This window comes from Castor canadensis, chromosome X, assembly GCF_047511655.1.
Source record: "Castor canadensis chromosome X, mCasCan1.hap1v2, whole genome shotgun sequence".
NCBI classification, from domain to species: domain Eukaryota; kingdom Metazoa; phylum Chordata; class Mammalia; order Rodentia; family Castoridae; genus Castor; species Castor canadensis.
In genome coordinates this window covers 34,097,084-34,169,172 of record NC_133405.1, presented here as the reverse complement: position 1 = coordinate 34,169,172, position 72,089 = coordinate 34,097,084, and the positions used below count along the sequence as shown (strand labels likewise).

The following is a 72,089-nucleotide window of genomic DNA, read 5'->3' as shown; positions in this document are numbered from 1 at the left end:
AACAAAGACCTTAATACATTTTAACTCCAAACTCCCCCCCTTTCTTCTTCCATATTAGTTTAATATTTTAGTGCCTCTCTTTCACTTTTCCTCCAAGAAACTGTCAGTTATTTTTAACCAATGCTCATTTAGATATATGAACATGTTTCATCAATTACTTTGGCCACTGTGGCTTCTTGCATCCCACTCATTTCTTCTAAAAACACATTTTAATGATATTTTGGAATAAACTAGAAATTAAGTGAACAGTATGTTCTAGTACTATAATAGAACCCGATAACCCCCAAATATCGATTCTTGGATAACAAGACCAAATTATCTGCTTTACGTAGGAATTATATATGCCGGTCTGGAACAACCAACTTCTCCAATTCCCTTAAATTAAGGAAGTGACCCTCTATTAACTTCTACATAAGAATAGGGTGATGTAGTCAAATTATGGAAGCAAGCTAAGTGCCCATCAACAGATAAACAGATAAAGGAAATGTGGTATATATACACAATGGAGTTTTACTCAGCTATTAAGAAGAATGAAATTATGTCTTTTGCTGGAAAATGGATGGAACTGGAGGTCATCATGTTAAGTGAGATAAGCCAGACCCACAAAGACAAGTATCACATATGCCCTCTTATTTGTGGAAGCTAGGGGAAAACAAAGCCACTTGGTTGTGAAAGTAAAGGGGGAATACTAGTGAGGTAGGAGAGGAACGGAAAAGAGGAATGTGGAATGGGGACAAAGTAATTGATGGGGTGAATATGATTAACATAAGCATGAATGAAAATGTCATGATGAAACTCTTACTATGTACAATGTAATATACGCTAATCCGAGAGAGAGAGAGAGAGAGAGAGAGAGAGAGAGAGAGAGAAAGTGACAAGGCTAACCCAGGCATTTAAAAGCCTTAAGGCTATAATTCTACGCTTGACTTTAAAAGTCAAGAGTTTATATCTATTTTCCTTTTAAAATGTCCAAAAGCAAAACCATGTTGACAAAGTAGGATATTTGAGATTCCTGAATATTTTATAAAGTGTATTAATATTTTTTGAAACATAAAGGTGAAATGGTTATGCAGTTTCTGCTTCATTAATCAGATCTTTTCAACTCAGAGTGGACTCAGAAACAAACTTTTGAAGGATAGCAACTCCTTAGCCTGAATTGCTGCTCACATCTTAGGACAGAAGCCTCATTCATTTTGTAGGCTTGGCTCTAAGTAAATTTGCCTTTGCTTCACGCTTGTGTTTTTAAAAATTCAGCAAATTCCATGCTATCCTTTTAGGTATAATGTTAGTCATTATGAAGAATTTACTGACAATTATCTTTTTTTAATGCTTTCATGACATAGTCACATGCCAGTAACTTAAACAAATAAACCACCAAAGGAATTTATGTCTTTGTATTTAATGAAAATTTTCTTAATTGTCTGACATGTTCAAAAAATAATTTCTGACATACAGTAATGAACAAGAAAATGTTTATGGACAGAAGAGATTTTTAATCAATAAAAAAGTTGTATATCTAAAATCAACTCCTTTTGACACTTATATTTCTTTCAACTTAAAAAATGCCTCATTGTCCATTTCAGACTAAGAAATATGAGAAAGATTTCTATATACTAATGGGCATGCAATATATAAAGATGTAGTTTGTGACAACCAGATGCGGTGGCATGTTCTTGATTTTTGTATCCTATTGAAGCCAAGCTGGCATTAATACACACTATTTTGTTGAAATTTAAAGAGACTAATTGTAATTCCCAGGGTAACCATCAAGAAAATTAAGCCGGGTGCCCAGTGGCTTAAGCCTATAATCCTAACTTACTCAGGAGGCAGACATCAGAAGGATTGCAGTTCGTAGAGAGTCCTGGGAAAATATTTGAGGAGCCCTATCTCAAAAATACTCAAAACAAAAAAGGGCTGGTAGAGTTGCTCAACAGGTAGAGCGCCTGCCTAGCAAGTGTGGGGCCCTAAGTTTAAATCCCAGTACTGCCACAAAGAAAAAGAGAAAATTTAAAAAGGAGTGGATTAAGTGGTAGAGCACCTGCCTAGCAAGCACAAGGCCCTAAGTTCAAATTCTGTTGTCAAAAAGAACAACAGATACACAGAAAAATAAATGAAAAGGGAGGTCGGCTGGAGGTATGGCTCAAGCAATAACAGCACCTGCCTAGCAAGCACAAAGCCTTGAGTTTAAGTACGCCAGTACTGCCAGAAAAAAAGGGGAATCAATATGGTATAAAACCCACAAAAGAAGGGGAAGATTTACTCATCTTTCCCTGGATGTCCCCTATGTATACATCAGGTACACATGCTATTAAACTTCACTTTTTCTCTTGTTAATCTGTTCTTTATTACAGAGGTCCACCCAAACTAAGAACTATGAAGGCAGAGTGAACATTATCTTTTCTCCCCCAGGAGTTTCTGGTGATGAGGATAAGATAAGTACAGGACACCATTCATCCCAGAGACTACCAGAGTCCTGGAAAAAAAAAAAAAGACAGAAGCTAACAAATGATAAGAATTAGTACCAAGAACAGCTCCTCTGGATCACTGTCTATAGCTCATTTGAATTCCTGATATATTCCCCCCTCCAAATCTCTACCTCCTCCATAACTCTTGTCCAACCATGCTAGAAAGTTTTTCTTCCCACACTGCTTCTTAGTCATTTGCTCTCAAGGGACTCTGGCACCCCTGAAAGCAACTACCCAAGGCTGAAAAGGAAAAAAAAAGTCTAGTTGGAAATAAGACTAGTTTATTTCATCCACCCAGATGAGCTTTGGAGAATTCAGACAGTTGTCAGATCTCCTTGGTCACTCACCTGAAATTTAGTTCACAGCCTCCATAAGACTGAACTCTTATAGTATATAAATATGCCCTCAAAACTCCTTGTAGGAGACAGCTCTCTTCAGAAGGGGAAAAACACTATTTGAAAATTGCACAAATGAAGAAGCTTAAGTCTTCCCCACAAATATTGACAGAAACACAATGTAGCTATTCTTTTGTAAACTTGTGAGTCTTGTATTATTTAAGTGGCTAAGTTTTTCAAATGAATGCTGTTAGATTTCTGATTGCATCTGTATATCACATACGTGTGTGTGTTTGTGTGAGAGATTTTTCTACCAATGAGTGATAACTGCCAAAATTTATAAATGAGCTCTATTTAATTGGTTTAAAGCAAAATAAACACATAAATTAGGTATTCTCTCAGAAAATACAGAAACTAATTCACTTTTCAAGTTCACATGACTTTGGTAATTTTTGGTAAATACAAGTACTGTTGGTTTAATAAATAATGGCATTGCCTTCAGAGTTGTCAGCATTAAATATGATGCAGACATGCAACTTTTATTCTACCTGGGTTTGCTAGTATGAACTGAAGTTCTCTGAAGAAGTGTATCTATTTTGCAGACTGTTTTGGCTAACTAGAACACTGTGATTGTGGAGGGATACAGTGTTACAAATCAAGCACCATAAGTATGGGCTATCTTTAGCTCCTTTTAATAGCATTTACTACCAATCTCTGGTATCGGATTTAAAAGCTTCGGACCACTAAGTAAATCTCTTGGAACACATGGTTAAGCTTATTAGATCTCTAGCTTCCACCAACCCCAAAGCTTAGAATGCTATACCATCTGAAACCTGTAAAAAAACTTTCATGCTTTGCTGAAGTCCACCCACCTGATGCTCCTACCATGTAACTGGCATATGTATTGCTTTATGACATTCTTTTGTTCTGTGACTATAATAAAGTTTATGTAACCTCTTTCATGTTGGAACATTCAAGGTAACATGTATTCATGCTTCTGGGTCATAGTTGCTCCTATTTGGCTCAGAATATTTTCTTATATCCTTTAAAGCACAGGAGTTATTTTATGTTGACACTAGTCACAAAGACATGTCATCTCTTGATGTTTGATTTTAAAATTAACATAAGAACAAATGTACAAGCAAAATGCAGCATACACTGCTGCAGTAGTATAATAAAACAGACAAAAACCACCCTGTTTATTAACACCCCCCTCACACACAAGGGCAGTAATAAAAGTATCGAGGAACAAAAAAGATGTAACAAACCAAGCACCAGTGGCTCATGCCTGCAATCCTAGCTACTCAGGAGACAGGGGTCAGGAGGATCAAGGTTCGAAGCCAGCCCTGGGCAAATAGTTTGCAAGATCCTATCTAAAAAAAACCCATCACAAAAAAAGAGTTAGTGGAATGGCTCAATAGATAAGAGTGCCTACCTAGCAAGTGTGAGACCCTGAGTTCAAACCCCAGGCTTCAAAGCAGTTGGCAGCTATGTTGTGACCATGTACAAGAGTCTTAAAGCTGAGATGAGATGAAGAAATGGAGTGAGGATCAAGTGGGTTCTGAGATATGTCCTGTTCTTACCAGTTACATAAACCATTAAACTCTATTTTCCTCTTCAGCACATTCAAATTGGTTTTCTGCCACTTGGAAAGGAGTCCTGCCTGGCACTGGTGACTCACACCTATAATCCTAGCTATTCAGGAGGCAGGGATCAGGATCAGGAGGGTGTGGTTCAAAGCCAGACAGGGCAAATAGTTCATGAGACCCTATCTCAAAAAAAAAAAGCCCATCACAAAAAAATGGCTCAAGCACTAAGAGCACCTGTCTAGCAAGTGTGAGACCCTGAGTTCAAACCTCAGTGCTGCCAATAATAATAATAACAATAATAGTAATAATAATAATATAACTAGGAGCAGTGGCTTCAACCAGTAATCCTAACTACTTGGGAAGTGGAGATGGGAGGACTGCAGTTCGAGTCTGGTCGGGGAAAAATGTTTGCAAGACCCCATCTCAACCAAAGGCTGACAAAGTGGCATGCATCTGTCATCCCAGCTATGCAAGGAAGGATGAACAGGAAAATTGAGGTCCAGGTGGCCTAGGCATAAAAGGAGACCCTACCTGAAAAAATAACCAGAGCAAAAAGGACTGGAGATAGCTCAAGTGGCGGCGTGCCAGCCTAGCAAGCACCAAGTCCTGAGTCCAAACCCCACTACAGCAAACCAAAAAAAAAAAGGCATAATATAGAAAATAAATGGCAGAAGTCCTTATCACTATTTTAAATAAGGATTAAACTCTCTAATTTCAAACAGCAGAGATTAGAAAAATGGACTGAAAATCATAACTATAGACTATTTACAAGAGAGTTAGTTTATATCCTAAGACAAAAATAGGTTGAAAGAGAAAGGATGGAAAAGACATGCAAATAGTAGTCAAGACAGAACTTGGTAGCTCTATGCATCAGATGAAATAGACTTTTAAGTAAAATTTTGTACTGTTACATGAGATAAAGAATGACAAAATAAATTTATATAAGGGTCAGTCCATCAAGAAAGTGTAACAATCATACATATACACAGACCTAACAGAGTCCCAAAATACATGAAGCAAAAACTGGCAGAATTGAGGGGAGAAATACTACAGTTAGTTGAAGACTTCGATGTCTCACTTTCAATAATGTATTCTATGGGTTTTTTGTTTTGTTTTGTTTTCCTGTGATACTAGGGCTTGAACTCAGGGCCTAGACCTTGAGCCACTCACTCCACCAGCCCTCAATAATGTATTCTAGACAGAAGATAAGGAAACAGAGAACTTGAACAATACAAATCCTCTTGAATTAGCATACACAAAATGCTTCACCCAAAACAGCATAATACACATACTCAACTTCACATAGTACATTCTCCTTGATAGACCACATTAGGTCATACCAAAAATTTAAAAAGACTACTAGGCACCAGTGACTCAGGTCTGTAATTCTAGCTACTGGGGAGGTTTAGATTGGTAGGATTGAGGTTCAAGGCTAGACTGAGCAAATAGTTCACAAGACCCCATCTCCAAAATAACCAGAGCAAAATGGACTGAGGTATGGCTCAAGTGGTAGAGCATCTGCTATGTAAGTGTGAAACCCTGAGTTCTAACCCCAGTTCTACCAAAAAAAATTTTTAAAGACTCAAATTGGCAGACTCAAGGGGTAGAGCTGCCTAGCAAGTGTGAGGCCCTGAGTTCAAGCCCCAATGCTGCAAAAAAAAAAAGACTGAAATCATGTATACTATCTTCTTTGATCCTAATTGGGTGAAATCAGAAATCAGTAACAGAATAAAAACTGGAAAATTCATACAATATGGAAATTAAAGAACACATTCTTCAACAATCAATGGGCCAAAATAGTTAAAAATTAGAAAATATTTTGTGATGAAGAATAAAAACAACATAACAAAACTTATGGGATGCAGAGTTCAAGGAGAAAGTTAGAATTGTGAATGCCTATACTAAAAAGAAAGACTGCAAATCAATAAGCTAACTTTACACCTTAAGAACAAAAGCAAAGAACAAATTAAACCCAAAGATGTCAGAGAGAAGTAATTGTTAAGATTAGAGATAAATGAAGAAAATAAAAAATAGAAATAAGACACTCAAAAGTTGATTCTTGAAAAAAAAAAATCAACAAAGTTGACATTTAGTTAGACTTACAAAAAAGAGAACAGACTCAAATTATTAAAAACAGAAATGACTAGGACGTTACTGCTGGATTTACAGAAGTAAAAAGGATTATAAAAGATTGCTCTGAACAACTGATAACTAAATTAGATAACCAAAGTGAAATTAAGAAATTTCTAGAAACACACGATTTGCTGAAACTGATGCAAGAAACAAAAAATTTGGTTGTCCCTGCGTCCTGGCTGCTACACCCTCTCTGCCATGATGGACTGACACTTCTGAAACCGTAAATGAAATTTACTAGTTAATCCCCAAAATGCTAGCCTTTTGCAAAGAAGACTTTGAAACTCCTCCTCATGTGGAGTGGTCATAATGTCTATGTCACCTTCCTCTGACCATTCTAAATGGAATCAGATTTTGACCCCAGAGGTGGTCACCTTTCTGAAGAGTAATAGGTAAATGCCTCAGTACTGAGATGAAAACCATTCCTGCAGTTCTGAAGTCTGACATGCAGGCTTTACCCACTTGCATGAGACTTGTTAGTACATTACAGAAAAGATGACCTCCACAGACCCATTTTGCTAGTGCATATGGAAGAAGAATCATACAGCTTTGGAAGGAGGATTATTTGCACAGTTGTAGGCCTTAGGAACACATAAACTCTGGGGTTGACAGATAAGATTTCTTCTGATGCTCGGGGAACAAAAGCAGCCGTGGTGTCTCATTACTCCTGATCTGTGGCATCAAAAGGGGCACTGTCCCTGAAGTTGAGCCCAAACACCAGGTTGTCTGACACTTGTAACAGTTTTGTGAGGGATCCCAAATACTTTACCGAATTCCTTTTATGCTTAAAAATTAGGAACTCTGGCTTCTATGAACACAAGCTTAGGAGACGCAGCTGCTCTGCTTTTTCTGTTTCGTGACCAGGGATGTGCCTATCTTGGCCTACAGAAGAAAGTTAGAGATCCAAGATGGTGACAGAGACAGAGCAGCAGACTTCTTGAGCTCCTGAACCAGAGACCTTGACGAGAAGCTGGAGACAAGCCTGGCTGAGGTAAAGCACCAGGGAGAGCCAAAAATGCGGCACTCTAAACCCTTAGATCGTGGAAGGCTTCTCCACACCATGATCTAATAAAAGAACCACCAGCCTGCCAAATCCCCACCCCGTAGGCCTGCAGAGCCACAGCTCCATTCTGCGGGCTCTCCGCCCCTTGGGCTGTGCCAGGCAACAGCCCTGCACCGGACCCATGTATGGGGTATGCCCGGTTCTTGGGCTGCGCCGGATCCATGCACCACTGGGATACCTGCCCCGGATCCATGCACCACTGGGATACCTGCCCCTCAGCCGGGCCAGACTCCAGCCCTGAGCCGGACCCACACTGGGATACCCGCCCCTCGGCTGTGCCGTGCCACAGCCCCGTGCCAGATCCACAACCACCGGGATCCCCACCCTCCAGCCACGCCAGACACCAGGCCTAAGCTGGTCCCACAGCCCGCCGGGATACCTGCCCCTTGAGCCCACTGCCCTTCAGCTATGTGTGGGACAACCGGATCCCCGCCCCTTGGGCTCTCTGCCCCTCAGGCCCTGCTGGGCTCCAGCTCCGTGTGGAATGACTGGAGCCCTGCTCCGCTGGTACAGGCACCAGCCTGGCGTGAGACAGCCACATCCACCAGCCCACCAGGAACCTCGCCCCTCAGGTGGATCTGGCCTCAGCTCTACAGGCTCTCCAGATATCCACTCCACCAGGCTCCCACCCAGGCCACTACTAGAGGGCTCCAAGCATGCCTAAGAGACACACACAAACAGGACTGGACACTAAAGAAGTAAAAACAACTAAGTCTGCAATCCTACTGTTCCAGAACTGGTGATTTTTTTTCTTTTTCTCCCTTCTTTAAGGGTTTGGTTGCCTGGTTTGCTGTTTGATCACCCACCATGTCTCCCTTTTTTTTTTTCTTTTTTCCTCTCTTCTCTCTTCCTTTTATCTTTCCTTCTCTTTCTCTTTTTTCTCTTTCTCTTATGATTTTGTTAGTACTAATATTCTAACCCAGCTAATAGTAAATTACACCTTGTCCAGGGACAGAAATGGTACCTAATGGAAATATGGGAAGAAGAAAAAGGGATGAAAACCATTCTCCCTTGAAAAATATAGTATAGGATTTAGAGCGAAATAAAGAAAATGGATACACAGATCCAGACTCCAACAAAACAAAGATAAACTATACCAAGGAATACAACGAAGACCACAAGAACACCCTGAAAGAAGAAATTCTACAAGTAATTAATCAGAATTTCATAAAGATGCTACTAGACATGGTCAACCAGAATGTACATGAGGCACTCAAGAAATTCCAAGACAACGAAACTAAAGAATATGAAAAAACATAGAAACAAATAAATGAAATCACAGGAACCCTAAATAAACACCAAACTGAAACAAAGATCACCATAAACAAAGAGATAAATGACTTAAGGGCAAAATTGACAATATTAAAGAGGAAGTAACCCACAATATGGAAAACCTCAGAAAAAAGAATGAAGCAGAAATATAAAACAAAATGGAAGGCCATTCCAGCAGTATAGAAGAAACAGAATATGGAATCTCAGAACTTGAAGATGAAATGGCAATTAAAGGAAAAACTGAAGAACTATTAGTTAAACAACTCAGACCTGTGAAAAGAAAATGCAAGAACTGACTCCATCAAAAGACCAAATCTGAGAATCACGGGCATTGAAGAAGGAGAAGAGGTGCAAGCAAAAGGAATGCGTAATATATTCAACAAAATAATAACAGAAAATCTCCCAAATCTAGAGAAAACTATGCCCATTCAGGTACAGGAAGCATCCAGAACACCGAACAGACCTGACCAAAATACAACTACCCCACGACATATTAGCATTAAAACAACAAGTACAGAGACAAGAGAAAGAATATTGAAGGCTGTAAGAGAAAAAAAAACAAATAACATACAAAGGTAAACCAATCAAAATCACAGCAGACTTCTCAACAGAAACATTAAAACCAAGAAGAGCATGGAGTGAGATCTTCCAAGCACTGAATGAAAACAACTTCAATCCTAGGATACTTTACCCAGCAAAACTATCATTCAAAATAGATGGAGCAATAAAAGTCTTCCATGCTAAGCAGAAATTAAAACAACATATGACCACCAAGCCATCACTACAAAAGACTCTCTAAGGAATTCTGCACACAGATAATGAAAGCAAACAAAACCATGAAAGGGCAAGCAATACCAAACCACAGGAGAAGAAAAGGCAACAAAGTAAAGACTAACACTGATTCAGCTACACATAATCAAACCCTTAATCAACAAAGACAACTACATGACGGGGATCACCACGTACTTATCAATACTAACACTGAATATTAATGGACTAAATTCCCCCATCAAAAGACACCGACTGGCAAACTGGATTAAAAGGAAGATCCAACAATCTGCTGCCTATAGGAAACCCACCTCATCGACAGAAATAAGCACTGGCTGAAAGTGAAAGGCTGAAGGAAGATTTACCAAGTCAATGGTCCCCGAAAATAGGCAGGGGAAGCAATACTTATCTCAGACAAAGTAGACTTCAAACCTACATTGATCAAACGAGATAAAGAACGACATTCCATACTAATAAAAGGGGAAATAGACCAAATGGAAATAACAATTATCAACCTATATGCACCCAACTTCCTCAAACATACTCTCAAGGACCTAAAAACATAAACTCCAACAAAGTGATAATGGGAGACCTTAATACTCCCCTATCACCAACAGATAGGTCATCCAAACAAAAAATCAAAAAACAAATCCTAGAACTAAATCACACCATAGATCAAATAGACCTAGCTGATGTCTACAGAATATTTCATCCAACTTCTGAACAATACACATTCTTCTCAGCAGCCCATGGAACATTCTCCAAAACTGATAATATCTTAGGGCACAAAGCAAGCCTCAGCAAATATAAGAAAATAGAAATAATCCCATGCATTCTGACCACAATGCATTAAAACTAGACATCAACAAAAGCAGCAGTAAAAAACATGCAAGCAATTGGAAACTGAACAACACATTGCTCAATGACAAATGGGTCATTGATTAAATAAAAGATGAAATTAAAAGGTTCCTGGAAGTTAATGAAAATGAAAACACAACCTACCAGAACCTACGGGAACAGCAAAGGCAGTCCTAAGAGTAAAGTTTATAGCCATGAGTGCATATATTAAAAGGACAGAAAGATCTCAAATCAATGACATAATACTACAGCTTAAACTCCTAGAAAAATAACAAGCAAATACCAAAACAAGCAGAAGGAAAGAAGTAAATAAAATAATGGCTGAAATCAATGAAATAGAAACAAAAAAAAACATACAAAGAATCAATGAAACAAAAAGCTGGTTCCTTGAAAAAATAAGTAAGATTGACAGACCCCTGGCAAACCTGACTAAACTGAGGAGAGAAAAAACCCAAATCAGTAAAATCAGAAATGCAAATTAGGAGATAACAAACACCACGGAAATCCAGGATATCATCAGAGACTACTTTGAGAGTCTATACTCCAATAAATTTGAAACTCTTGAAGAAAGGGACTTCTAGACACTTATGACCATCCAAAATTGAACCAGGAAGATATTAATCACCTGAATAGATCTATAACACAAAAAGAAATTGAAGTAGCAGCAATCAAGAGCCTCCCAAAAAAGAAAAGTCCAGGACCTGATGGAGTCACTGCTGAATTCTATCAGACGTTTAAAGAAGAACTAATATCAACTCTCCTTAAACTGTTCCACGAGATAGAAAGGGAAGGAACCCTGACTAACTCATTTTATGAAGCCATTATTACTCTCATCCCAAAATCAGACAGACACCTCCAAAAAGGAGAACTATAGACCAATTTCCTTAATGAATTATCGATGCAAAAATCCTTAATAAAATAATGGCAAACCGAATCCAACAACACATCAGAAAGATCATACACCATGACCAAGTCGGCTTCATCACAGGGATACAGGGGTGGTTCAACATATGCAAATCTATAAATGTAATACAGCACATCAATAGAAGCACAGACAAAAACCACTTGATCATCTCAACAGATGCAGAAAAAGCCTTCAACAAGAAAACTAGGAATAGAAGGAATGTACCTCAACATTGTAAAGGATATTTTTGATAAACCTACAGCCAACATCATACTTAACAATGAAAAACTGAAACCATTCCCCCTAAAATCAGGAACGAGACAAGGTGCCCACTATCCCCACTCCTATTCAACATAGTACTGGAATTCTAGCCAGAGCAATTAGGCAAGAAGATGAAATAAAAGGAATACAAATAGGTAAAGAAACTGTCAAAATATCCTTATTTGCAGATGATATGATCCTATACCTTAAAGACCCAAAAAATTCTACCCCAAAACTCTTAGACATCATAAACAGCTACAGTAAGGTGGCAGGATACAAAATAAACTTACAAAAATCATTAACTTTTCTATACACCAACAATGAACAAACTGAGAAGGAATATACGGAAACAATTCCATTCACAATAGCCTCAAAAAAAAAAAAAATCAAATACCTAGGAGTAAATTTAACAAAGGATGTGAAAGAACTCTACAAGGAGAATTACAAACTCCTAAAGAGATTAAGGAAGACTACAGAAGATGGAAAGATCTCCCATGCTCACGGATCAGTAGAATCAACATAGTAAAAATGGCTACACAACCAAAAGCAATCTACATGTTTAATGCAATTCCCATCAAAATCCCAATGACTTTCATCACAGAGATTGAAAAATCTACTATACAGTTCATTTGGAAACACAAGAGACCGTGAATAGCCAAGGCAATACTCAGCAAAAACAGCAATGCTGGAGGTATCACAATACCCAACTTCAAACTATATTACAAAGCAATAGCAATAAAAACAGCATGGTACTGGCATAAAAACAGACATGTAGACCAGTGGAACAGAAGATCCAGATATGAATGTACACAACTATACTCACCTCATTTTTGACAAAGGTGCCAAAAACATATGATGGAAAAAAGCAGCCTCTTCAACAAATGTTGCTGGGAAAAGTGGTTACCTGTCTGCAAGAAACTGAAACTAGATTCATGTCTATCAATCTGTACTAGTATCAACTCAAAATGGATCAAGGACCTAAAAATCAAACCTGAAACTCTAAAGTTACTACAGGAAGGAGCAGGAAACACTCTGGACTTAATAGGTATAGGCAAGGACTTCCTCAATAGAACCCCAGCAGCCCAGCAACTAAGAGAAAGGATGGACAAATGGAACTTCATAAAATTAAAAGGCTTCTGCACAACAAAAGAAATGGTCTCTAAACTGAAGAGACCACCCACAGAGTGGGAGAAAATATTCACCAGCTATAAATCAGACAAGGGACTGATAACCAGAATATACAGGGAACTTAAAAAACTAAACTCTCCCAAAATCAATGAACCAATAAAGAAATGGGCAAGTGAACTAAACGGAACTTTCTCAAAAGAAGAAATTCAAATGGCAAAAAAGCACATGAAAAAATGCTCAGTAACTCTAGCCATAAAGGAAATGCAAATCAAAACCACATAAGATTCCACCTCACCCCTGGTAGTAGCCATGATCAAAAACAACACCAACAACAGGTGTTGGCGAGGATGTGGGGAAAAAGGAACCCTAATCCACTGCTGGTGGGAATGCAAGCTGGTGCAACCACTCTGGAAAATTTGGAGACTTCTTAAAAATCTAAACATAGACCTGCCATATGATACAGCAATCCCACTCCTGGGGATATACCCAAAGGAATGCAACACAGGTTACTACAGAGCCACCTGCACACCCATGTTCATTGCAGCACTATTCACAATAGCCAAGTTATGGAAACAACCAAGATGCCCCACTATTGATGAATGGATCAAGAAAATGTGGTACTTATACACAATGGAATTTTACTCAGCCATGAAGAATAATGAAATCTTATCTTTTGTATGTAAATGAATGGAACTGGAGAACATCATTCTGAGCGAGGTCAGCCAAGATCAAAAGACCAAAAATCATATGTTCTCCCTCATATGCGGACTTTAGATCTAGGGCAAATGCAGCAATGTGGTTGGACTTGGATCTCATGACAAGGGGAGAGCACATACGGGTGTTATAGAAATAGGTAGAAAACCCAAAACATGAAACCATTTGATGTCCCCACTCCAGAGGAACTAATACAGAAACCTTAAAGCAAGAGAGGTTATCATGAGAAGGGGATCAGTAACCAGGGTAAAGATCAGTTAGAGATGAATCAACATGGGTCATAACAAGTGTACATGAAAGCAATTCTAGGAATATTTCTGTACAGCTATCCTCAACTCAACTAGCAAAAACACTTTGTCTTCCTTATTATGCTTGTCACTTTTGTTCAACAAAATTAGTGATAAAGGCAGAACAGGACCTGCCTGGAACTAAGGGGGGAAGGTGGGAAAGGGTGGGGGAGAGGGGAAGGTGGGAGAGGGTGGGGGAGGGGGGAAGGTGGGAGGGGGGGGAGAGGGGGGAAAGGGGGAGAAATTACTCAAACAATGTATGCACATGTGAATAAATAAAAAAAAAATAGGAAATCTGAACAGACCTATAAGAGATTGAATCAATAATCAAAAACCTTCCACAAAAGAAAAGCTCAGGACCAGATGGCTCACCTGGTGAATTCTATTAATATTTAAAGAACAAATACCAGTTCTTCTCAAAGTCTTCTAAATAATCAGAAGAAAACTGCAACTCATTTTATGAAGCCAGTATTGCCCTGATAAAGACACAAGAATACTACAGACCAATGCCCCTTATGAACATAGATTCAAAAATCCTCAACAAAATACTAGCATACTAAATCCAACAACATATCAAAAAGATTATACACATGATTATACAAAAGATTATATATACTTGCCATGTTGGTGACGATGTGGGGCTAAAGGACCCCTCATATACTGCGGGTGGGAATGTAAGGTAGTACAACCACTATGGAAAACAGTATGGAGGCTCCTCAAAAAAAATAAGCACAGATCTGCTATATGATCCAGCAATACCAGTCCTAGGGATATACCTCAAGGTATACAAGGTATATAGGATACAAGAAGAGACACTTGCACACCAGTGTTTACTGCAGCACTGCTCACAACAGCCAAGATGGAAAGAACCCAGATGTCCTACAACTGATGAATGGATTAAGAAAATGTGATATATACATGTGTGTGCATACATACATACAATACAGCTTTATTCAGCCATAGGAAGAATGAAACCATGTGGTTTGATGGTAAATAGATGCAGTTGGAGGACACAGGTTAAGTGAAGCCAGGCTCAGAAAGACAAAAGCTGCATGTTTTCTCTCATATGTGGGAAATAGACAAAATACAAATACAAGCAATATTATGAAAAACAGGTTACACTAAGGAATTGTCAATAACAGGAGAGGGAGAGTAAATAAGGAGGTTAAGAAGGTGAATATGGTTGATGTACTTTCTATACAAGAATGAGTCATGCTGGTGGAGTGGCTCAAGTGGTAGAGTGCCTGCCTAGCAAGCATGATGCCCTGAGTTCAAACCCCAGTCTCACAAAAAAAAAAAAAAAAAGAATGAGTATAGAATTCTGAAGCCTGTTGAAATCAATGTGAGTCAATGCCCTGTATAGCTATCCTTATCTCAACCAGCAAAAACCCTTGTTCCTTCCTATTATTGCTTATACTCTCTCTACAACAAAATTAGAAATAAGGGCAAAAAAGTATCTGCTGGGTATTGAGGGGGGGAGAGGGAGGGGGCGGAGTGGGTGGTAAGGGAGGGGGTGGGGGCAGGGGGGAGAAATGAACCAAGCCTTGTATGCACATATGAATAATAAAAGAAAAATGAAAAAAGAAATCACCGTAAGAAGGGGACTAAAGTAGAAAGGAGAAAAATAGAGGGGTTGAACCAATTCAGGTTATAATACATATATGCATGGAACTGCCACAATGAAACCCCCTGTATAGCTATCTTAAACAAAAAATGTCTTTTTTTTTTTAAAATGGAGAATAGGAAAGTAAAACGGGTCCTCTCTGGGGGTTGGTAGCAGTGGGAGGAGGAGGACGTAAGGAAAAGGTATAGGAGGGTGAATATGGTAGAAATATTATGTACTGATGTACGAAAATGGAAAACTTGAGACCTGTTGAAACTATTCCAGGAATGGGGGTAGGAGAACTATGGAGGGGGTGAATTCAACGATGATATAAGAACTTTTGTAAATGTCACAATGTACCCCCAGTACAATAATAATGTAATAAAAATTAAAAATTAACATAAATAAAAAAGAACTGCTCAACCTATAAAAACAAATCAGTGTAACATACCACATTAATGGAAAAGCAGAGGCAAAATCATGATTATCACAATTGATGCAGAAAAAGCATTTGATAAAAATGTGTGATTAAAAAGGCACACTCCAAAAACTGGGAATAAAAAGAAACTTCCTCAAAACCATAAAGGGCTTTTATGAAACACCCATAGCTAACATCATATTCAGTGATCAAAAGACTGAAAGCTTTCCCCCTAGGATCAGAACATGACAAGGATGTCCACATTACCTACTTCTATTTAAAAGTGTATTACAAGCTTCAGCCTGACACCAGGCAAGAAAAATAAATAAAGGGCACCCAAATTGGAAAGAAATACACTATCTCTTTAGATGTTTTTGCTGTTGTTGTTTATTTGTTTGCTTGTTTTTGCGGTACTAGGGTTTGAACTCAGGGCCTACACCTTGAGCCACTCCACCAGCCCTTTGTTGTGAAGGGTTTTCCGACATAGGGTCTTGTGAATTATTTGCCCAGGCTGGCTAAAAAACCTCGATCCTTCTGATCTCTGCCTCCTGAGTAGCAAGGATTACAGGCATGAACCACCAGTGCCCAGATAAATACATGTTCATAAAAATACATTAGAGGAAACAAATCCAGCAAAAGTGAAGGATACAAGATTAACATGCAAAAATCAGTTAGATAGGGTTGTATATGTCGGCAATAAATGTGTTAACTAAATTCAGAAAAAAACTAGGGCATGGCTCAGGTAGTAGAATGCATGCCTCACAAGCACAAGGCTCTGAGTTCAACCCTTCAGTACTACAAAAAAAAAAAAAAGAAAGAAAGAAAAAAATTTTCATTCATAGGAGCACAAAAAAGTAAAATGTTTAGGAATATATTTAATTAGGGAGAAAGCAGACCTGTACATTGAAAAGCACAAAATGTTAAACTCTAAAAAAACCTAAAAATAGAAATATTCATGGATTAGGAGACTTTAAAAAAATTAAGATGACAAAATTCCCCCAAAGTGCTATACCCCAACACAATCCCAAAAGCCTCTTCTTAGGAATGGAAGAGCTGATCCTAAAATTCATATGGAATTTTAAGTGACCTAAACAGTTAAAACAATCATGAAAAAGAAGAGCAAACTTGCAATATACCACATACTGATTTTAAAACTTAATCTATATTAATGAAAACAGTATAGTACTAGCAAAATAATAAATATACAGATGAATGATTCGAATAGAACTGGAATCCAGAAATAAACCCACATAGCTACTATCAACTGATTTCAGACCACTCAATAGGGGAAAGAATATTCTGACAAATGGTACTGGGATAAATGAATATTCACGTGCAAAAAGAGAGGACCATTACCTCATGCCATATATAAACATTTACCCAAATGAAACCAAAATCTAAATGTAAGGAATAAAACTTTGTAACTCTTCCAAGAAAACGTAAGAGTAAAATCTAATGAACTTAAGCAATTTCTTCAGTATGACACCAAAAGCAAAGCAACAAAAGGAAAACTTTAGATTAACCAGACTTCATTAAATTAAAACCTTTCATGTAAAGGATATTATCAAAGTAAGTAAAAAGACAACTTACATAATTGGAGAAAATATCAGGAAATCATTCTTTATGATAAGGGTCTAGTACCTAAATATATAAAGAACTTTTACAAGAAAAATACCCTATTTTAAAAAAATGGCCTAATGATGTGAAGACATTTCTCCAACGAAAATGTACAAATGACCAACAAGCACAGGAAAAGATGTTCATCAGCATTAGTCGTTAAGGAAGTGAAATTCAAAACCACAATAAATTACTTCACATCCACTAAGATGCCTACAATAAAAACAAACTAGAAAACATCAAGGGTTGATGAGGATGTATGTGTACACTGCTGGTGGGAATGTAAAATGATGCACCTTGTATGGAAAAATTTGGTGGCTCCTTGATAAGCAAAGAATTATAGCACATAACTTAGCAATTTCATTCAGGGCATATTCCCAAAAGATATTAAAACAGGGAATTGAGGAAGTACACAAATCTTCGTATTACTATTTATAATAGCCAAAAGGTAGAAACAACCTAAATGTTTAACAACTGATTGGATAAATGAAATATGGTATATACATATTACTTAGTCATAAAAAGGAATGAAATACTCAATACATGGATGAACTTTGAAAACATCATGCTAAATGAAAGAAATGAGATGCAAAAGGCCACGATACCATTGATGTGAAATATCCAGAATAGGAAAATCCATAAAGAAAGAAAGCCGGGGGAGGGGGGGAAGGTGTCCCAAACAATATATACACATGTGAGTAAATAAATAAATGAAAATAAAAACAGAAAGCAGATTAATGATTTCCAGAGGCTAGGTAATGGGGGAATGAGGAGTGACTGCCTAACGGGTACTGGGTTTCCTCTTGGGTTGATGAAAATGCTCTGAAAAGAACATAATGGTAATGGTTGCATGATACAGTGAATGTAGTAAATGTCTGAACTGTACACTTCAGCATGGCTAGCATGGTTTTATCATTAGAAATTCCTGTTATGTTTATTTTGCCACAGTAGAAAATTAAAACTTAGCTGGCAGAGTGGCTCAAGTGGTACAGCATCTGCCTAGCAAGTGTGAGACCCTGAGTTCAAACCCCAGTATCAACAACAAAAAAAAGAAAATTAAAGTGTAAAAAGATTTGACTGTAAGAATAAAGGACAGATGAGAGTATCTATTGTTTTTGTACTTGCAAAACCATTATTCTATATCAAATTTTAAAAGGGTCTACAAAAAAGATTAGGACTTTAAACTATGCAAGACATAACTTCTAAGGATTATTATACATAAAAGCATATTGTCCATTCAAAAGAATACCCTTTTTTCTAGTATCAAGGGAAAAAAGAAAATTGAGCAAAGAAAGATTTGAGCCTGTTCACTATTCAAATGTAAAGCAAGTTTTTAATAGGCAACTGAAAATATTCCTTAATGGAGCATTACCGAAGGAACACCATTTTATACGGTATAATTATGTTAACTCCCATTAGCCTTGCTCTTTTCTTTTTAATGAACAATTTGTTTTGGAAATTTCACACTCCTGCCATTCACAGAAGTAGTTACTAAAACAAAAACATCTAATTAGAAAAAATTTATGGCTACTAAGACACAAAAACATACTTCTCACGCTTTAAAAAATGGATGCCTAAATAGAATAAACTGACTTCCAGAACTATACACAAATTTTTGTATGAATTTCAAGACATCATGTTAACACCACTCGGCAGACAGATTCAGGAACTGAGTTAGAAAAACTTTAAGAAACATCTGTGACAGTATTTTGTCCAGAACACAAACTGTTTAACAGAAAAGGCAAATTGAGTGCCATAACTAAAATAAGCATTATCTTTTATTCTCCTCTCAACTTAAACCTAGACTAGTTCCATACAGACTTTATGAAACTATTTGTCTTTGAGGATTTGAATAAATACATGCTTATACTTACACTTGATTCTTCTAAAACAACATTTAAGAATAATTACCTACCTTGAGGATTCTTGGGAATTTTACTCTTTTTACCACACCCTCCCCATGCTCCAACAGCATTATCACAAAACTACCACAAAAACAAAATTTAAAAATAACAAAATTGCCAAGTGTGAATTCATTAAAGGAAATTATTAAGAAGATTTTAAGTTCTGTGGTTTTGTAACTTTCTCACAATGTCTGAATTTTAAAGATCTTCCCCAGAAACTTTTTTAAATAAAAGTTTTATTGGAGAAAAATAGAACCACCACGTAACACAAGGAAAAGAGCACAAAAATTAAACTGATACAGAACTGAAAGTCACAATTATCCAATGTAGTTTGCAATTCATTTTCAATTTTTTTAAACAGCTCCCCTTAGCTGTTTTTTAATAGTCTTGCTAATTTTTCAGCTGAAGCAGCATGAAGTTTTCATAAAATTAAGAACTTCAGGAAAGGGACCCACTTTCAAGATAATGAAGGTGGCATCAAGGGTCTCCTAATAGAACCAAGTCTACCTAAAATTTGCTCGAGAGTAATAACTGATTCTGTTGTAATAGTCTATACATCTCACAGACCATCAGGGATAAGTTAGAACACTGTTGTAGATGGTCCAGTGTGGAGAGAGGGTAAACAAAATAGCCACATTTCCTTATCAGATGAACTCCTGCAAGTAAACCAGGCAGGAGCTGAGAAAATACAGGCAATGGCTCCTCAAAAAGAATTAGGAAAAAAACTTAGGAAAGAATTCTAAATATTATATATAGTTAGACAAGTGTGCAAGTCGATGCAATTAGACAGAAACAGGCAACTTTTAAAATATATATAATGTATATATACATATGTGCATATATATAAATATATATACACACACATACATATATATGTGTGTGTGTATACACACACACACACACACACACACACACACACACACACACAGAGCTGGCCACAGGTCTTTGAGAACTCAAGAAAACAATCAATAGTAGACACAAGTGTCCCAAGTCCCAAATTGAAGGTTAGGACCTAGGCATTCTTAAAACTAATGGCTCCAAATAGGCAAGGAAATATGCTGTTGTAAAAAGCATCAAAGTAGTTTTGATTTAAAAAGAAACAACAGCAAAATTTCTGACTCTCTTCCATGATCAATTCCTTTTGAGGAAAAAAAAGGAAGGAAAACAAAAACCCACTGATGATAAAGAGAAACCTTTTGTTCACATTATTAATTTAAAGAACACTTTTGTTATTTTCTAAGTAAGAACAATTTTGGGACATTTCCCTGAAAAGCAGGTGTCCAGTGGCTGTAAGAACTCTTAACTTCAAGCAATTTTAAAAGGAATACACAACTTCAAATTCCCAAATAGGGGATGTATAGGGAAAATGAGGAAAGACCTTTATACCTAGGGTTTGGGAAGTTTATAATAAGGATGATAGTAAAGACTTTGTTTATCAACCAAGAGAAGAATTGGATTCTTCCAGAAAAAGACTTTAGTAGAGAAAACTGGAATGCTAAATCCTAGGAAGCCTGTAACAATCTACAATTGGTCCAAGTTAAAAGACAGAAAACTAGTTGATTGATTTTGTTCCTGTAGCAATTTACAAATCATGTTGATTTTGGTCTCTTTTGCCATTTTCATATAGAATTCATTTTTACTATGAATAAAGAGTTGGGTTTTCTCTATGATGTTGCTCTAGTACAAGATTATCAGCAATTTTTCTATTTTAGTTATTTTCATAAGTACTTGTTAATCAGCACAGTAAACTTGGAGCTAAGCCATATACACACATCCCATATTCATAAATGGAAAATTTTTAGGATGTGAATATACAAGATATTATGGAAGTAACTGTCACCCTACTTGAAAACTTGTTTCCAAATAAGTTTTTTCAAAACATCCCTTTCAATGTAACAGAATAGATCTAGCAAAATATCAATAGCTATGACAACTTATTTTTCTTTTCAAGGGAAATCACAAAACAAGTGAACAACCAAGTCCAGGTGGTTTTTCTATTTGATAAATACATCCAGAACTCTGTACAGTAAATAAAGTTTGCATGCAGTTTAAGTATCTTTAAATGACATTTTAAGCAAATAAACTTTTTGCTTCGTAATTCATGGTGTATAAGAACCCCCCCCCTTTTTTTAATAACCATAGGGATCTCTTCCCCAGTTCCAAAGAGGAATCATAAAGACCGGGTACTTTTCTTAAGTGTTTTCTGCACATCATACTAAATAACATGCAAAGAGTTCAACATTCTTCTTAAAGGTAAGTATTACTCTTTAAAATGGGCATGTTAACCACTGAGAAAAAGTCCACTCAACTATTTCCATTACACTGCTTCATTTGGTCATCGGTAGTATAAAAGAAGTCAAATAATATAGGATCAACAAATTAGTTTATCCACTGGCTACTGCATATAACAACAAACGCTCCAAGGCCAACATTCTATGCAATATAGTTGTACTGGTTTGGATTTTCTTTATCTCTTTCCATGTAGTCCCGGTCAATTAAGGATTCTATTCTCTTCTTAAGATCAGCAGGCTGCAAGAGAAGACAAATTTTCAATGCAAAGCTCATCATCATTAGCACAACCCCATTTGCCAACACCCCATTAATAACAGAATAAGGGCTAGGTGTGGTGGTGCCCACCTGTAATCACAGCACTTGGGAGGCTAAGGCAGGAGATTCATGAGTTCAGTGCCATTCTGGGCTACATAACAAAACTCTGTCTCAACCTCCCTCCCCGAAAAGTTTTATACTTTGTGTTTTTGGTGGGACTGCGGTTTGAACTCAGGGCTTTGTGCTTACGAAGCAGGTGCTCTACCACTTGAGCCACACCTCCCATCCATTTTGCTCTTGTTATTATTATTTTTTTTAACCCATGTCCCAGCATTTGAGGATAGAACTGGTGAACGGGAAGCTGCCAGTTACTGAAGCCACGACACCGAGAGAGCCAGTGCCCTTTCCTTCTTCTGCCTTCTTATATAATGGGAAGCAGGACCACATGCCTGGTCCCCCCAAGAAAAGGAGAGCTTCCTCTGGTTATCTGGAAGATGAGGTCTCAAGAACTATTTACCTGGGCTGGCCTCAAACCACAATCCCCACAATCTATGCCTCCCAAGTAGCTAGGATTATAGGCATGAGCCACCAGCACCCGCCTTACACTTTATTTTATACATATTTTTATTATACATATTTTATGCTATTGCCAATACTGTTAAACAATACTTTCTACTACCTTTTTATTTTTAATACCTTTTTATTTTAAAGAGATCTTCCCAGAACCAGCTACCCCCTGCGTGATTAAATACAGAAGACTAAGATTATCATAACTTCACAGGAGGAACACATCATAGTTTAGGGAAATAATGCTATTTAGTTTTAAAAAGATAGTTTGAAAAGGTATGCACACCTTTACTTGGCAAAAGCTAGTTCTCAGATGGACATGGTGGCAAATGCCTGCAATTTCAGCAGTTGGGAGAGTGAGGGAGGTGGATCACAAGTTCAAGGCCAGCCTGGACTACATAGCAAAACCCTATCTCAGAAACAACCAAAAAGAAATTTTCTAAGTTACTTATGATACCTAATACAATGTAAAAGCTATATTGTTTCTATACTATGTTTTTATGTATTATTTAAGAGAATGACAAGAAAAAATGTGTATATATTCAGTACAAGCATTTTTTTTTAATATGGGGGGTGGGTCTCATTGAGTTGCCCAAGCTGGCCTCAAATTTCTGAGCTCAAGCAATCCTCCTGCCTCAACCTCCCAAGTTGCTGACTACCTGTGCTAATATATTTTTTAAAAAATATTTTCAATCTGTCGTTGGTTGAATCCACGGATATGGAACCCATGGATATGAAGGGTCTACTATATAATATTGCTTGCCAATGAGGGAGTTTTTCAGAATATGTAGAATGACCATTTGATCAAGACGGAAATAGCCCAGCACAGTGGTATGTGCTTATAGTCCCAGCTACTAAAGAGGCTGAGGCAGGAGGACAGCTTGATGCCTAGTGTCAAGGTCAGCCTGAGCAACACAGTGAGACTGTGTCTCAAAAACAAAATAAAATGAAAAACAAAGGAGAGGAAAAGAGAAAAAATGGAGCAGTTCATCCAGTTCTTCCAAGGTTTGAATATCAAATGACCTTCTCTTAATTATAAGAGATCTAGAAGAGCAGCAATGCTTATTTCAATGATCCCCTACCTTCCTAGCATCACTGACTGTTAGACAGAACGTGAAGTAATTGTTAGGCAAAGTGTGGTTAATGAGGCGGCAGCATTACATTTGGACAAAACGCCTATCTTATTAGAAATAGCTACTGAATACTTATTATATGCCAAATTCAATGCTAAATTTTTTATACTCATCATCTCATTTAAGCTTCTTAATAATCCTATGAGATAAGTACAATTATTATTTCCATTTTATAAAAGAAGAAACAAGCTCAGCAAGGTTAAGTGATTTACCAAAGTCCAAAGCTCTTAAGAATCCTAACAGCCAGGAGTCTACCCAAACTCTACTAAGTGTTTATTATCATAAGGGTTTAGGAATCTTCTAAAACTTGGAAAACAGTATGGTACAATACCATTGTCTAAGCACCTTTATCGCTGGGCATTTACATTGGAACATGTCCATTTAATGACCAATTTCAGTTTACTGCAACTATTGCTAGACTTTTTTAAAAGGGAAGTTGGATTTGACCAGCATTACACTGTATGCATGTGTGGAAATATGACACTGAACCTCATTAATATGTACAATTAGTACAAAGACACTTAATGATGACTAGCTATTTGTACAGGGTTTTTTTTTCTCAGTACCTTGGATTGAAACCAGGGCCTTATACATGCTACTCAGCTGTTCTACCACTGAGCTATATATATCCCTGTCCCTATCACAAGCTAAAAAACAACAAAAAAAACCCAAATCTGTCAAATACCAAGGTACTTCAAGGAGAAAAGTAGTAAGGTTCAAAAGAAGTATGGCAAAATTTTCAAGTCAAACTGGAAAAGTGAAAGCCTCATTTACTCATTAAACTTTTAAGTATAAGGAATTCTCTAAGTTGTTTTCCCCTTTTTTTCCAGTATGCCAATGAAATTTTTTTTAGAACCATATGCATAAGCACAGGAAATTAAAACTTGTCTCTTAGGGTTAGTGGAGTGGCTCAAGTGGTAGAGTGCCTGTTTAGCAAGCATGAGGCCCTGGGTTCAAGCCCCTGTACCACCAAAAAAAAGAGGAGGAAAAAAACTTATCTCTCCAAATGGTCTTATGGCTTTAATCTTTATCTGTAAGATTAGTGTCTGAAAATCTAATGTTGTTTTCTCATTTACAACAAGCTCAATATGAAAACATAGACGTGCCTACCTTTACTGGAAATTTTAATTGGTTGTATACTTCTGAAACAAGGAGATTGTGACTAAGTGTCTTTCTCATCTTCATAATTCGAACAATTGCAGCATCAATTTGATACTGTCTATCTTGAAATACTCTTTCTGTAGTGCTTGCTTGTTCTTCAACCTAGGGAAAAAAAGTTTTAGACTTAAGAACTGTACCTGAAGTGAAACTAGATTACTCACACAAATTGTACATGCTAGGGACATGACATCTTATTCTTTAAATGTACTGAATTATCTAAATGGGACCTTATCAGTACAGACTCAACAGAAAAAAGGCTCTACAAACACAACTCCTTTCTGGCCTAATTATACTGACCTGTACCAATGAAGTAATATAAATATTAGTTAATAGGAAAATGCCATCTTTAAATTGCTTTTCTGAAAGTAGACAGTTGATGCAGAATTTATCATTTCCTTTTATTCTGTTCTATTCCTGATACACTTGTGGCACAACAGTTTACCTATGAAGTGACTGACTCTGACCTCTGACTCAAAGCAAACTAAGAGTCAGTGTTTAAAAATTAATTTTTATTTGGTAATATTTGAATCTGAAATGCATATTGTTATTACTTACATTTCTTTAGTTCTTATAGAAATGTAGGTATTTAGCAAACTTGATGCTAAAGTAAAAATGTTAACAACTAAATGAACCAAATGTTAGCAACTAAACCAAAAGAATAGTTTGGACTTTGGCAGTAGTTTCTTTCTGGTACAGCATAAATGCTTTGGAAATAAGGACAAAGTAATCTAAAGGGAGTATCATTTTTTGGCAGCCTTGGTGGGGGTTAAATTCAGGGACTTGCTTTTGCTAAGCAGGTGCTCTACCACTTGAGCCACTCTGCTAACCTTACAGTGGCATGTTTTTGATGTGTGACGTGTGTGTGAAAAAGACAAGACTTGTTTGAAGATACTGATCCTTGTTCCACTTTAAAACTTTTTCTCAAAGATTGCATCCAGCCTTGTTGGTACTGAAACCAATCCAAACAGTATGCTTAACAGTTGGTTTCCTCAAAAGTATCTTAGCAAACACAAACAAAAAGTTCTACTTTAATCAAAGTAAAATTGCTTTAACTAAACCATTTAGATTTCCCAACAAGCAAGTTGACAAAGACTTTAAAAAGAAAATACAATCTTCAGTGTTGGTACAGCAAGTAGTATGGCAGGCACTCATATGCTGTTGGACAAAGGATAAATTTCTGAAGCACAATATGGAATTATTTACTAAGACTCTTAAAATGCTCATACTCTTTGACACAAAAATCTATTTCTATGAATTTATCATTTGGGAAGAATCCAAGAAATTAAGATTTAGGTACAGCCAGGCTTAGTGACACTTGCCTATAATCTCAGCAGTTGGGCTGAGGCAGGAGTATCATGAGTTCCAGGCTACCGTGGCCTACATAGCAAGATCCTATCTCAAAAATCAAAAATATAAACAAAAACAAAAAAGATTTAGGTTCAAAGATGCTTCCTGAAGTTTTATTTACAATACTAAAAAAGTCATGAAGTTGTCTAACAATGAACAGTGATCGACTATAAAAGACATGTGAAAGAATATTATGCGGTCATTTGTCATTTTTAAGATGTTTAGTCACATGTAAAATTTCTAAAAATTGAGTATTAAGTGAAAAAAGCAGGTATAAAACTATGTTGATGGGCTGGGGATGTAGAGTGGTAGAGTGCTTGCCTGGTATGTAACCAGACCCTGGGTTCAATCCCCAGCACTGCAAAAAATAGAACAAATAAATAGGCCAGGCTACTCAGGAGGATCAAGGTTCAATGTCAGCCCAGGCAAATAGTCCATAAGACTATCTTGAAAACAAAAACAACAGAAAAAAGGGCTGGTAGAGTGGCTCAGGTGATAGAGTGCCTGCCTAGCAAGCGTGAGACCCTGAATTCAAACCCCAGTGCTGCTTTAAAAAAAAAAAAAGAAAGAAAGAAAAGGAAAAGAAAAGAAAAAAAATTTGTTGACTATCAACCCAATCACGTGTACTCACCAACAAAAAGAAACCCAAAATCAATCACTACAATATATTTAGCCAGATACAGGCACAGAAAATGTTAATAATAGTGGTAGTATTATAGGTATAAAATTTCTACAATAAACACGTGTAACCATAATAGTTTAGAGCTGGGAGAAAGCAAAAGATTTACCGTTTCTTTCATCTGGATTTGATTGATCTTTATCCTGAAAAGTTTGTGTTTGAAATCATCATTACAAATGAACTTGTCACCATCTTCAATATCTTTGCCCTTTGGATTTTTTGCCAGAACTCTAGCTTTGCCACAGGCTAATGACTGCAATGTTCTCCTTAATTCTCCATCCTCTGAAGAAAACAACAGTTTAGTTATTTGTCAGCAGCTCATCAGCATGAACAGCTACATTCACCCTCAATCTAGCTTCTACTCCATCCCTTTATTTTTTGGGGGGGCAATACTGGAGCTTGAACTCAGGGCCTCACACTTGCTAGGCAGAAGCTCTACTGCTTGAGCCACAACTCCATTCCTTTATTAAAACTGTTTTTTTTCCCAAGGTCACCAAAGACTTCCTATTTGTTCTAGCATTTTTCCTAGCTGTCTTCTAAAGGAGTCAATTACCATAATATGCAGACAATTACCAAATCTTCTGAAATAACATTTCATTTTTATTTCCTTTATTCACATGTGCATACAATGATTGGGTCATTACTCCCCCCTTCCCCTCACCTCTCCCTTCCCTACCATCCATCCCTCACGCCCCACCTCCTTGCTTCCAAGCAGGAACTGTTTTGCCCTTAACTCTAATTTTGTTGAACAGAGAGTTTGAACATTATTAATAAGGAAGACCAGGGGATTTTGCTAGTTGAGGTAAGGATAGCTATATAGGGAGATTCCTAGCATTGCTTCCATGTACATATGTGTTACTTTCTAAGTTGATTCTTCTCGAACTAACCTTTTTTCTAGTTCCTAGTCCCCTTCTCCTATTGGCCTCTGTTGCTTTGCATTGAAGATATCAAATGCTATCTTTTTTTGGGGGGGGGATTACCTACCTATCCTCATACCTCCCTTGTGTGTATTCGTCTTGTCATGTGATCAAAGTCCTATTCCCCTTGTTGTGTTTGCCCTAGATCTAAAGTCCGCATATGAGGGAGAACATATGATTTTTGGTCTTCTGGGCCTGGCTAACCTCGCTCAGGATAATGTTCTCCAGTTCCACACATTTGCTTGCGAATGATAAGGTTTCATTCATTTCTCTCCAGTCTCACACATTTAAAGGATCCCTCCACTTGACTGTTTTACTATCAACTCCTGTATGTCCATCTTCCTCATAAAATTTTGTCCTCTTTCCAAACAACAGTGGTCATACTACATACCTACTCTGGTGAGAAACTCTAGAATAACCTTTGAACTCTTCCTTCTTCATTCCTTCGTGCATCTAATGGTTATTTCCTAATCTCTTCATCTTCCAAGTAGCCCTGTCTATTGATTCCAGGTAAGTTATCCAAATAGGTTACTTCCATGTCACACACTTGAGACACTATAATACAGACATCATTTGCTAGACTTATCTGGCTCTCCATGTCCTACCCATCCTGTCAAATTTTGTAGCACACTAGTCTATGCTACAATTAAACTCTTCAATATTCCTGCCCACACTGCAGCCACTACTACTCTTAGCCTTTTTCTATACTATTTCCTTGCTTCATATGCCTTCTCTTTGACCAAATTTTGAAGTCTCAGCTCAAGTTCTACCTCATGAGGGCTTTCCCAACTATGCCACTCCATAGTGATCTCTTGCTTCACTGAACTCCTAACACACTTCTAGTCAGCACCACAGAGTGGTACTTACTAGGTTTGAAATTATTTCAAGTGTCATTTCTCATTATTCCAGATTATAGCAAGTGTATGAAGGAGAGGGAATACTTCTTTGTATACACCAGAACTCTTCGCACAGTGGTGCACACACAGTGAACACCTAACTATGTTTGCTACTAAGACTGATTCAATACAAACCTATTCCAGTAGCCTGCTTGATTTCTTCTAAACTGAACTCCTCTCCCTCATTAAACATTAGCAGCACCAGTGTTTGAAAAAGAGAAACCTGGAGTTCTTTTTTGCCCTGTTGGAGAAACAGCAGTGTTTAGATGTCATTTTTTAAATGTGAAAAATTAATCAAATGAATTAATCTCTTAATAGGAAAAGCATTTTTCAATTATTGGGTTTAGAAACACAGACTAACATCATCCACAAAAACCATTTCAGGTGGCAATACAGTATGTGCAGTGTAAGGTTTAGGTGTGATTCTACCTTAAATAAAGTGAGGAATTAGTTGACCTGTAACAGGTCTCTTTAAAGCCTTATAATTAAAACAGAACAAAGAAATGAAAATTAATAGCCAACGCTACATGTCACTATGGATATTCATCATAAACAACAAGAAATCACTATTCAAGTGCTTTGGGGGTGGGGGACGGTACTGGGACTTGAACTCAGAGCCTCACACTTGCTAGGCAGGCACTCTAACACTTAAGCCACTCCACCAGCCCTCAAGTACATTTTTGACATGGTTCATTCAGATTAGTCATGAAAAGCTGCAGAAATTTTTGAAATTACATATGGGCACCGTTTCCCCCTTAACTCCCACTCTATTCTCTAGCTCCCAGCAACAAGAAGATTTCTGACAAGAAGCAGTGTGAATTCTGCATCCACATGTGGGAAAGGAGTTAGGTGGGGAGTGAGTTTTGGTTTTGCAGGAGAGCCAAATCAATTGTGGAAAAGACTGCTATCTTAAAATATACACAAAGCTGTGACAAGCTGTCACTGCTGTCATGCAGATGTCTAGTATACATTTTATAAAACAAAAGCTTGAACTTTCAAGCTAAGAGGAATGATCTCAATATTAAAGATGAAAACTTAAGTTTTGGGAACATCCACTTACCTCTTTAAATTCTGCTTTTAGCACACAGTGTCCTAGGGTTGACTGCCACTGAAGTTTCCTGCCACTATGTTTGCCTAGGTAAAAGGTCTTGAAAATTTCCTGAAGTTTTACCATCTAAAGTAAGTAAAATAAGACTTTAAGCTCTATATGCAAAACCATACTCACCACTCTTTACACTTACCTCATCTGTAATAATTTCCAAAAGTTTTAAATACTGTATCTAGGTCTAATCAATTACTGTGATACATAATAATGATCTCCAAGACACCCAAACAAATGTCCTATCAGTTGTTATACTCTGATATCTCTGCATGTACAATTAAATCATTCTGTTATGAAATATTCATCTCCAGGGGCTTTTGTGCCTCCACATTGTGCTGGCTCCTTTATCTCACTGCTGTTTCTGCGCAAGCTTCCTTCATAGGTTCCTCTTCCTACCACCTGTCAAACATGAGCCCCTTCTAAAGTTCTGCCTTCTGCCCTGTTTTCCTCCCCTTCTCCACATTCTCCCTCCTATTGAGGGAAATCTATTTCCTAGGCTTCCATGGTCATCTTCATGAAAGTCTCACAATATCTCCCCCTACTCTTTTTCTAGGCTTTGAAGAGCTAGACATTTTCCCAGGCATTAGGATTGATTTACTCAAGTACCCATCACTCAGCAATCCTGCCTCCAGATGAAATGTGGGCAAGACCAATTGATAGCTAGGGGTATAATCTGGGAAAATGAAAGAAGAGTAGGGAAAGTGGCCCTCAATTTTAGAAATCTGGCACCATTAGTTACATGCGAAAGTAGAATTAGAAATTTAAGTACAAGAATAAAATATTAAAGCACTTGGCATTTTTTGTTGGTATGTTTGCTGACATAAGCTTTTAAAAAGCATGTATTTTTAAGTGATAAGCAAAAAAGAAGTATCATGATTTCTATGACTATAACTCAAGTCCTAAACTGTCAGTAAACCTTACCTCTGGTGGCAAATGGACTTCCATAGGCACGTACGTTGGCCAGTAACCCATTGTCAAGATATTCACAGTTAATTCAATATTCCCAGGTACATTCTGATTCTGCATATACTATAATGAGAACACACACACTGAGATTGTAAAAGGAAAGTACATATATTTCACCTCAGAATGACTCATTTAGGGAATTACTTATTATGAAAATTCATGTGAATACTGATGATCCTGAAAATATAACGCAACTATTAAGAGGATTTTAAGTGAAGCTTACACAAAATGCACTAGAAAAGTACATAGGTTAACATTTTGATAGTGTGCCATGAGAGAATCCCATGACATCACTCTAGGCACTATCAACTCAAACAATTTCTCACATACAGCCAGGCTGTTATAGAATTGCTTCTCCATGCTTCCCCTAATGCCACCTGCAGCCCCACTTTTGGAGACCTCTATATGACTTGGAAGACCTTATAGCAACCCCCATTTCTCACCCCACCAGACAGCCTAAGTCTCTGGTCTCCCCCACCTGTTTTTAGGGCGGTGACCTGAAGTGAGGAACAAAGAAGAGGGGGAAAGGGACAAAGCAGATAAACCCTATTCTGTAGCTATACAAGATCCATGATCCTACTGACCCTAATCTTTTGAGTCTTTCACTTTCATTTCCCACCTTATCAATATAGTGGTCAAGAAGTCAATACTAAACCCCCAAGAGTAAAATATCTAAATTGCCATGATAATCATCAATGTTAATGCTGCTATTATCCTTTGAGACAGGATCTTACTATATTTCCCAGGCTGGACTCAAGCAATTCTCCTGCCTCAGCCTTCCAAGTAATTAGAACACACACCACTGCACTTGATAATGTTCTTAAATATTTCAAAAGCACTTTCTGCCTACATCTTCAAAGATATAGGTCTAGCTTTTCATCCCAATATCCCCAGAGATGTCATACAAACACTTTATCTCCTCTTCTCCTTCCCTACTGAAAGCTCTAAACTTGGAAATCGCCTAGAAATTAGGTGTCAGGGGAAGTCCTGCTTCCACCGTCCAGTTACAATACTTGCACTAAATTTGGTTCAATACATTTTGTTTCTATTTTTTATGTTATTCTTGGTGAATATACTGGATGTATTTTGTATTCGTATATGAAAATAGAAGAATGAAACCTGTTGAAATTGTTCTAGGAAGAGGGGGACGGGAGAGGAGAGGAGGGAGAGCGATGGAGGGGGTAAATCTAACTAAGATATATTGTAAACACATATGTAAATATCACCATGTATCCCCTGTACAACTATTATATGCTAATAAAAATGTTAAAAAAGAGTAAGTCCAAAAGTAGGTCAAAGATACTTAAATTTCATTGGTGATCTTTTTTTCTCTACTGTGATTATCACCTAAGTTGCTGTGAAGTATTTATAAAAATACATTTCTATTTTTCATCTTTAATACAAACCTCAATAAGGAGATAAATATATTTAAGTGTGAAGAATTAAGTAAGAGTTTAACTCACTTTTACCTGTTTGAACTGAATCATGATGTCTTTAGAAAGCTCCATGTCTTTAAACATTCCTTCAAGTTTGCTGGTAAAAGCAGCTCCACATTCTATTAAAGATGTTTGTTCATTTATAGTATTTAAGGTGTTAAAAAAAGAATTTAAAATGGGAAACATGAAATAGAAAACTTAATTTAGCATGAAATATGATCTGTAACTATTTGTAGAATAAAAATAAATCCTTATCCCACAGTATATGCCCCACTAATTCAGAGTCAAATTCTTTAATTCTGCAGCAACCTTATTGACTATTCAGGTATAAGATAAATGGTAAATTTTTATACAAACAATAAAAACAAGAACAATGCTTTATTTTTTTCAAAAGGTAACAGCAGGCAATGATAGACGGGAAACCTCATGAGCTTGTTCAATTTATGTTTCCATCACCACATGTATATAAAATGACTGACAAAAGAGATAATTAAAAGAATAAAAATTAAACTCACATTTCCCCTAAAAATCAAAGAAAAAATAGAAAATGACAAACATACCATGTTTAAGTTTGGATAGCATTGATTTTTCAGCATCTACGGATGCACTCTTCCCAACTAGCAGGCGCTTGGCTAAATCTTTCTTATAGAAGGCCTCAAAAACATCTTTGCCTATATTAAATAAAAAATACAACCTCATAATATTCCAATTAAAGTTCTGACAAATGACTTTAAAAGGTTTAATCAAGGAGAGCACCAGTGGCTCACACCTGTAATCCTAGCTACTCAGGAGGCAGAGATCAGGAGGGTCACAGTTTGAAGCCAGCCCCAGGCAAACTGGTTAGGAGATCCTAGCTTGAAAATCCCCAACACAAAAAAGGTTGACAGAGAGGCTGAAGTAGTAAAAGCGCCTCCCTAGCAAGCGTGAGGCCCTGAGTTCAAACTCCATACTGCCCAAAAAAAAAAAAAAAAAAGGCTTAATCAAGCACAACAATATTCCAAGTCACTTTATGCATTTATTCCAAGTTTGTTAAATGCAAGAACATTACAGGTCTGTTTCTGTGCTAGATGTTTCAAAAGTTCGTCACTATAAAGAATTAAGACTGCATTAACTTTTCTTCATAAAAGTTTAGTCAGTTGGTAGTTTTAGCACCAAACTTAAGAGATTAATACAAGTAGCAAAAATCCAGGTTCCTTAAGATATATTGTAAGCACACATGTAAACATCACAACTATTATATAAAAAATGTTAACAAAGGCAGTTATCAAATGCATACTGAAAATAATGAATAAATCTTTACAAAGTAAAAAAAAATCCAAGTTCTTAATAGTGGAAAAGTAATTAAGTAATATTCTTCCAGTATCCCCAATGAATTAAATATAAGAAATAAAACACAATCTTAAGCCTCTAATTCCCAAATAGCCCCTCCAGATTATATACTTGCTAGTTTCTCTCTCAGTGCTTTGTTTTAAAAGAAAAAACTTAAAACAGTAACAATACTCTCTCTTCAACAAAATTAGAGATAAGGGCAGAACAGATTCTGCCCAGAAGCAAGGTGGGGTGGTGGGGAGAGGGGGAGGGGTAGGTGGGAGAAATGGCCCAAACAATGTATGCACATATGAATAAACGAATAAGAAAATAATAGTAATAATGTTTCTGAATGACAGCTGAAAAAAAATGATGAAAAATAAATACAAAATAAGTAACAAACACTTACCATAAATAAACCTAAATATGATCATAATTTTATCCAACATTTTCTCAAGTTCTTCATCTGTAGCTTCTTTGTTGCCTGCACGAAGTTTTGAATCAACATACTTAGCTAAGATAGAGGAAAAGAATGTTGTTTAATGACCACAGATATCCATGAGGTACATACGCCAAAGAGGCGTATGATATACTGAGTTTTTCAGTGCTGCATATACATGCACATGCAAACATACATACATACGTGGTGTGTGTGTGTGTGTTTTAAAGACTCCAAAGTCAGGGAGATAAGTAATTTGTTCAATGCCACAGAGCTAATAAACACCAGAGCCTAAACTCAAACCTATGTCTTCTGACTCAAGATTTCTGCTATAAGGATATTTAAAAAAATGGGATATGGATACCCCATGCATGTAGTGGGGGTAACAAAGCCATGAAAAGACTTGGGCCATCTTCTGGATTATCTATCCATTTTACAGTGATGGTAAGGATTCTTAAAGATTACTTTTTTGTTTGTTTGGAAATAAGTTCTTGCTATGTACAACAGGCTAGCCTTGAACTCATGATCTTCCTACTTCAGTCTCCTAAGTACTAGATTAGACTTGGGCACCATGATGCCCAGAAAATTAGTTTTTTTATTAAAATAAACCAGATACCCTACAGAGTAGAAAGCAAAGTTTATAAAACTTGTAAAGATAAATAAAAATACTTATTTCATCCTTCTGGCAAAGGACATCCCCAGACCTCCTCAGGGTAACTCCCTCCTTTGATATTAATGGGTGCATGTGTGGAAAAACCAGACAAGCATTGCAGTATATACTACACCTGTTCAATTAGTGGGCCCAGATTATTAGGTTTATTTTCATCCTGGACTTTTTCCTTTTTTCATGGGCAACTGTAACATCATGCTGCCTTTCTTGTAGACCTACATGTGGACTTCTAGAAATAGCACCTGGCCCCATTTCTAAGTCACTGCAGGTTTGGCAAGCAGACAATCAAGTTTACTATCAATAAAAGTAAATGAGGCCAACGTTTTGTCTTATAAAGAATGTATATCATTTTTGACATCTCAGTTTTGAGATGTTCTTTAGTTTGAAGGATATTACTTACATCTAGGTCCTTAGAGACACTTGTCATACTTGGTATTACCAGCTAAGCAACTCCAAATAAATGAAATATTAGTATACTACAACCTTGCCAAATTTCAGCTTAGAGGTTACAAGTAAAAGTAAAACATTAACTGGATAAAGGATTGGAAACATACCTATAAGTTCAGCAGGTTTATTTGGTCTTTTGTTAATGAATGTTTCAAATGCTTCTTTCATGGCATTAATAAATTTTTCATTCTTCAGAAAGCAAATATCAATTATATGGTCAACCTTATCTTTAAAATCCAGCAATTCTTGAACCATGGTCTTATCTTTTTCAGGATTAATAACAATAGTGCTCCCAAAGGCCTAAAAATAAAAAGTTGGTACTTTTTAATGAAACTGATTATTTACAATGAAACTAATCCAAAAGTCACATTGTAAATCGACACATGTATTTGAAGACCCTAAAAAAAAATAAAAGCTATTTCTGAAGTGAGGAAAAGAAAACATAAAGTAATAGAGTATCTAAATTGATACCATTAACATACAATCACAAACCTAATAAGGAATGACTGACTACTGGGTACACAATATCTTTAACAGAGTATAAGAAGCTTCAAGGATCCATTCTGTTTATGTATGTATACATATATATGTATGTGTATATAGATGTATGTATTTATGTATGGTAGTACTGGGCTTTGAACTCAGGGTTTTGTGCTTGCTAGACAGGCACTCTACCACTTGAGCTATATCTCTCATTTTGCTCTGGTAATTCTTGTAGATGCAGCATTGAGAACCATTTGCCCAGGCTGGTCTTGAACCACGATCTTCCTGATCTCAGCCTCCCAAGTACCTAGGATTATAGGCTTGAGCCACCAGTGCCCACCTATTTCTTCTCTTTAAAGAAGTCACCTTTGACAATGTATTTACAGTTAAAATACTTTGGCAAAATCCCCACTGAAACACTAACAGACCCTTAAACAATGAAGGACAGGAATGTAAAACAGGCCATGTTAAAAGAAGGGCACTAGTAGGAGGGGTAGGGTAAAAGAAAAGAATACAGGAGGGGGAATATGGTTGATGTACTTTCTATACAAGTATGAACAGGGAAAATTGAAACCTGTTGAAGCCACCTTAAAGGCTCAAGTGGTAGAGTGCCTGCCTAGCAAGCATGAGGCCCTCAATTCAAACCCCAGTACTACCAAAAAAATAAATAAATAAATAAAATAAGAAGGGGAACTGGGTAAGAGGAACAATGATGGAGGGAATGAACCAATTTGGTATATAAAATATGTATATAAGCCGGGTGCCAGTGGCTCACACCTATAATCTTAGCTACTCAGGAGGCAGAGATCAGAAGGACTGAGATTTGAAGCCAGCACCAGGCAAACAGTTTGCGAGACTCTATCTCAAAAATGTCCATCACAAAAAAGGGCTGGGAGTGTGGTTCAAGTGGTAGAGTACCTGCCTAGCAAGCATGAGGCCAAGTCTAAACCCCAGTACCACCTTAAAAAAAATGTATATATGGCAATGTCACAATGAAACCCCCATAAACTAATGGAATTTTTTTTTTAATGAAGGGCAGAAAGGTAAAACAGATACAGTTCAAGGATGGGTACCAATAGGAAGGGGGCGGGCATAAGCAAAGGATAAAGGAGGGAGAACATGGTAGATGTATGTTATATTCATATATGAAAATAAAAGAATGAAATCTGCTGAAATTGTTCTAAGAAGGGGGAAAAGAGGGATTAGGGAGAAGAGTGGAGGGGTGAATTTAATTAACATATAAGTACATATGCAAATATCACAAGTATCCCTCTTTACAGCTACAATATGCTAATAAAAAATTTAAAATAAAAACAAAGAAATAGTAATAGAAATATACTGTTCAAAAACATAGGAAAAAATAAAAATTAAAAAAATAAAGAAGTCAGCTTTGAAATTTTAAAATAGTAATTTGACTTCAGTATAATTAAAGGAAGGAAAGAAATTTGTGGTTCAAAAAGTCACAGATACTATACCAGACCTCAGCCAAAAGGATAAGAAGCAATAAAAATCCTTTTCCTCACATTCAGTACTTTAAGTGTTAGAACTAAAAATCACATCAAACAGCAGTCAGGTTTTATTGCTGATATGCCACATAGCTATCACTCTCAGGTCCACTTCTAGAATTTTCTTTGTGCTTTTTAAACAATTCAAAATTCCCCTACTTAAAAATAATTTGGATCTTGCTGATCTTGCTTGCTGATACTATGGGTATGCAAATTATAAACCATTAAAAAAGAAAAGTCACAGGCAAATTGTTAATACCTTAATGTATTCAATCCACTGTTGTAAGAGAACCTGAACTCCACCTCGAACTCTGCTGAACAGTTGATACAAAAGAGATAAATCTTGAATTCGATTTTCATCAAGGAGGTTATTTAAACCTGGATTTTGAAACATTTTGGCATTAAAATACAGTAAACTAAAAAGTGAAACAAAAAGCCACCTACTTAAACAAAATTTAAGTTAAAATTATTAATGTGGTACTGGCCTGATCTATGACTAATCTGTCTATGAATTATAATACAGAGATCTCCAGTGAATTAAATCCAAACAGACAACTATCTTTCTGAGTGAAAACTAAATATAAACTACTTTAGTTGTCATAAAAATAGTTGGCTGAATAATGGTTTGTGCCACTTACATGGTAGATGAGATGTATAAACCAATGTATAAAAACTGGCTTATATAAATCTGTATTACAAGTATGTCATATGCAGTGCCATATTTTATCTGGCATTACTATATATACCTATATTTCAGAACACTGAATACAAACTGTGATAAATCAAGTCATACATTAAAAAGTCAACTTTAAATGAGGTTCTAATGTATTTGGCTTTCAGAATGAAAGTTATATTATGAAACATTACACTTCATAATATGAAATAATATAACTTCACTAAAGCTCTAAATATACCCATCATTTTATACAAAAAAAAAAGATTATTGGAGACAAGGTAAGATTTTTACCTATTTGTGGCACCACTGAACTAAAATTCAGGTTATACTGAAAGATCACTTAGGATTAAAAGAAGTACTTGGTTTTATATGCTAAGAACAAAACAAAACACACACACTTCACTTCAGTGTAAAAGGGGTGCCTTTCCTTACCAGAGTCTTACATATAAAAAAATTCCCCAATTTCTACTGTTTCTGTTTCATTGTTTTGTAGTGCTGGGGATGCACTCAGGGAATTTGTGCATGCTAGGCAAGCCCTCTACCACTGAGCCATGCCTGGCCCTCACTGTTTCTTTACTTGTGCTGGTGGACCCCTCTTCTCAGTTCCTCCATCTTTTAGTTAAGGAAACTGGCACCTCCAGAGCTTATCCTCAGAAAGGGCTAGAGGCTTGGTTCAAGTGGCAGAGTGGCTGCCTAGAAAGCTTAAGGACCTGAGTTCAAACCCCAGTACTGCCAAAAAAAAAATCTATCAATCTTTTAAATAGATTTTTTTAAATCCCCCACTGGCTTACTACTACCATTTAAAAACAATGTCTTATTTACAAATTGCCAATTACCTTTCTGAAGAATTGCTGTTAAGTGTTCACCTAGAAGTTGTTTTTCTACAGTAGCAATTAATGACTTCCTACAAGGGAAAATTTTTAGAATTATTGACATTTCACTTTCTTGAAAATGTAAAGCCTCTCCTGGGGGGGGAGAAATACCTCATTTTATGTTAATTTCAACACTCCCATCCTATATATCAATTTAATAGTGCTAAAAGTTACTCTACTTTATGCTTAGAAGAAAAAAACAGTATATATTTCAGAAAATCATTTACATCATGAAGTAAGTATCTCCAAGGTCTTGCTGTGGCTGACTTGTATTCTCAAGTTTTTTTGCCTTTATTTTTTTTTAAACAAGCACACTTTTTCTTAATTTTGTTAGACATTAAACCAATAATACAGAAACTAACATTTACCCAGGGTACAAAATAAGAGCTTTTCATTTTTCAAAGTCTCTAAGGTACATGCCCAGATGAAATAAGTACAGACCAGCCTCCAGGAGGTTGGCTTCATTGACTCTTTCCAAAAATTATTCTAGACTATTCAGATTTCCCTGAATAAAACAGAAACTTGAGAAATGGCAAATGGCCAGACAGAATTGAGAGCAAGTAACTGAACCACGTGCAACTAATTCAAAATTAGATTATACATTTGGCTCCCAAGAAAAAAATGGTATGTAGGCATGTTTCTCTGCTTTTACTAAGGTGGTAAAGAAGTTATCTATGCTACTTACTGGAACCCCTTGGTTGGCAATATTTAGGAAAGTACAGAAAGTTTCTCCTATGAACACCTACCCATTAAATTTTAATCAGCCTAAGGATTTAAAAGATCACATCAACCTCTAATACTACTTTTAAAGTACATCTTAAACACACACAACAATCAAATCCTTGATTAAATCTAATTAACTAGAGAAAATAACTTGAAGTTTGTATTATGAAAACAACTGTTAAAGTCTAAATCATACCTGAGAATTATTATTAACATGTTTAAGATGCCTAAAGTGCCTTACATGATTTAACAAGAGTTTAAAACTATTAAGCTGAGCATGCAATACTTACTGGGTGGTCTGATCTAAGTAAGTAATAAGTCTGTCTGCTTCTTCTTCTAGACGTTTGTTAACATGATGAAGATACTCAGGAACCTACAAAGATAGTTTTTTTTATATTATTGATTTCCTCCCCTTAAATCATTCAGAAAATGTCAACTCCAAAAGATCCTGGGAGCAGCCCTGTCAAGTGTGACAGGGCTGAATCATATGTAAAATTATAGGTAGAGTTTATGATCCAGAATTCTGGCCTTTAAGAAGAGAGAAAAGAAAGGAGCACCTAAGTGAGAAAAGAGCACCATAATATTGGGAAGATAAATGCAAAGGGACAATTATGTTCAACAAAGTAAGATCCATTGTAAAGACATAGTAGATTTATTAATCATGACTTTGAAATACCTCTCTTTCTTGCATTAACTTTTGGCCTTCAGCTGCATAGAGCCGGTTAGTTTCTTCCAAAAATCGTTGTTCAAAAGAATCCTGATAAATCTGTAAGAGGGGAACAAAATGAAGGAGCTCATTTTTTCAATAAATATCTACAGAATGTCTTCTACATGAACAACACAATAAATTTGGATTTTAAACATCAAAACTAAGGACAGCAATCAGATCTGTAGGTAGTGAAGTAACTTACTTGTAAATCAGAGAGCATGCTTAAAAGGCTTCGCAGTAAACTTCTATCAATTGCTTCACCGTTCCTCTCCCTCTCAATCAAGAGAAGAATGCCATCAATTGTCTTATTCTGGACTTTTTGATCACTTATAATATGAGCCCTAAATAACTCCAGTCCCATGTCCCTAAAACAAAAAACATTATCATCTAAGTTAATTGACAATACCACTTCTGAATAAGCTTGCTTCTTACCACATGTTAATTAGGGCTCCAGGCTTTTAAGCAGCAATTGTAAAAAGATAAAATCCACATTTTAATTTTGAATAACATTACTAGATTAAAGCATACAGGAAACTCACATTGTCTTTAATGAGAACTACAACTGAATTCCTGTCTTCCTCCTTAACTAAATTTTGTTTTATTATTTCCTCTGTTGGATTTCTTCCTTAGTCAAATGAAGAGATAAAATTAGTTCAAAAAAGCTGGGTGTGGTGACACACATCTGTAATCCCAGCACTCTGGAGGCTGAGGTAGGAGATCCCAAGTTTGAGGACAGCTTGGGCTACATAGTGAATGCCATGCAAAGCTAAGCTGCACAGTGAGATCCTGTCTCAAAAGTTAGTTCAAAGACAAAATTTCCACCGTACTGACATGAAAGCTTATTTGATCATTTATTAACTGGCTTTAGTACTCCAAATCAGTGAACTCTGATCACTGCTATAGATAAACGGTAGGCACATAGTGTGAGAAGACTTCATTATACTATTCCATTTTTGTGTATACACAGACTTTTCCATAATACTGTGACAAGAAAATGAGTAAAATCTTGATGATCAGCAGCAAAATGATTCACTCACATATATCCCAGAGCTAACTTTAATCTTCTTACTTGCAAAAAAAAAAAAAAAAAGAAACTTCTTCATACATTAATATATGCTCAGGGAAAGTTAGCCATCTTCAATATTAGCACAGGCAAAACAGTAAGAGGCGAGAAGCAAAATGTGAACTTTTAGGAGAACACTCACAGTACAACTTGCTCTCTTTTATTATTATAATTAAGACTATGATTTGTAACAAATGTTTTCATAACAATTCTCTGGCATCCTTACCAAATGGAGGGTAGCATTGAATTCTGAAGAACGTAAGTTCTATCCAGAAACAAAAAAATGCTCCTGATCATTATCTGCCAAAAAAAAACCAAACAAGTTTAATTTTGTAAAACTGAAATATTTCCTCAATAAAGTAAGAAGAAAACTGAAAGGTTTTATACTAAGTAGATTACTAGGATAAACACATTTTTTTCTGAGAATATACCCATACCATTTTCATTAAATTATTATCTTGTCTCAATCCTTTTGGTGGTTTCTAGAAAAAAAAAGACACTTAAAAGTGGTCCTCTGACTTATTTGCTACTTAAGAAATAATTGAAAGTAAAAATAGGAAGTCAAGAGAAAATTTATACAATTCTTCCTTAGTTATCAATAATGCAAGGGGGTGAAGCTGACTTAAATTGTATTTGTGGCATTTTGAGGGTGGGAAATGTACTTTAATATTTCAATTTGCATTATATAAGGAATAAACTAATGTCAGACTAGGGAGAAAAGGTTGTGATATGAATGAACTTAAAATACCATCAGAGCCAGGCACCAGTGACTAATTCCTGCAATCTTAACTACTTAGGAGGCTGAGATTGGGAGGACTGGAGTTCAAGGCCAGCATGGGCAAATAGTTCTTGACACCCCCATCTCCAAAACACAATGGACTAGAGGTATGGCTTAAGCAGTAGAGTGAGTGTGAAGCCCTGAGTTCAAACTACAGTCCCACAAAAAGAAAAATACCATCAGGTACCTTTCACAGGTAATCAAACAGTAGATAGAATATAGTCATTAAGACTGATACACAGGGTTGGGGTGTGACTCAAGCTGTAGACCCTGAGTTCAAATTCCATACCACCAAAAGGAAATAGAAGAAAAAGACAGGGAAAATGTAAATGTTTAATGAGATAAGTAATTTGTTGTTTAACAAATAATTTAGCAAAAATTTAAATTACTCTTATTGGCAGAATGGCTCAAGTGATGAGGTGCCTGACTAGCAAATGTGAGACCCTGAGTTCAAACCCCAGTACCACAAAAAAAGGGAAAAATGACTCTTAAGATACAAGTCATAGCCAGGCACCAGTGGAGACCCTATGGAGGGATTGGGGAGAAACATCATACAAATAGGCTGGCAAAGTGGCTCAAGGTGTAGGCCCTGAGTTAAAAAAAGAAAAAAAGATACAAGTTTATTCTGAAATGCTGGTTTACCTAAAACTTATAGTTTTAAAAGAAACTTAATGAAAATTAGCTCCTAATTCAGAAAAGGAGCAATTATTGTCTCCTATTACAAAACTTTTATTTTTTAATTAGCATATATTAATTATACAAAGTAATGAGTTTCATTATGACATTTTTATATATGGATATTACAAAGATTTTAAAACTAACATTCCTGTACTTGTATTTTTTAACTACAATGTTTAGGCTAAAGTGTAGTATTTCTAGCTTACCATTTGCCTACAATGGTTTTGCCAGCATCTATCAATCTTCTTTAGAAAAAGAACACTATCCAATGAATCCATGAGATACATGTTAAGGACATTTTAAAGTGTTTAGTACAAATAATATATGCAATGTAAGAGCATATCTGCCTTAAATATAGAACACTATTTAGTAAATGAAAATAAATAGCAATTATAGAGCAAAATGCTATTTCTTAAACTGTATAAAAATTTTAGATCACAGTAAGACACCTTTAAAAACCAGTGTTAAATATAATTAAGCATAATGTTTGCAGTGTATGATTTCCCTTAGAAGATTATCTTTCCTCAAATGGAAATTTGCTACGACAAAAGGGTAAAGATATAAAGAAATTTTATTTACATGAATACCACATGTAGATGTAGACTCTAATTAAAGCTAAAAAGTCAAAAATTTGTTTCTTCCTCTAGAAACACAAAAGAAAACAATAACAAATCTACAAAACACAGGCATTTAAATTGAAGCTGGCTTAAACAGTGAAGGGCAGGGAAGAAAAGATAAAAATGTAAGATGTTTTATTTTTAAAAGGATATTCTCTGAATTGATGAATCTGTGCTTTGATGTGATCTTCACAAATCTGCCTCAGCTGTTTATACAAGTTTGCAGAAATCTTGTAAGAGCAGAGATTTTCTACAGCCTGCAATATTAAACACATAATTTCTTAGGGAGAGGATGGGGAATGTTTCTTAAGTATCTACATGAAATACCTATTAGTTTGATATTTCTGCCACACCAACTTATTAAAAGGAGCTATTCATCCATAAAAGACACAAAGAAGGCTCAAGAGGTTGAGTCAGGAGGATCACAAGTTCAAGGACAACATGGGCATCTTAACCAGACTGCCCTCTCAAAAGAAAAAAGTCACAAGGTAAAATAACAAAATATATCAATGTGATTGGCAAACTTTTTCATAACCAATGTACTATACCAAAGAAACCCACAAGTTAATATATTTATTGTGGTAGTAAAAGTTAAGGATGGAGAGAATCAAGCCAGGTTCTATCCCTGTGAGGGCATCTAATTTGTAGCAACTTCTACACAAAAAGCAGTCTTATTCTTCAAAATGTTAATCATTTTCACAAGCAGAAGTCCATCTTAAGTTTAAAAAATAATTTCACCGATTGTTTATGTATTAAGCGGGTCAGACACTACTGCTATAACTGAATTTAAACTTTTTTTTATACTTTCTTGGGTCTTCCTGAACAAAACAAAGCAGAAATTATTGTTAGCAGTATTTAAATAAGTATAATTCGAGACCAAGAAGTATTCTGACGTTTCAGTTTAAAAATAGTTAAATACAGAGGTCTTGAAATTTTCCCCAAAGAAATAAACATTAATTACAAAAGAAATGACTATGTCTTTACTTCATTTTAACAGTTGAACTGGTCCTCTATTATACTCAGATCTCAACAGGCAGGACACATTCTGATTTCCTGAGTTTGTTATGTCTATCCAAAGACTTTCAGATTTAAAACTAGGCATGATAAAATTCTGGTGAACTCTGATATAATCTACAATTCCAAGGGTTATTACTTAACTATAACATCAAGATTCCTTTCACACCACAACAGAAGACAAAAGTCCCATTAAAATGGGCTCGGCGGGGAATTCAAGTTCTGTTGGTTGGACTGGAATTTTATAAAGATGTAGTTGGAACTCATGTTACTGGTACGTACGCAAGTACAGTAAATTAGCAAATGAAAAGAAAGTTTAAAGGAAGTCACTTACTCTATTGGAGGGAAGTCACCACACCTCACCAGGAAAGAGTAAGCCAATTAGATTCAGTAGCTATGGAGAAATAGGAAATCTGAGTCTCCTCAGACAGACTCAGTAACCTAGAGTTAGGCCACAAATGCCTAAGGGTACATTTATGTTTATTCCATGTGCCTCTCTGTTCACAGTTGTCCTCTATGTACAGTTTCCCCTCCTCCTTTAATATTCCTTTTATTGTATTTCAGAGTTCCTTTAGAATGACTGTCTCATTTTCTCAACATCTCCCTGCTTAGATTCTATCATGACTTAGTGAGTTCTTTACCTTCTCCACTATTCCCACTTCCAATATTTCTCTAAATTCTATTATTCCATTTCCTTCTGTTGTGTTCTTTCTCCCATAAAGCAGTTGTTGACACATCTATTTGTCTTCTCACACAATATTCTGTATGTTCCCTTACTACTCAACTAGATACCACTTCTTCAACTTAGTTCTTAACTGCCTCAGCTTTCAGTGACTCACAAAGCACTCCCACCCATCATGCCACAGACTTATCACTAAATAAATACTATGTATTTCTGTATGTGTATATTCTATCTCCTTGACTCTCCTTAATGACAGAGTGATCACATGGTCATGTATCTGTAAGTTGTTTAAAATTTTTTGAGCCTTGAAGTATCAAAAAAAACACTAATGTATCTACAATTGGCACTGTGTCCTATACATAACATATACTTTTAGTAGAATGAAAAAACAGCAAGACAACATGTAATTACAGCAGAGTGTGCTACATGCTATAAAGGGGATAAGCAGAGACGAGGCCCTGAACCCAGCCTTTAGGGTGGGAAAGTTACGAAAACTTTCCTAGGCAGAGGTAAAGAGGCAGAGCCCCAAAGACCCAAAGGAAGAAAGAACTAGTGAGAATAATGAATAATATAGAATTAAGGTGGACTGTATACACATACAGCCTTATCTATGCTTAGTTGGAAGATGGTATAAGAAGTTTAAGGTGGACTAGAGCCATAGCTCAAGTGCTGCCTAGCATGCATGAGGCCTTGAGTTCGATCTCCAGCAACATAAAAAGATAAGTTTGAGGGAAGAAAGACAAAACTACTCAGGTGTGTTTCAAAGGTCAAGTTTCTGCTTCTCTTTTTAAGGGGTAAGAGGGACTGAACTCAGGGCCTCCTAATACTTGAGTCACAACCCCAACTTTTTGTTTTAGTTTGTTTTTCAGATACAGTCTCACACCTTTGTCCAGGTCATCCTCAGATCGAAATGTTGCTATCTCCACCTCCAAAGTGTCTAGGATAATAGGAATAAGCCACCACACCCAGCTTGATTTTGAGTTAGGGCCTTGCTAACTTTTTGCCAGACTGGCCTTGAACTTAGATCCTCCTATTTTCCCCTCCCAAGTAGGTAGAATTATAGGCATGCACCACTACACCTGGCCATCACTTTGCTTCCCTAACTCAGCACTGATTCATACTGAACATATCCAGTAGATGTTAGACCAGATCTAATAATTTTCCTTCCTCAACAACTTTCCATCAAGTAGTTCTCATTATGGAGAAATTTCATAGAAAACAACTAGCTACCTGGGAGGCAGAGATCAGGAAGAGTGTAGTTCAAAGTCAGCTGGGGAAAATAGTTCACAAGACCCAATCTCCAAAATAACTAGAGCAAAATAGACTGGAGATGTGGTTCAAGTGCTAGCATGCCTACCTAATAAGCATGAGGCCCTGAGTTCAAGCCCCAGTACCACAAAAAAAAAACCCCACAAACCTGAAGTCAGGCATGTTGGCGCATGCCTGTAGTCCAGGTACTTGGGAGGCTGAGGTGGGAGGATCATTTGGGCTCATCGCTTGGACAACAAAGCAAAACTACTTCCTCTACCCCTCCCAACCAACACACACACACACACACACACAAACACACACACAAGGTCTGTCGAAAGGGGAAGTAGATGGGCTGGCAGAGTGACTCAAGTGGTAAGAGTGCCTCCTAACAAGTGTGAGACCCTGAGTTCAAACCCCAGAGATGCCAAAAAAAGGTGGGGGGGTACCTGTGGAGTTGCAGGATGGGGTGGAAGTGAGATTTTTCACTATATTCTCTGTAAAACTTCTTGGGTTTTGAACCTGATAGCTGTATATTCAAAATTACTTAAATACCTACCTCCTCCAATAAAAATTCTTTCCATCTTCCCTGCCACCACACTTCTTACCATGGTATTCAAAACCCAATCTTACTATTTTAGTGTTATGTATGATAATAACCTTCCACATGCCCTGTGATCTAAACACTGTTTTCCTCACTTTTGAGCAAGGTTTGTTTTGAGCAGACACTTGTGCCTAGTATAACGGCTTCTAAAACTTTCTGACCCAAAGCCACAGTTAAGAAATATATTTTATGTCACAATCCACTGCACATAAACTTATGTAACTGAAACAAAATCTTCTCAAAACTATACATCATTACTATGTATAATGCACTTTTAATATTTTCTATTGTATTTCTTTTTTAAAACACTGACTTAGGGGCTACGCCGTAGCTCAGTGGTAGAGGGCTTACCTAACATGCACGAGGCCTTGGATTTGATCCCAGCACCACAGACAAAAAGCTGACTATGAACTCAGTAGAACATAAGCATCTCAGGGGCAAGGACTAAGTGATTTCTATGCCTTCAAAGGATTTATTTTTATACACAGTAAGCAGTCACTGACACAACAAGGAATGAGTATTTACTAAGCATCTGCATCTTGTTAGGTGCTGGGATAGAAAGAGGAAAAAGAAAGTGTTAAATCACTACTTAAGAGTTTGAGATAGGGGAGGCATGGTGGTACAAACGTGATCCCAACACTTGGGAGACTAAGGCAAGACAATCCAGAGTTCCAGGCCAGCCTCAAAAAAATGTCTGACACAAGCTCTGTTTTTTCCAGATTGTTGAAATGTACTTTTAGAAATAATTTCATTTTATTAAATAACATTTTGAAATCCCTAGAGCTTGGTTTAGTATAATTATTACTAAAATAATCTCTTGTCTCACAATACCTATTTGTATTAAACTGAGTTTAGATATAGTTTTATTACAAGTTCTTTAAATAAAGCTATCTTTTAACTTAAGCTCCCAATCATTAGGGGGTAAATAGAGGGTCTTAAAACCTTTGATGGTAATCAGGTATAAAATACAAACATTCTAGCAAACTTTTAACCTTTATTCCTTCAAATCCCAATTCCTCTCCTTCAAAATACATACATCACACTAAAAACTTGTTTGAAAAAAAGCATACACTCCAAATAAAATATAAATTTGTGGCAAATGACATGCAAGTATATACTTAAAGACAGACAGTAAGAAAGACACTGAGTACCCACATGCTTAACTCTAGTCATCTACCTAATAGGCTACGTCTTATTTCTCAAACTGTTATGTTTAAAGAAAGGAAAGCAAACCCACTGTGTTGTCACATTTCTGTAATTCCTGCATTCAAGAGGATGAGGCATGAAGATGTGAAGTTTGAGAGGTGAGGCAGGAGGATTGAGAGTTCAAAGCCAGCCTATGCTACATATACAGTAAGACCCTGTTTCAAAGACAAAACCCAGAAAGGAAACTTATAGCACAAAACTTTCCAACAACTGATTCAGCAATAAAACAAAAGTATCTTTTTTTACATCTAGTATAAAAAATCAAAATACTAAGAATTGCAAAAAGGAAACCAATCATACAATCATACATTGAAACCTAAATTACTTATACTTTTTACATCTAGTAAACAGGGCTTCAATAAGATAAAAAATTATAAAAGACCTTGACTTTGTAATTGTGTATCTTTTTTAAAAAAGCAGTACTAATACTAACAATTAAAAAAATTAGGAGAAATATGTAACATGTAACAGTGTTTACTCTTAAAACATTAACAGGGCCACAACAGTTACACTTACAGAGAATCCATAGCTACTCCTCAACACTATCAAGAATCTAACTGCAAATGGTCGCTGGTGGTTCATACCACCAGCTTGGTAGAACGAGATCAGAAGGCTCGAAGTTTAAGGCAAGCCTGGCCAAACAGTTCATGAGACCCCCATCTCCAAACTAACCAGAGCAAAATGGACTAGGGGTATGGCTCAAGCAGAAGAGTGCCTGCTTTGCAAGTGGGAAGCCCTGAGAAATATGGCTTTAAAATAAAATATAATTTAAAAATAAAAATTTCTTTTTTAAAGACACAAATATTTATCATTGATGAAAACCAATATATTGCAAAGAATATAGTAAGTACTTTTTTGTAGTATTTTATTTACAATTAAACATCCTGGTGATACAAATAATGGATTAAGTCTCTCCATTTTGCAAATGACACAGAGAAATAACTAGCCCAAAGTTTCAGGGTAAGTGACATATCTCTAATCTTACAACACACCTGCAATCTCAGTACTCAGAAGGCAGAAGCAGAAGGATCTCAACTTCTAGTCCAGCCTGGACTATACAAAGAAAGACTGTCTCAAAAAATAAAACAACAAAGAATCTCTAATTTAAAGTAGGCTAACCAACTCAAATTAGTAAATTTAACCACAGTCCTATTTGCAGTCAATCAAAAACAAACACAACAAACCAAACCAAACTATTAACTGCTGCCTCACACATGATTTCAAGTTTATCAAGAAACTGTAATTTAAAAATTCAGGTACAATTCTCATTTGAAATTACTTCAAAAGACAATGTTTGCTTACTGCGAATGCATTCTGAACAGTATGTTCTTTTCTAGAAATTAAAAACTTAGTAGGTAGTACACACAATCCACACTAGTGACTTCCATACTTATGCTTTAAAACAAAATGGGTTTTAATGCAAATAAAAGTTATGGACAGATATGTGCCAATAAAAGTGTTTCCTTCAGGGAAAGAGGGAAGGATAGGGGTTTGGAGAACCTTTGTTTATACAAACACATCTTTCTATATTGTTCAATTTTAGGAGAGTACCAAAATCAAACAAGCACCTCCATGGTAAAATACCTTAACCTAATTTTTGAACTTCAACATCTCAGAGTAATTTTTCTGAGAACAATCCAAAGAAGCATTTATAAAATTAAGGTCAAAAACAATAAAAGAACTAGAAACAAATGTTTTTGAATGTATTATAGAAGAAATGGTAAGGTACTATGAAAAATGCAAAACAGTAAAAAGTCCTAACACGTATGACTTCAGGCTAAAGAAATGCAACTAAACTGGGTGCTGGTGGCTCACACCTGCAATCCTATCTACTAGAGAGGCTGAGATCAGGAGGATCAAGGTTTGCAAGACCTTATCTCGAAAACACCCAACACGAAAATGGGCCAGTGGAGGGGTTCAAGTGGTAGAGTGCTTGCCTAGTAAGTCCCTGAGTTCAAACCCCAGTCCCACCAAAAAAGAAAGAAAGAAATGTAATTGAACAATACCAAGTAAAATTTCTGAAGTATGTAGGAGGGTGAGTATAGTGGAAGTATTATGCACTCATATATGAAAATGGAAAAATGATACCCGTTGAAACTGTTCCAGGAATGGGGAGAAGGGAAAAACAAAAACAAAAACAAAAAAAACTTCTGAAATAAAGAAAGCAAAAACAAGCCAGGCTCTGGTGGCTCATGCCTGTAATCCTAGTTACTTGGGAGGCTGAGATCTGGAGGATCCAGGTTCAAGGCCAGCCTGGGCAAACAGTTTACAAAACCACATCTCCAAAATAACCAGAGCAAAATAGGTTGGAGGCATGGCTCAAGCAGTAGAGCGCCTGCTTTGCAAGCTTGAAGTCTTGAGTTCAAATTCCAGTCCCATTAAAAAAAGCACATGATGGGGTTGGGGATTTAGCTCAGTGGAAGAGCGCTTGCCTGGCAAGTGCAAGGCCCTGAGTTCAGTCCCCAGCACCGAAAAAAAAAAAGGAAAAAAAACACATGAAACCCTGAGTTCAAACCCCAGTCCTATAAAAAAAAACCACAAAAATCATAAACTGAAATAGCAAAGGTTTTAACAGAATCAATGTATCAGTGAAAATAATATTCTTCTGTTAAAAAATATTCAAGGTGAATAGTGTTAACTGCAATCAACATTATAAATATGAAATATATATTATTGAAATTAAATATGCTGCACACCAGCACATCCAAATAAATACAATAAACATATACAAATGAAAACATTAATCACCTGCTCTGATGATAGTTTCTTCTAAAGTAAAACAATTACCTGCTTCAAGCACTGCAATATAGTGGTATTTAAAATACTGTAGTGTTATTAGTGAGGCAGCATGGTAGTAAAAATGTACTGGACTAGGAATTAAGAATCTCAGTTTGAGTCCCCCTGTTCTGCAATATATTACTCTGGTGGGTTATTTAACTTCTCCGAGACTCAGTCTCCTCCTCAATAAAGTGAGGATAATAACTACTACCCCGTTTACTTCGTAAAGAGTGTCAGCAGTGCTTGAATGAGATTAAATAAAAGATGAATCTGCTTAGCAGGTTGTCACATACACTATATAATGAAAAGATACTGGGCCTTTCCCACTGTAATTTCTTAATTTTACTTTTGATATTATACAACTTAGGAGCCACATATGTAATGTACCAAAATAGCCAAATTTGGTGGACTTATCCTTAAAAAAATAGTTTAGTTTTAATAATACCAGCTGACACTTACATAGCATTATTACCATAGGTTGAGCATTGTTCTGAATGTTTTGCATGAATTGATTCATTTAATTTTCCCAGAAACAAAAAACTGGTGATCTCAATTATCATATTACTTGTGAAAAAGCTATACTGTGATTTATAAAAAGTTTGACAATTAAAATATCATTGTATGTTTATATATCAGTGCTTCATTAAGGTGTAGAGTTTGAACTCAGGACTTTACACTTGCAAAGCAGGTGCTCAGCCAAGCACCACTGGCTCACACCTATAATCCTAGCTACGTAAGAGGCTAAAATTGACAGGATTATAGTTCAAGGCCAGACTAGGCAAAGTAGTTCATGACACCCCATCTCCAAAACAACCAGAGCAAAATGGACTGAAGGTGTGGCTCAAGTGGTCACCAGCTTTGCAACCATGAAACCTTCAAACTCCAGTCCCACACACACAAAAAAAAAAGCAACAAGTACTCTACCACTTGAGTCACATCTCCAGTCTACTTTGTTCTGGTTATTTTGAAAATGGAGTTTTGTGAACTACTGGCCTAGGCTTGCCTCAAACAATGATTCTCCTGATTTCAGCTTCCTAAGTAACTAGGATTACAAGCATGAGCCACTAGCGCCCAGCTCTTATTTGATTCTCATAAGCAACCCCAAGGGGTAGATAGGATAGGTATAAGTTCCCCTATTTTACAGGAGAGGAAACTAAAGCTGAGAGGGGTTTAGTACCTTGTCAAAGATCACAAGGGTAACCGCAGGCAAAATTAGATCTCAAATCTGTTTTTTGACTCCAATTCTGGGGTTTGTCTATCGGCATACTACCTCTACAACTAAAACATAAAAACTACAAATACTGATAAATTGAACCAATATAATTTCTTACAAGGTACTCACCAATACAAAAACTTAAACTGTTATACCTAGAAGTATTTTTAAATATCAAAATTCTGATGCTATAAAGGAAAACAACTTCTTGATTCAGTTGTGTGAATCAAAACAAACTGTCTTGGTAGCAAGAAGTCTAAATCAGTAACTGCTCTTGACAATCAAAGTAAAGACCTATTTGTTATGCAAAAGGAAAAATTTTGAACATCAGACTAAATTGCTGGAATATAATCGGCTGCTTATTTCTGGACTAACGTGTGTCCTCTAGACCAAGAGACAAAACAGACACAAAGAGCAAGAACAAAATGGCAAAAAACTACTGATAAGAATGGGGGGAGAGCTGGGCACCCTATAATCTTAGTTACTTGGGAAGCTGAGATCTGGAGGATTGTGGATCAAGGCCAGCCTGGGAAAACAGTTCACAAGACACCATCTCCAAAATAACCAGAGTAAAAAAAAGAAAGAAAGAAACACATAACCAGAGTAAAATAAACTGGAGGCACGGTTCAAGCAGTAGAGTGCCTGCATGAAACCCTGAGTTCAAACTCCAGTCCCACTTAAAAAAAAAAAAAGGAGGATGGAGAATAAAGGATGTGAAGATCTACATCTCTTGACTCCTCTCCTATAGGTGGAAACACAACTAAGCAATTCGCAACTGAATGATGTGTCAACTTCATCTTCAGGATCTATACTACCGAATTCCATAATAGGTAAAACCTCTATTATACCAAAGTATACCCAACTGAATCCCATCAAAAGGGTCCATTTATGTAGGCAAAGCTTATGTGGGTACGTGTTATCTGATTATAAAATATGATACGTCATTGACGAGGAAATTACAATTAGAAAGGAACCAAAAAATCTCCTCAGGACCAATTTCATAAAGTCAAAGGTAGTATACATCTGTAATCCCAGCACTTGGGAGGTGGAGAATCACAAGTTTGAGACCAACCTGGACTACCGAGTGAATTCCAGACCAGTCTGGGCTATATAGGAACAAAACTAAAAAGAAAGCAAAATGCAGTCTGGCTGTCCACACTAACACATACCTGGTAGAGTTCTTCTAAATTGTACTTAATCGAAGTACTATTCTGGATAGCTTCCACTGCTTCTTTCAGTTTCTGCCATGTTTCATCTGTGTAATTTTCTGGTAATTTAGGTTTATCTAGATGATATGTAAAAGATTGTTATTAGATTATTGTATGGGATATAGTAACTAAAGATCCATAAAGCAGAAAATTACTATTTTTAGGATTTTTTAATAACTATTATACCTAAATATTAAAGTAACCACTGTATTTAAGCTCAGCATAAATAAAATTGAAAATGCCAGCACACTGTTTTAAGACATTTTGACACACCTATTAAAACTGAAGGTGAGAGGGTTTTTCTATTGATTGTATTGCTTCAAAAAATAAAATTTCAAGAATGACAGATAATAACAATCCTGATCTTACTCCATCATGTGTAAAATCTAAGTTGACATGAAACTTGTACTGTACCTAAGATTTCAAATACTATTTGCTAAGTATTTTATAACTTCTTAGTCCCAACAATGAAATGCGCTGGAGTAATTATTAATATTCCTATTTTACAAGTGAGGAAACTAAGACCTGGAACTCATTTGATAAGCTAGTCCAAGGTCACCAAAGCTTGTCAATGGCAAAGCTGGGATTCTAATCCAGGTCTGTTTGACCTCCAAATTTATGCAGCAGCCAAGAAATCGAGAAAATTTCTTAGGTTTTAAACTACATTTACAAGGGAATGAAATTTTTACAAAATTTAAATATCCATGGGCTGGAGGTGCAGCCCAAGTGGTAGAGTACTTGCCTAACAAGTATGAGGTCCAGAGTTCAAACCCCAGTACTGCCAAAAAAAAAAAATAAAACATTCAAATGATTCCAGAACCTATGCAACATTTTCAGAATGGAAACATCTTAAGTGAAAAAAATCTTAATTAAAGCATCCAAATGCCTCAATGCTTTTTACTTCAGGAGGCAGAGAATAATAACCAAAGTCTCTGAAATCATTTCTTTAAAAAATCCTTGATGTTAAATCAATATATCTGTAATTGAAATAATGAACACATTAGTCAATTACAATTCATATTCACTTTAGAAAGCTCTACTATTAAATCATAAGGAATACAACACTTGAGAGCCTGGGGATGAGAAGAAAGTGATATAAAAAAGAAAGTGTTAAGAACAGACAACAGCACAATCCTCTGCTTGGAACAAACTACAGCACATTCCTGATCCTGAGTTCCACACTAATGCTGAAAACACAAGCATAAAATAACTAATTTTCTCAATGCTAATATTTAGCCGTGAGACACTTAACTGATAAATATTACTTAAGTTCATTCATTTACTTCTCCATTTAGTAAACATTTTAGCATCTATTACCTGCCAGTTAAACATGGTGAAAAAGAAAAACAAACACATTCAACAGATAAAATTAATTCAGCTCATGTACATTTTAAATGCTGATTTTCATCAATGCTTTCATAATACTTTCAATCACTTATCTCAAACAAAATATGAGCAAAATTTCCTAAAATCTGCAGGTCAATACTTTAAAATCCATCTTAGTGAAGAAAAACATAGTAACTGTTTCTATCTTTAGAACTGTGGTACAGAGTTACTGCTTCTATGTATACACATTATTTTTCATTTCTAAACCCTACCTTTGGGAAAAAAAATACAGAGACCTTAAATATTTTTTCTCTAAATATTGTTTTCACAATAAGTTTCATGAATGTACTACTCAACATTATAACATTATAAGTCTACTTGTAAATCTTATTTGAGCGTGTAAAGATCACTATTTCTACCTGCATTTCTAGGGACTGGAGAATGTGGCCTACTGAAACAGAAAAATTAAAATCTCAGCAGTGCCAAGATGAAATGCACCTGAAATAAACAAACCTCTTTAGTGTACAAATTTCTCACCTGTAAAATCCGGATCAATCATACCGTAGATTGCCAATGTTACAAAGAAAATTAGGTACAATAGGTTAAGGCAGATCACCAAACACTGCACAGAAACACTATATGCTTCAGCAGAGGGATACAAACCACCCCCGGAAAATGAACCCTCCACCAAAAAAAGGACCTCCCCTTCACCTCACTGATTGTGCATAAAACATTATGCGATCGCTATACTGTTTAATATATTAACATAAATAGAGCACGTGATTGCTCAAGTGTCAAATCCTTAGTAGGCGATTATGGATTTTTGGCCTTGGTTACCTTTAAAGTTCTTGATCACTAACTTCTTAGCAGAGCCAGGCTTGCTGTTAGCAAAGCTAGAGACGGCAGTAGAAGATTTGGCTAGGCCGTTTGCATGATGCACCGAAGCCACAGAAGAGATTAATATACTCTTATTTTTAAGTTGCTGCTGCTGAGATGTTGCAGCAGTTGGTGAAGAGGAGGAGGAGGAGGAGGAGGATTCCTCAGCCATCTTCGAATCAAACCCTACAAACTCCAGGGTGTCTTCAAAACGCAGCTTCTTCTGTATTGGTACGTGGCTAGAAGCAGCCACTGAAACCCCCAAGCAGAAGGATGAGGTTGAGGGGGATGCTGAATCCCTGGGTTGGAAAGGAGGAGTGGAAGAAGAGGAAGAGGTGGAATCAAAGTCTTCTCTCTCGTTACTACTGTTGCTGCTGCTGCTGCTGTTTAACTTTCTCTTCTTGGCAGAGGTGGGCGGAGTGGTGCTGGTATTACCATCAGTGGTAGATCTGACCTCCTGTGCAGCAGCAGCAGCTGAGGGATTGGGGGAAGAAAAACCTGTTGGAAACATGAAAATAGCGGGGTCAACAGGCAGAGGAGCATCAAAAACCTAGGTTTATATGCCTTCGTTGAGTGTAGGAGAGAGGGTGGCAATGCTAGAGGGGGAAGGGAAGAAAGAAGAGAGGAGAAACACAGAGGACGACAAGGAAAGTGAAGGGGGGGCCCACACCGGGGGAATGGGAGGGTTTGGAAAGGCGGATAGGCTGACACCAGGAGTGAGCAGAACGAGGGGGGGGGAGAGCGAATGAGGAGGCAGACAGGTAAACGGCCCTGCTGTCCCCCCGCCCCTGCTTCTCAATCTCTCTCCCTCTTTCTGCAGGAGCGACTCAGAAAGTCTATGAAGCTGCAGCTCCTCCTCCTCCTTTTCTCCCTCTCCCTGGGAGGGGAGATGCTGTGGTTGGGGGGAGGGGGAGGAGGAGAGAACCAGGGCTTGTTATTGTCAATAGCACAAGAGGCTAAAGATGGCGCCACTTCCGGTCACGCGGCACCCGAGGGAGGGACGACGTCTCCGGGGGAAAGAGGGGGGGTGTGAGGGAAGCACTGCAGCCGCACGGGGGTGGGGGGGGGAAGCTAGCTCGTGGAGGGGCGGCTAAAGTGCCCCAGATGCTCAGGCTACTTCGCTCCCGCTCTCACTCTTTCCATTTCCCCTTCCCTGGAAGCACCCTCTTCCCCAGGCCCACCAGTAACTCCCACCCCTCCCTTAACGTTCCCGCGGGGAGCTTCGCGCCGCAGCGCCCTTACCGGAAGTGACTGGGCAGAGACTTTTCATAGCGCCCAGATCCCGAACCCCCCAGGTCCGCAGGACTTGAGGGGGGAGGGAATTGGGGGGAGGAGAAGTGGAAAGGGAGGAGAGGGCGGGCCTTCGGAGCTCCTGATTGGAGCTTTCTGAACCTGAGGCAGGCGGGAGGGCGGACAGCTGGGGTGGGGGGTGGCGGGACTAGGAGCTGGAAGGAGTTGGTAAGGGAGGGTAGGTGATGACAACGAGGGGCGGGGTAAACTAGCTGGGAAAAAAAGTGGAGCGAGGGAGTAAAAAGTAAGGAAACGGGAGAATGGAAACTTTGAAAGAGAGATAAAGGAATAAGGAGGGGTTGCAAGGCGAAGGGAGTAACCCGAAATAGAGGAAAACATAATCATGCCTTTATGCCTGATTGCTGGAGAGGAATGTTACGATTTTAAGATTAAAAAGAAGGAGCTTAGATAGGAAGAAAAGGAGCTTTTGATTGCGTGGAGCAACAAAGTGTTTCTCTTTTATCTCAAGGACACCACAAACCCAAAACTGAATAGGACCCGACACAGTTTTCTCAGTAATGCAACTAACTGTAAATCCTTTTACATTCCTACCAGTAGCATTTTCTAAGGTGGCTGGCCAGAGTCAAGGGTGCATTGTAAGTCCAAGAAACAGACCCCAGCACAATTCCAGGAACCAGTCTTACTCCCACCCCATCAGTCATTAACTCAATAATTTGTAGACCAAACAAAACTGAGACCCACTTCCTTCATTTACCAAATCTCAGCTCAGATACTGTTTAAACGGAAACTGTACAATTTTGAAACAGTATTAGTAAAAGTCAATGTTTTCTACTAATGTGTTCCATGAGGCTAAACTTTTCATTTGATAACTGATAAGGAGAAAAAAACTTGAAATTTTGTTAAATTAGCATTATTAAACCTTCTAAATTTCTTGTTGGGAGTTTTTACTTAATCCTAGGGCATTCTCAGAGGGAGAGAGCACAATGTCAAAAAAACCCAAATGTTGCCAACCTGTTGATCTTTATGAAACATTCAACAAGCATGTGTCTAAAGAATTGCTATGCAAGGTCCCTGAGTTTGAGAAGCCAGTGCAGGAAGATAGTCTCAAAACAAATTTCAGTATCAGTAGATAACAGATGTACAAAGTGCTCTGGGAAAATGCAAAACAAGCAATTTGGGGAAAATGTAGAATAGTAAGGAACTTTCACAGAGACAATGTTTATGCTGAGTCTCAAACTGAATTTGCAAAAAGACAAAAGGTAAGGGGAGAAAGGTATATTCTGGACAATGGAAATAAGGGCAAAGCAAGGAGTTATGAAAGGGCTTGGGCTGTTTATGGAAACATGGAAAGTGCACTGGGACTGGAAAGTAGGATGTCTGGTTAGGAGTACAGAAGATGAGCCTCAGAAGTGCCTGGCACACCAAGCCAAGAACTTTGCCTACCATGTAGGCAATGGTAGATAACACGGAGACAAGCAAGCTGGCTTTTACAGAGAAGTGACAAACTTGAGAATGTAGTAAAAGTGACTTGTATGGCTTAGCTTGTGATGGGTGAAATCAGAACACTGCAAATAAATCACCTTTGTTTAAACAGACCCACTTTGTTGTACCCTGAAAAGTCCCTGGTTTAAATGCAAATCCTCATGGAAGTTTACCTCCTTGGGCACTATCAGCCAATGTGTTTCTGCTGTTTGTTGACAGCCTGCTGAAAGAAAGGCTCTAAAGGAATTTAGGTTCTAGGGCCAAGGAAGAAGAAAGGCAGAGGCCTGAAAGGGAACAGGTGAAAGCACTTCTGTTTTGAATATACCATATAGTTCTTGTTGAACAAAAATGAGGTCAAAAACTTTTTTTTTTGTGGTACTGGAGTTTGAACTCAGGGCCTAAACCTTGAGCCACTTCACCTTTTTTGTGATGGGTTTTTTCCAGATAGGGTCTCTGGAACTATTTGGCTGGGGCTGGCTTCAACCTCGATCCTTCTGATCTCTGCCTCCTGAGTAGCTAGGATTACAGATGTGAGCCACTGGTGCCTAGCATCGTAAACCCTCAAGGCCAGAAAAAATGTTCTAAAACATTAAGCCTTCCTTTATTCTGTCTCACACTTCACACAATGCTGAACAACTGTGTAAATGCAGAGTAAAGACTTAATTATTTCATTGAATGTGAATGAAATAATCCTGTGTCTATAAGGGAGGTGTAACTGGCTAATTTTCAGGCGTTAAGGAACAAGGTTGTTCTAATTCATATAATTATATTCATTTGAAGGGTATATGGAAATGCTAGCTATTTTAAAATTTATGAATATTAGTGCAACTGAAAGGGAATGAACATAAAGATAAAGGGCAGAGCATTTGCCTAGCCTCTGTAAGGCCCTGGCTTCAATCCCTAACACTGGGGGAGGGGGATATTAACAGAAATGTGCCTGTGCCATATGAAGATAAACTTTTATACTGTTCTAAAGGATAGCTGAGTCCTGTTAATATTCAACTACATTTTAGTAATAATAGCTTTTGATCTCACATGATTATCTAAGCCCTTCAGTCTTTTGAGTTACATGTAAGTTCTAAAAGCTCAGATCCTTTGGCTCTTGAGCTGTAGCTCACTTTAAATGAGTCAGTAGTCTAACCTACTATTTAAATTCTATGAAATATCCTTAAATGAGTTTTGTTAGAAAAAATAACTTTTTCTTAAGTGATTAATAATTAAATGTTATCTTACTTCATTCCAGGTCAATCCTCACATATTTAGCACACCTTAATATGGATACATCATTTTAATTATTTTTTGCTTAACCTTTATATTTTGTTGCATAGAGTAACTTACGTATTACTCTATGATGTGTGAGAACCAGAACTTTGTTTCTTCTTGGAACCTGGAACTAATTTAGAAAGAAGAAAAATTTCCCAAGTTGTTTTGTGAAACATATTTTATATCAAGAATCAACAAATTGGGGCTAGCTAAAACATGAGCATACACACCCAAACACTTTGCCAATCAGAGTTAAACACATTCTCAACATTAAAATACATTTTCAAGGTTGAACTCACTGAACCCACAATAATCAAGATATGTAATATAGAATAGCATACAATTATAGCCATTATCAGACCAAACCAGATTGGGTACTTAATACACATTCCACATATAGAATCTTTCATCTTGAGTTCAACTCATACCTTAGAAACATTAATTAAAGTTTACAATATTGCCAGCTGAGGTGTAGTTATTATTTGTCCTCTTTTAACCAACCTTTATTTATAAAGGTAAATATATGTATAAAGGGAGAAATACAAATGAGAACTGGTTTTCCTAGTGTCCATTCTCCTATTTCTATAGCCAGCTCCCTAAAAAGGTAAAGTGTAACCTGTTTCCTTTTTTTGATCATAGGGATTTCCCAAGCTGTGATGCTTTTAGGTTCTTTTCAGACATCTCATAGCCTGGGCTTGCCACCAGACAGACACTTCTGAAAGCTTTATCACCCAGTGAGTGGGATTTTCCTTAAAAATAAGAGAGCCTGCTTGCTCAGGAGAATACTAAATATGTCTCTGAAGCAAGTGTTAAGAATATGTCAAGAAAAGCTTGAACCAGGATGTGCCTATAATCCCAGCACTTGGGAGGCAGAGGCAGAGGCAGAAGGACAGCCTGGGCTATCTTGCCAGAAGAGCACCTGTCTCAAAAAAAATAGGACTGGGGATGTAGCTCAATGGTAGAGCACTTGCCTGGCATGTGCAAGGCCCTGAGTTCAATCCCCAGCATGACAAAAATAAATAAATAAAGGTTTTGTTATGCCATCAACAGCAATAAGCTGCTATGGGATGGCTGAAGAGACCAAAGCTCAAGCAATGATAATTCTACTATACAATTTGATTTCATCACTTTTCTATCCTGAAGTTGCTTTATAAAAGCAAAGAAGATGCAGGTAAGGTAGCATGCACCTGTAATCCCAGCAGTCACACCACTTGGGAAGCTGAGGTAGGAGAATCTGAAGTTAAGAGGCAAATCAAAAACAACAACAACAACACAAAAAAAAAGAAAACAAAAAAGGACCATAATTTACTAACCAGGTAAAATCCCTGGACCTTTAAAAAATAAAAGTGATGCATAAAAAAAATAAAACCAAGGAATTTGGACTGGGGATGTAGCTCAGTGGTAGAGCACTTGCCTTGCATGTGCAAGGCCCAGGCTTCTCTACCTAACACCTCTTTAAAAAAAAACTTAACAAATGCAGAACCTATAGTGCTAAGTAAAATGTAAATAACACAATTTCATATTTAACAGAATCTTTTATCTTCTGTGTAAAATTATCTCATTAACAGAACATTTAACTGAATACTTAGCTCCTTAGCTCAGAGATTTTATTGGTCATAAATGTGAACCATCTAAAAAGCTGATTGAAAACAGGCATGATGTAATCCCAGTTAACTGTAATCCCAGTTGAGGTAGGAGGATCACAAGTTCAAGGCCAGCCTGGGCTACATAGGGAGTATGAGGCCAACCTGGGATACATAGAGAAAACCTGTGTTGAAAGAGAGACTAAGAAAGACAGACAGAGAGAGGAGACAAGGAAGGAAAGAAAAGCAGATTTAAGGACTAAAAGGGTCAAAGGGGCAGGCCATTTTTTCCAGGAGGTTGGAAGTAGGAAAGGAGACCAGCTGCAGGTTACTTTTCCCTTTAGTGCTGCCAAGCATTTACCATATGGAGTTGCTGGGCCTATTTTAAACTTCTGTTCACTTTATTTTTTTTACGGTACTAGGGTTTGAATTCAGGACTTACACCTTGAGCCACTACACCAGCCCTTTTTTGTGATAGGTTTTTTCAAGATAAGGTCTTGTGAACTATTTGCCCAGGCTGGCTTCGAACTGCAATACTCCTGACCTCTGCCTCCTGAGTAGCTAGGATTACAAGCGTGAGCCACCAGAGGCCAGCCTATCAGTGAATCTTACAGTCCCTCCACCCCTTTCCTGCTTTATTGTTTCATCTTCTAATAGCACTGTTTCTCTTTCTCACAAGGGTTAAATCAGCTGTTACCAGCTCTGACTGCACAATATAATGTACCTGGGGAGTTGTTTGAATAACATCTTGGGCTGGGCTGGGGATGTAGTTCAGTGGTATAGCACTTGTCACTTGACTAGCACAACCAAAAAGAAAAAAAAGAAAAAAAAACTTTGCCCAGGTCCAAACTAGTCCAATTCAATCAGAACCTGTGTGTAGGCCCTCAAATATCAGTATTTTTAAGAAGCTCACCAGGTGATTGTACATACCTCCAAGGTTGAAAAGGAAGTTGTAAGAGAAATGAGCATGCCAGTACTTTGTGATTTGAATCGAATTGACAAGATCTTGCACCCCCTTTAATGCCTAATATTTCACAATTATTTATTCACTACTTTGGTAAAACATTACCTCCTTCTCTAGGAATTACTTTCTCAAATGCAAATTGAACAAGCAGATCTAGTTCCCCCACTACTACCCTCTTTATTGTTTTTGGTTTTGTTGAGACATGGTTTCACTAGGTAGCAGAGGAACTTCTATGTAGCCAAGGCTTGCCTGGAACTCACACTGCTCCTGTCCCCAGCCTTCCCAGTACTGCGATTACAGGTTTGAGCCACCACCTGCTAGTTCCTCCCTTTAAGGTAAGCGCCTCTAGGAGCAGGGGGAGACTAACACAAAAGCCCAAAGTGCCTGGGGGTAAACCAAACCAGAAGGCATTATGATGGGGGATGGGGAGAAGTAAGATTACTAAGAAGGAGGAAAAGATTTCTGAAAATATATTTTACTGACCTCACAGTATTGCCTAGGCCCAATCCTGCTGCATAATGACTGCATGTTTAAGATCTAGTAAGGTCTAGTTAAGTTTGATAGCTTATCCTAACTGCCAAAATCATGTCAAAAGAAATTTAATATATTCTTATAAGCAAAATGCAGACATTAGGAGTATAGGTTTAAGAGCTAGGTGGGTGTACATCTACAATCCCAGCACTCCGGAGGCTGAGGCAAGAGGATTGTGAGTTCCAGACAGCATGGGCTACATAGCAAGACCCTGTTTCAAAAAAAGGAATGTAAGTTTAGAGTTTTCCATAAGTGCCCAGCTTCTGGACAAGTGCTCTATCATTTGAGCCATGCCACCAACCCTGTTGCTTTAGTTACTGTTTAGATAGGGTCTTGCACTGTTTGCCCAGGGCCAGCCTCCAACTGCCTCCCCCCATAGCTGGGCTTGCAAACATGAACTACCATGCCTGGTTTATTGGTTGAGATGGGGGTCTCCCTAACTAGATTCCCAGGATAGCCTCGAACTTCGATCTTCCCTATCTCTGCCTCCTAAGTAGCTAGGATTACAGGTGTGGGCTACCACACTTGGCTACCCAACTTCTGAATTACCACTCTACATTTGGGAGTTTCTATTACCAAGTTATCAATTTTTCCTGATTCCATTAAATGTCCTTTATCTCCACCAACAGCATTATTTTTCTTGCCAATTCATTTAATCATTCAACAAAAATGTATTAAGCAACTACTCTCTGCAAGTGATGGTGCTAGATGTCATGAGGGAATACTTAACTAATACTCAATTCCATTTGTAGTTGATTTTATAGTTTTTCAAAGCAATTTCACACACAATCTTAAAATCTCTTTTGAGATAGATCAGGTACCATTTTACAGGTGAGAAACAGGTTCAGGAAAGAAGGTAAACATTTCTTGTTAAAGTCATAAGGCACACAGGCTTAAATCCAGTTACTCAATAATTTCAAACATAATACTTTTCATAATTTACAGTTGAGTAAGGAGTCATGCCATAAATAGTCTCAAATAGCAGACTTGTTAGGAAAAAGATGAATAAAATAACTCCTTTATTGAGATGTGTCAATCACAGTGCCCAGAAGGAGACCAAGTTTGCATCCAGTTCAAACCATCACCAAGAAGGTCAGACAAGCCAGATGCAAGTGGCTCATGCCCGTAATCTTAGCTATGTAGGAGGCAGAGATCAGGAGGATCACAGTTCAAAGCCAGCCCCAGCCAAATAGTTCCAGAGATCCTATCTTGGAAATACACAACACAGAAAAGGGCTGGCGGAGTGACTCAGGCAGTAGAGCACCTGCCTAGCAAGTATAAGGCCCAGAGTTCAAGCCCCAGTAACACCAAAAAAAAAAGGGTAAAGTAGCAGGAAGCAGGAAATGCACAGTAGATTTGGTTCTAATTTCCTGGCTGGATCTTCATCCAATGGCTGATCCTTAATGGAAGGTAGAAATCAGCTCCTTCCTTACCTGACCAAATCCAGGTAAACATTGATGGAACAAACCTTGCCTGAGAACCCGTTATGATCTAGTCACTGAGTATACAGTGACAACCCTTGCCCTCAAAAACAGTTCTCAAGTGGCCTACTGGGTGAGGCAGACAATTATAGGGCAGAGTTATAAAGGCTGCTATGGGAACACAAAGGAGGGACACCTGGCCCAACTTAGAAGGGAGGAGTGGGGTGAAGTGGAGGAAAGGGAAGGAGTTAAGAATAACTTGCAGAGAAAAATAATCAATTTAAAGCCCTGAGGGTGGGGGGAAATTAGCCAGGCAAGAGGAGTGAAAGAGAGCAGGCGCACAAAGAAGGCAGACAGGGATCACATTTAAATCCTCAGGGTAGGGCTGGAGGTGTGACTCAAGGGTAGAGAACCCGTCTGGCAAGCATAAAGCCCAGTACCACCACTAAAAAAAAAAAAAATCCCAAGGTTAGAGAATCCCGAGAGAATAAGGTATATTCAGGAAATTATGAGGAGGCTAGTTACTAGGACATAGTTTTAGGCCTAATCAGGCTTTGGCGAATAAGGCAGCATCCAAGTCTCAAGACTAGTACAGTAATTCCTAGGCCTCCTAGCACCAAATTTGCTGTTGGAGCTGTGGTTACTGATAATACTACCTTGAGCCACATTGATTTAGACTTACAGGTTAGACTCATCCTTAGTTACAGAAGCTGACAATTACAAAGGAGGGAGGGGATAAAACATAGGTAATAAGACAAAAGGTAGACCCTGATAATATAACCACACTGCTAGGCAACACTACAGGAATCCAGGAGAACTAGACCAAGGATTGGAAATTATGGCCCATGGACCAATCCAGCCAATTGCCTGTTTGTATAAATAAAGTTTTAACGGAATATTGCCATACCCATTTGTCTACATATTTTCTGTGGCTACTTTTGTGCTAAAGCAGAGTTCAGAGTTGTGACAGAGACCATATGGCCCACAGGGCCTAAAATATTTTTATGTAGTCTGTTACAGAAAAAAATTGCTGATCCTTGCATTTGAATATACTAAATGCTAAAAGTAGAGATTTGGAAAATGTTTAGTTGTTGCACAGAGGAGAAAGTGATTTAAAACACAGTAATGATTTTCTATTCCTAGTCTGCATCATCTTTAATATAGACTTCAAAGAATTGGTAAGAGAACATTTTTGATAGGAGAATGGCTAAATAAATTATGGCATAGTCACATAACAAAATACTATGCAGAACTGAAAAGTAGACGAATTACAGCTACAAACATAAGTCCCAGGGACTGGTGGAGTGGCTCAAGTGGTAGAGTGTCTGCCTAGCAAGTATGAGGCCCCTAGTACCACCAAAAAAAGTCTCAGAAACAATTTTATGTGAAAAAGCAGATCAAAGTATACATACAATATGATAACATATTATAAAGCTGAAAAATAAGAGAAACTTACAAACATAAAATGTAGATAAGCTATGAAAATACACAGGGGAAATAATAAATACAAGATCCAGGATAAGGGATTGCTCTAGAGGAAATACAGGGTAAATTTTAAGGAAAGAATTTAGGTAGATTCAAAAGCACTGGTAATGTCCTAGTTCTTAAGCAGAGGATGAATGTTTTATTATTATGCTCCATAAATTACATGTCACATATTCTTTTGTATGACTAAAATTACATAATAAAAAATTTTGAGGGGCTGGAGGAGTGGCTCAAATGGTAGAGCGCCTGCCTAGTAATAATGAGGCCCTGAGTTCAAACCCCAGTACCACCAAAATTTTAAAAAGTTTTGCAAGTTTAAATACAGCAAGTGGTGACCTGTTGAAAGGAAGAACATAGCAGTTTAGAAAAAGAATAACTGGCAGAGTTGGAAAATGACAGCACTAGGACTGATATTTGTAACATTTAAGCATATCTTGTATATTCCTCGAAATTATTCAGAGAGAGAGGAGCATTCTCCAATCTGGTGAAGAATAGTTCACAAATGGGGGCTTAGAGTTATAACCTGTATATTAATCACATCACATAAATCTGAAATTAATTTGCAGGATCAGGATGGTGAGATCTAAAGACTTATACTCAGTAAAAAAAAGAATAGTGTCTGCAAAGACATGGAGGCATGAGAAAGATCATGAGCCATTGAGACATATAAGTATTACCATTTTGTGTGACTGATGTGCAGTAGGCCTGTAGAGAACAGTGAGAGATGAAGCAGAGGCAGGCCGGGTTTAAATCTTGGTGAACGATGTATGGCCTGCTCCAGAGTTTGGGTTTTATAAAACCAGTAGGTCATGAGTAAAATTGTTTCTGAGACTTTTTTCTCTCTGGGGAAATTTATTTCCACCTTGCTATTTTTGATTGATCTGTTTAGGGATACTTGGTTTTTTGTACTTTTTTTTTCCTTTGGTGGTACTGGGGTTTGAACTCAGGGCCTCACACGGTTGCTAGACAGGCACTCTACCACTTGAGCCACTCCACCAACCCTTTTTGAGTTAAATATTTTTGAGACAGGGTCTCTCGAACTATTTGCACGAGACTGGCTTTAAACCATGATCCTCCTGATTTCTGCCTCCTGAGTAGCTAGGATTACAAATGTGAGCCACAGGCACCTGGCAGGGATACTTTCTTAATAACCTATTCATGCTTTGTTAACAATTATTTTGACTTAACTCTAAGTTTTAATAGTTCATTTACTCACAATTGTTTTCTGAGGTGGATCTATCATCACTCCTTTCTCCTGATTCAGATGGGTGTGACATCCTGTCTTTGAGGGGCTGTAAGAAAACAGAATTCACAGCCTTCACCCCTCACTTTAAACCCCTTCCATTATATTGCCTTGTTTTGGTGCTGAGGATTGACCCCAGGGTCTTTTGCATACTTTTCTTACAATTTATTTTCCCTCTTCTATTTAAAGCTAAATTGGGAACTTAAACAGATTTGTTTGGACTAACAGCTTGAATTGGAAGTCTGTAAAGCCCTTTTAAATTACAGTGGCTTGAGCCTCCAATGGCTTGCATGCCAAAAAAAAAAGACTCCCCTGAAATCCCATTTACTTCTGTGGGCTCTTCGGGTACTTTTTAAAAAATTATTATAATTATTAGGATATATTCGTCATGGGGGGGTTCATGATGACAATTCCGTTTAGGCTTATATTGTTCATTGGTTAAATCACGCCCATCCTCTCTCCTCCTCAACCTCCTCCCTGCCCCAATGTGGGTTCTTTCATGTACTCATATGTGACCTGAACCAGGCAGCTAAACTTCTTTTATTCCAGTCTCCTCACCAAGTCACAGTACTGTGGTTAAGGCCCTGTTTGTGATCAAGACTTGTCTGAGTAGTTTTCTTCACAGATAACGAATTCTAAAATGTTTCTCCTAAATTCTTCACATCACAGGAGAGTAAGGATACTGAAATTTAGTGGAACAATGAGAATAACTTAAAGTTGCCACAAAACGTGGCTTCACTTAAAAGTCTCATGGCCTGAAAGTAGGCCCACCTGTAGCAAGTTTCTAACCGAAACACATTTCACTACCTCAGAAGGCCTGTTTAACTCACTGTTACTGGAAGACCAACAAAATTTGTGTTTTGTTCTGTATAATGTCCATCCGATCTCTCAAAACTTGATGGCTGAGGAGACCGTTCTTGAGGAAACTCTGTCACTCTAACACCACGCTGCCCTTTGTTCAAGTCTTGCCAACGGAGGCTGAACTGTTAACGGCTTTGTAAATGATTGACAGCAGATCTGACCAATCACCGCAGGGGGAGCTTCCCTCCATTAACAGAGGCCTGGTTGACGTCAAAGGCATGAAAAAAATTACAGACGATGTAATGGTGACATATTTCTCAAAGTCTGACTATTCTTTCCTTAACACTACCACCAATGGGACATCGACAGGTCACCAAAGTTGTTCTGGGCCCAAATTGGCACAGTTCCTTGGGCTGCAGGTGTGGCTCAAGAGGTAGAGCCCCTGCCTACCAAGCGCGAGGCCTGCCAAAAAACAAAAACAAAAACCCACTGGCACAGTTCCTAAATTGTTACCACCGAGGAGAGGTGTCCTCATTACTACTAGGTAGGAGTCCTCACTCTCCCCTAAGCTTCCTCTAATACCACCCTAGGCTGAGAAGGAGAGGAATCACCTCCCTAAGGCAGCATCTCCACTGAGAGAGGAAGTTGAAAGAGGGGATGGAGGAGGGAAATGGGGGAGTTTATAGACTTCCAAGGTTGGAAGTCTAAACAAACTCGGCCATTGTCGGTATGGGTGAATGTTTTCCAACATTTGGCTAGAGTAGATCGGCTATGTAAAATTTCCTATATTGCTAGGTTGCCCTTTCCTGATCCTTTGTCTAGAAAGAGAATTTTGTTGGAGTCTGTCTGAGCCTGTTGGTGTTTTCCATATACCTTTTCCACTGTTGTGAATGGGGCATATATTTCTGTTTATGTTGTTGCTAAAATAAAAGAAAGCTATTGGAACATAATAGAATAATAACTAGAAATGATGGTGGGTATATTGGGGTTCACTGTAAAACTCTTTGATCTCTCCTGCATGTTTGACATTTTTTATAATGTTGAAAAATAAAACAGGGAACTATTTTATAATATTTCAAAAATAATACTTCAAAAAGAGAAAAAAGAAAGCTATGAGATTCTGCATATTTATGTTACTTGCAACTTGTATTAGTGAGGACTCTTTTTCTTGTCAGTACTGGGGTTTGAACTCAGGACCTCACATTTGCTAGGCAGGTGCTCTTACTGCTTGAGCCACTCCACCAGCCCCTTTTCTGTGATGGGTTTTCTTGAGATAGGGTCTCATAAACTACTTGCCCCATCTGGCTTTGAACCACATCCTCCTGATCTCTGCCTCCTGAGTAGCTAGGATTATATGTATGTGTCACCAGTGCCAGGCAGGATTCTTCTTTCCAAGTGAGAGAAACCCAATTTGAATGTGCTAAAGAGGAAAATGGAGTTTAATGGTTTATGTAGCTAGTAAGAACAGGACATATCTCAGAACCCACTTAATGCAAAGATTCAAGTACTATCTAGAGTCTCACTCCATCTCTTCATCTCTCATCTTAGCTTCTCTCTATACTGCCTTGTTTCTAAGACTCTTCTACATGGTCACAACATGGCTGCTAACTGCTTTGAAGTCACATCCTTACAGGTGAAAATATAAAGAAAAGAGACAACTACTTCTCTACTCTGATTGGAAAAATTCCAAGAGAGGTCTTGTGTCTCTGGACTGGATCCCATGCCTAACCCTTGAAGCTTCCATCGAGTCCAACAAGGTTTGATATGATTAGTCTATCCCAGGTTAGGTGCCCAGCCAGGCAGGAGGGAATGCTGTCTGGCCCACAAGGATTATATCAAAAGGACAGTGAAGTAGGAGCAGATTTCTCAAGGAAGAGATTGGTATTATTAGAAGAAGGGAAGAGGAAATGCTGAGCAAATCCAAACAGTAGATGTTCACTACGTGGGCTTGTTAGTTTTAAGTTTTTAAATTGCATTTCTGGGATACTAGTGCATTATAGTCGTATCATCTGTAAATAATTATACTTTTTTTCTCTTTTTCAAATCTTTTTTAACAGTATAATTCTCTTGTTATGTTATAGCAATAACAATAAGCCACATTTATATAACATTTTATACTTTCAAAGCATCTCCTTGTGATTCTGTTCTCATACCAACCTGTGAAGTAGGCAGAGTCAATGCTATTCTCACAATTTTACAGCGGGAAACTGAGGGACACAAAAGAGGTCTGCTCAACTCAAATGAATGAAGAGCCTGTATGAGAACACAGGTTATTCTTTCATTGGTACATTCAGTCTTTTAACAAGTAGTTTTGCCTATCTGTTGTGTGACAATACTCTTATTTTTAAATTATGACTTATTAATGTCATAAGTTTGAGCCTCACATTTATAGGGTATATTGGATATGCTTTTGCCGTTTTTTTTTTTTTTTTGCAATTCTAGGGTCTGAACTCAGGGCCTCTAGGTAGGCACTCTGCCACTTTTACCACACCCCCAGTCTGATATATTGAATATGTTAATGGTAATGCCAACCCATATTTTTCAATAGCTTTTAGTGGGTTTCTTTATGTCATTTTCATATATAGACACAATGTGTTTCAATATCAATTCACCTTCAACATTCTCTTTCCCTTTCTTGCTTCCCCCATGCCCCCCAAACAGTCCCACAATTACAATTATATACAAATACACACACACATACACACACACAAACATATATATATATATACATACACAGATACGTATGTTTGTGTACACACACACATCTAGATTCTGCAAAAGAGAGAAAACATGTGACGTTTATCATACTGAACCTGGCTTATTTTGTTATCATAATGATCTCCAATTCCATCCATTTTCCTGTAAATGACATAATTTCATTCTTTTTTTAATGACTGAATAATACTTCATTGTGTATATATCCACATTTTTTTGGTGGGTCTAGGGTTTGAACTCAGGGCTTCATGCTTGCAAAGCAGGTGCTCTCCCACTTGAGCCACACCTCCATTCCATTTTTCTCTGGTTTTTTTTTTTGGTGGTACTGGAGTTTGAACTCAGCCTCACACTTGCTAGGCAGGTGCTCTGCCACTTGAGCCACTTCACCAGCACTTTCTGGTTATTTTTTGGAGATAGGGTCTCACAAACTATTTGTCTGGACTAGCCTCAAACTACGATCCCCTGATCTCAACCTTCCAAGTAGCTAGGATTACAAGCATGAGCCACCAGTGCCTGGCTACTACATTTTCTTTATTCATTCATCAGTTGAAGGGCATCTAAGCTGATTCCATAGCTTGGCTATTGTGTTAGTGTTGCAATAAACATGGGTGCAGGAGTATCTCTGTTGACTTAAATTCCTTCAGATATGTGCCCAATACTGATATCACCAGGTCATGTGGTAGGCTAGTTTTAGTTTTTTGAGGAACCACCACACAGACTTCCATAGTTGCTGCACTAATTTACATTCCCACCAACAATATGTAAGGGTTCCTTTTTCCTCATAGCCTCAGTAACTTTTGTTGTTTGTTTTCTTGATGATAGCCATTCTGATTGGGTGAGATGAAATATCACTGTTGTATTAATTTGCACTCCCTTTATGGCCAGGGATATTGAATATTCATTTATTTATTGGCCATTTGTACTTCTTCTTGCAAGAATTGTCTGTTCGATTCATTTGGCTATTTACCAGCTGGGTTGTTGGTTCTTTTTGAATTTAGTTTTTGAGTTTCTTATATATTCTGCTTATGAATCCCTTCTCAGATGAATATACGGCAAAGATTCTCTCCCATTTTGTAGGCTGTCTCTTCATTCTAGTGACTGTTTCCTTCACTGCACAGAAGCTTTTCTGTTTGATGCAATACCACTTGTCAATCCGTGCTCTTATTTCCTGAACTATTGGAGTCCTTTTCAGGAAGATGTTGCCTATGCCTATATCTTCCAGTGTTTTCCCACAGTAGCTTCCAAGTTTCAGATCTTATATTTAGATCTTCAATTCATTTTGAATTTATTATTGTATGGGACAAACTAGATAGGGGTCTAGTTTCAGTCTTCTACATGTGGATATCCAGTTTTGCCAATACCATTTGTTAAAGATGCTGCCTTTTCTACACTGTATTTTTTTGGCATCTTTGTAAAAAATCAGCTGGCCATAACTGTATGGGCTTATTTCTAGGTCTTCTTTTACATTCCATTGGTATATATGTTTGTTTTTGTGCTAGTGACATGCTGTTTTTTGTTACTCTTGTTGTGTAATATAGATTGAAGTCAGGTATTGTGATCCCTCCAGCTTTGCTCTTTTTTGCTCAGGATTGCTTTGGCTAGTCAAGGTCTTTTGTGCTTCCATATGAACTTTAGGATTGATGTTTCTACCTCAGTGAAGAATGTCATCAGAATTTTGATGGGGATTGCATTGAACATACAGATTGCTTTTGGTAGTATTGCTATTTTCACAAACTGATTCCACCAATCCATGAACATGGGAGGTAGTTCTATTTCTAGAGTTCAAGTTCTTTCTTCAATGTTTTATTGTTTTCATGTAGAGGTCTTTCACCTTCTTTTAAAAATTCATTTCTAGTTATATTTTTAGAGGCTATTATAATTAGAATTGTTTTCCTGATTTCTTTTGCTGCCTTTTCATTGTTGGTGTATAGCAAAGCTACTGATTCTCGTACATTAATTTTGTATCCTGCTACTTTGATGAAAAAGTCTATCAGATCTAGGAGTTTTTTGGTGGAATCTTTTGGGTATTTTATGTATAAGGCCATATAATCTGAAAATAGGGATAATTGACTTCTTCCTTTTTATTTCAATGCCTTTTGTTTCTTTCTCTTGTCTCATTACTCTGGTTAGGAATTTCAGTACTGAATCAAGTAATTG

General features: G+C 37.3%; 1 protein-coding gene and 1 non-coding gene across 5 annotated transcripts; both read right to left on the bottom strand.

Annotated features, from left to right (window-relative positions):
- Positions 1-18,728: 18,728 nt before the first annotated feature.
- Cul4b (cullin 4B) lies at positions 18,729-56,588 on the bottom strand. Of its 4 annotated transcripts, none has more exons than XM_020172870.2 (21): positions 56,436-56,588; positions 55,155-55,691; positions 52,953-53,068; positions 43,192-43,295; positions 42,628-42,697; positions 41,192-41,265; positions 40,105-40,267; positions 39,870-39,959; positions 39,484-39,566; positions 38,435-38,502; positions 37,182-37,300; positions 35,042-35,234; positions 33,788-33,892; positions 32,631-32,741; positions 32,098-32,189; positions 30,590-30,697; positions 29,627-29,740; positions 28,702-28,807; positions 26,863-27,035; positions 24,677-24,829; positions 18,729-21,848 (listed from the first exon to the last, which is right to left on the bottom strand). In XM_020172870.2, the coding sequence occupies exons 1-21, from the start codon at positions 56,461-56,463 to the stop codon at positions 21,753-21,755; spliced, it is 2,703 nt and encodes a 900-aa protein (XP_020028459.1). In that variant the 5' UTR covers positions 56,464-56,588; the 3' UTR covers positions 18,729-21,752. The 4 variants fall into 4 exon arrangements, with proteins under 4 accessions (XP_020028459.1, XP_020028460.1, XP_073920002.1 ...); XM_020172871.2 differs by having other exon boundaries at positions 32,104-32,189; XM_074063901.1 differs by lacking the exons at positions 55,155-55,691; positions 56,436-56,588 and adding exons at positions 53,734-53,769; positions 54,855-55,060.
- LOC141420116 (small nucleolar RNA SNORA57) lies at positions 22,187-22,338 on the bottom strand. The gene has a single exon (XR_012444805.1). It is a non-coding gene; the product is annotated as a small nucleolar RNA SNORA57 (small nucleolar RNA).
- Positions 56,589-72,089: the final 15,501 nt, after the last annotated feature.

Bases quoted from the DNA above. Each gene is read 5' to 3' on its own strand.
- Cul4b (XM_020172870.2), bottom strand. From the start codon at position 56,463: ATGAAAAGTCTCTGCCCAGTCACTTCCG. The intron at 35,235-37,181 runs GTATTAACAATT...TTTTATTTTTAG, and splicing joins AGTGGATTGAATACATTAAG to GCCTTTGGGAGCACTATTGT. The intron at 21,849-24,676 runs GTAGGCACGTCT...CTTCTCTTGCAG, and splicing joins AATTAAAATTTCCAGTAAAG to CCTGCTGATCTTAAGAAGAG.